Here is a 72,089-nt window from a genome sequence, read left to right as displayed (position 1 = left end):
TGTTCATGCTCAAAGCTGGTACTAAATAACAATTATTGAGGTTTAAAACTAATCCCGTAGGTAAATGTAGAGGTAGCATGCCGACGGCGATCACATCGACCTTGGAACCATTCCCGACGCGCATCGTCACCTCGTCCTTCACCAGTCTTTGTTTATTCCGCAGTTCCTATTTTGAGTTACAAATATGAGCAACTGCACCAGTATCAAATACCCAGGAGCTACTACGAGCGCTGGTTAGGTACACATCAATAATGTATATCACATATAACTTTGGCATTGGCAGCCTTCTTATCCGCTAAGTAATTGGGGCAGTTCCGCTTCCAGTGACCGTTTCCCTTGCAATAAAAGCACTCAGTCTCAGGCTTGGGTCCATTCTTTGGCTTCTTCCTGGCAGCTTGCTTACTAGGCACGGCAACTCCTTTGCCGTCCTTCTTGAAGTTCTTTTTACCCTTGCCTTTCTTGAATTTAGTGGTTTTATTCACCATCAACACTTGATGTTTCTTTTCAATTTCCACCTCCGCTGATTTCAACATTGAATATACCTCAGGAATGGTCTTTTCCATCCTTGCATATTGAAGTTCATCACAAAGCTCTTGTAGCTAGGTGGGAGCGACTTAAGGATTCTGTCAACGATCGCATCATCCGGGAGGTTAACTCCCAGCTGAGATAAGCGGTTGTGCAACCCAGACATTTTGAGTATGTGCTCGTTGACGGAACTATTCTCCTCCATCTTACAACTATAGAACTTGTCGGAGACTTCATATCTCTCGACCTGGGCATGAGCTTGAAAAACCATTTTCAGCTCTTGGAACATCTCATATGCTCCGTGTTGCTCAAAACGCTTTTGGAGCCTCGGTTCTAAGTTGTAAAGCATGCCGCACTGAACCAGGGAGTAATCATCACTACGCGTGTGCCAAGCGTTCATAACGTCTTGTTCTGCTGGGAAAACAGGTGCTTCACCTAGCTGTGCATCAAGGACATATGCTTTCCTGGCAGCTATGAGCATAATCCTTAGGTTACAGACCTAGTCCGTGTAGTTGCTGCCATCGTCTTTCAGCTTGGTTTTCTCTAGGAATGCGTTGAAGTTGAGAGCAACATTAGCGTGGGCCATTTGATCTACAAGATATATTGCAAAGATTTTTAGACTATGTTCATGATAATTAAGTTCATCTAATCAAATTATTTAATGAACTCCCACTCAGATAGACATCCCTCTAGTCATCTAAGTGATACATGATCTGAGTCAACTAGGCCGTGTCTGAAAGTGCTAGTGATCGACTAGAGGGGGGGTGAATAGGTGATTTTTATGAAAGTCTTCAAAACATGGAAGTTTCGAAGACAAATGGTAGAAATAAACCTATTACCATGCAGCGGAAGGTAGACTACGCTAGGCAAACCATAGTCAGGTATTCAATGAAGTGAAAGCATAATGACTAATAGCATCTAGGCAGTAAGGATCGGGTAGGAAGATATTGTGAAGCCAATCAGAACAAGTAGTCACTCAGTGAAGACAAAAGATAATGCAATCATACAATGACTTCACAAGAACCAACAGTAAGCAAAGGGAAGGGAAGGATGAAACCAGTGACTCGTTGAAGACAATGATTTGTTGGACCAGTTCCAGTTGCTGTGACAACTGTACGTATGGTTAGGGAGGCCGAGATTCAACTCAGAAGACCTTGTCTTCACCTTATTCCCCTTGAGCTAAGGACACCCAGTCCTCGCCCAATCACTCTGGTAAGTCTTCAAGGTAGACTTCCAAACCTTCACAGACTTCGTTCACCGGCGATCCACAATGACTCTTGGATGCTCAGAACGCGACGCCTAACCGGCTGGAGGATTCACAGTCCTCAAGTGTAATAAGTCTTCAGATCACACAGACAGGAAGACTTAAGTGATGCCTAACACTCTTTGGCTCTGGGTGTTTAGGGCTTTATCCTCGCAAGGAATTCTCTCTCAAAGGCTTCGAGGTGGGTTGCTCTCAAACGACAAAAGCCGTACTCTAACTCTGAGCAGCCAACCGTTTATGGTTGTAGGGGGTGGGCTATTTATAGCCACTAGGCAACCCGACCTGATTTGTCCGAAATGACCCTGGGTCACTAAGGAACTGACACGTGTTCCAACGGTCAGATTTCAAACACACACGACAACTTTACTTGGGCTACAAGCAAAGCTGACTTATCCAACTCTGGACAAGATTTGCTCTCATAGTCTTCACTCGAAGACATAGGATTTTGGTTAAGCATCACTTCAGTCATTCTGACTGGTTCTCTTGGACCCCACTTAACAGTACGGTGGTTCCTATGACTCAACAAAGAAGAAAAAGAACGACGAAAGAACTAAGTCTTCGCGCTCCATAGTCTTCATGCGATGTCTTCTCTTGTCATAGTCTTCAATGTGAATGTCTTCACATACCACCTTTGTCTTCAATGTCTTCTTACATTTTTAGGGGTCATCTCTGGTAGGAAAACCGAATCAATGAGGGACTTCTACCTGTGTTATCCTGCAATTCTCACAAACACATTAGTCCCTCAACTAGGTTTGTCGTCAATACTCCAAAACCAACTAGGGGTGGCACTAGATGCACTTACAATCTCCCCCTTTTTGGTGATTGATGACAAACTAGTTGAAGTTTTCAACGGGGAATATAATATGTGAAATTGTAAAGGATAGGGGATTGTCTTCATAAGTTGCAAGGGCTCCCCCTGAAGATGTGCATATAAGTAATTTGCTTTTGGAATGCAAATGCACATGGCAGGTTGTACTTGTGGAGATCCTCTTCAACTTATGATGACAATTCATCATGCATGAAAAGTATGTGAAGATAATGACATGCATAATGAAAAATGGACGTCTGCAAAATGATCTAAGTGCGGAATTTATCGTCGCACATGCGGAATTTATCATCGCATCACAGAATAGCAAATAAGTAGCAGACGACCATCGAGTTTAAGTGTTACAACTCAAAGAACCAAATGTATCAAAACGAGAGTTGTAAACACTAGGCAAAATATAAAGCAACCGCCCATATGGACCCGCTTGAAGACTATCAAACTCATATGCTTCTCCCCCTTTTGTCAGTAAGGACCAAAAAGGTTTGAAGACATAGAGCATCTACTCGTTCCCATGAGGAGTAGGTGAAGCAGCAGGGTCGTCGGTGTTGATAGGCGGTGCAGACGAACTTGGGGCAGTGTCGATGCGTGCAGAAGTAGGGGGCGGTGAAGTAGCATCGTCTTCATCATCGATCACTCTGGCATTCACAGTTGCCGCGGAGGAAGAGAACTCAGAGTCTTCAAGAGACGGAGTTCGTCGCAGCACAGTCCTTCTTGGAGGTGTGGAGTCAAACTTGAAGCGTTCAGAGAAGCCATCCTCTTGAAGATCATCCTCAGAGCACATAAGCGTCAGCCCTTTCCATGTACGCCGACAGGTTTCATGGGCAACAAAGGCATTCTTGGTGGCAAGATTGCGAATCCTGTTTACGTCCACCAAGAGGCTTTGCATTTGGCGCTTCAGCCAGTCATGATGCTTATCCTGTTTCTGATGAAGGGCAACCAGAAGCTCTCGGTCATTGAGAACACGAGATCGCTTCTTGGGCCGTTGGGCAATGGTGCTTTCAGTGGCTTCAGTGAGGGCACGATGAGGTGCACGTGTAGTACCAGCCAGAGGATAAACACGAGTGACTGCTTGAACTCCTTCAATGTTTTGAGAGAAGCTTTGATTCTCAGCATTTTGAAGACTAAGGGGCTCCTTGGCAGGCTCTGGATAGATGGCTTCAACTGACATATCGACGTCAGGCAGAAAGATCCGATGATTGCGAGCAGAGGGCTGATAGGTGACAGCTGAGTGTAGTTTGATCAGCCGCATAATCCATGGAGCGTAAAACTTCAAGCCAAAAATGTCAGATCCTGATGCAGCAAGCTGGCGAATGAAGAAATCTTGTGCATTGAAGCTTTTGCCATGAAGAATATGAAAGACCAAAGTCTTCATTGCGCCTTCTAGCTTGGCATGTGGAGAATGTCCTTTGATGGGCCAGAGAGTTCGCCTTATGATGTGATAGATAGTACGTGGCAGATACTCAAGGTCTTCAACAAAGAACTCCTTAGGATATTCAGCATCTGGAGGCAAAGGCTTCATCATGCTGAGCATCTGACTCATATTGGGCTCAGGCTTGTGGAAGATGCTTTCCATAGCAGCACTGTGAAGCTGACAACCAGGTTCATACAGATCTCCTGGAGTGGGCAGGCCAGTAAGCTCAATGATATCAAAGGCTTTGGCTTCATGATGAACATTGCCTGTCATCCACTCAAGGACCCAAGTCTTCGGATCCCTGTTGTAGCCACGGATATGAAGAGTGGCATAGAATTGGAGCAGCAGTTCTTCATTCCAGTGCTCCTTATCAGTGACGAACTGCAGCAAGCCAGACTCTCTGAAGCAATCCAGAGCTTCTTCCAAACAGGGCAGACCAGTTATGGCTTCAGTGTCAAGACGCATATGTGGGAAAATGCGACCTTGATTGTACAGAATGCATGAGTAATAACTTCGCTGCTGATAGCTCCAGAACCGATCAGAAGATATTCTTGCCTTTGAGTAGGGGTTCTTGGCGCTATTGAAGAAGGTGTTGTGTGCCTTGAAGCCATTGATATTGAACGATCCGGGTGCAGATGCAGTGCCTGGAAACCTGGGCAACCTTGGTATTGGCTTCTGAACCTGAGGCCTGTGCTCAACGTGATAGTCAAACTGAGGACCAGCAGCAGGCGGAGGAGTCAGAAAAGGCCATTTGACGTGACAAGTTGTCCATAGTTGAATGCTTGCTCGATAGTGTGTGGCCGTGGTGGCGGAACAGGAGCAGTGGCATTAACAGAGGCGTTAGGCTGCACAACAGAGGCTTCAGGAGCAGTTGCATCATTGGCTTCATTGACTTCTGGCACATTGGTTGGTGCAGGCTCCACATTTGCTTCAGCCATGACTACGTCATTGGCTTCATTTGTGTTGGTGGTGGCAGCCTCAAGATTCTCAACCTCCACTTGATGAGCTGGAGGGTCAGGCACAGACACGTTCTCCTTGAGAACAGCTTCTTCAGTAATGGGGGAGTAGGGACACGTTCTTCTTCTTGTTTGTCGTCGGCTGATGCAGCCGGAATGTCTTCAGCAGCTTTAGCCTCAGACTCGGAGACATTCATAGTAGGAGTGGCATCTGGAAACACTTGACGTGCAACAGATTGGTGGGGCACTTCTCCTTCTGGAACGCTCGAAAGAGGGACTTGAGGCCTTGATCCTTTGCGAAGCCTGCGTAGCGCTGGCGACGCCTGTGGAGATGGAGTTGGCTGGGCCTCAAAGTCATCTTCTTCTTGCACTGATGGGGTTGCTTGCGGTTGGGGAGAGCTTGGAGTGTCTTGTCTCTGTGGGTGATCAGCCCACGATGCATCCTGAGCAGTTGGCGTCAGAGGTCGACCAATGCTGATGAGTTCGCTGTGTGTAAGCACAGGCGATGATACTAGTTGGTGCTCGATCTGAGGAAGGACTTCATCATCTTCAACATTGTCATGGTGACCAATGTCTTCAGCAGCGGTGGGGTCAACTGCTGGAATGTCTTCAGCATCAGGAGCCTCTGTGGAAGCAGGCTCATGAACAATCAGTTGGCGCTCGTGGTGTTCAGATGCAGGGCGAACCATTGAGATAGGTTCAACAACTAAGGGCTCTGTGGGAGCAGCCCGATCCTTCTTGGTTTTGCGCTTCTTCTTAGAGGGAGCGACATCAGAAGCTTCAGGATTTTTCCTTTTTCTGGCTTCAGCCTCGGCAGTCCTCGTCTTCTTCAGTTCTGAAGCGGTTGACCTGACCTTTGGCTTCGAGCCAGTCATGCTGCTTGGGAAGACTATGCGAGGTTCTTCCTGCCTTGAAGGTGCAGATTGGTCAGTTGAGGGCTTCTTCTTCTTTGCAGCCATTCTTGGGTCGATGCCAGGACGACCAAGAGCCTTGCGCTTCTCAGCCTCATTGTAGGCTTGCACACACTTGTCAGCCAGGCTCTTCATGCGTTCACGAGAACCTTGAGCTTCTTCACGCTTCTTGAGAAAGGCTTCCTTGAGCTCGTGCAGCATAATCTTGAAGTTTTTCACATCTTGCACGCTGAGCTTGGCCATGTGCTTCTTGAACTGAGCTTTCTCATAGTCGATCTTTTGCTTCAGTTCAACGATGCGCTGAGCTAGAGATAGCTCAGAAGCAATGGCGCCAGTGAAGGCGACACTGAGGCCAATTGGAAGTTGCAGATCTTCAAAGCTGAGGTTGGGCGTGTCAAACCACTCATCAATGAAGTTATGGATGATTGCCACATCAAAGAGAGGCAAATCATTGAAGATCTCTGCTTCTTCCTTGCTCTTGATCAGTTGCTCAAGAGCGTCATCTGCAAGATCTTCATCGCTGGACAGATCAATGGCGTCATTGCGCAGAATAGCAGCAGCAGTCAGTGCCTGATCAGTATTCTTTCTCATCTCAGTCTTCTTGGAGATGCGTGATAGATCTTCAGACTGCACACTGTCTTCAGGAGGTGCAGTAGCCAGTGGCTTCGCATGTAAGACCTTTGGTGCAGGAGCAGGCTTTGAAGCTTTAGGCTTCTTCAGTTTCTTTGGCTTCGGCGGTGCAGGCGCTTCATCAGATTCAACGTCATCTACAGGCTCATCCACGGCTGTCCCTTGAACCATGATATGAGTGATGAGACCTTCCAGGTTGTAGAAGGGCCCAACAAGATTGGGTTCAGCTTCGCGGGTGCCATCGGCACGGGGAGGAGAAGGACCAGGGTTGAAGTCTAGTCCCAATGACTTCTTGTTTTGCTTAGCCGAATTCTTGGCAAACTGGAAGTTGCGCTTGAACAGATTGTCGTCACGACACCATAGCAATGACGATGGGTCAGCATCTGCAGGCTGTGGTCCACGGACCATGCAGGGATAGAAGCCTTGTTCAATGGCTTCATCTCTGGACCTGGGTTGAAGATTTCTGTATAGGATGTCTCCCCATGGTCGCTTGATGGCATTCTTCTCTGCATATTCCTGGGTCACAAACCTGTACTTGAACCATTTCTCAACCCAGTACCTTCGAATCCATTGGATTCATGTCTTGCTCTAATTGTAATCCTCTTCTGGGTCTGTCTTGTACAGCTCTGAGAGGTCATCAGGCAGATCTCTTGATGTTCGCCCTCGACGCTGTCGGCCACCCTTCCTTGCTGATTTCTCTGTAGCCATGAGCTTCAAACTGAATGGTTTCAACACGTTTAAAGGTTTCAAAGGCTTCCGCTTGCTGGTCAAACAGAAACTGGCTTCGGAAGAATTTATATGGTGTTGTAAGAATTCTGCAAATGAATGCAGACTATGAGAACCAAGGGATTCTCCCACGGACATGTACCTATGACAGCATTAAGGTGCAAAGGAAGGGGAAGAGGTCATATGCATTCTCAGAAGATTTTCAAGATAAATAAGTTTAGAAGACATTGACCTCATAGTGCGAAGACATTCACTCATAGATAGAGAGTTGGTTCCAGATTTGTATGAATCCACGAATAAGTACAAGTGAGGAATCTAACTACTTTGTGAAGCATAAGTGAACATACTAGGCATTTATGAGATGCGGTATGAAATAGATCCAACTTGTGCGAACAGAAACTGCTTGTGGTAGGAAGTGATGGATCTATAGAATGAAAGGGGCCGTAAGAAGGAAGTTTTATTTACCACACGAAGAACTGCTTAGACGGAGTGGGAGAGGAGGCCGAGCAGATCGATTGTCTGTGACCTAACTTGGCGACGGAGGACACCTACGGTGACGGCGGAGAAGACGATGTCCGCGGCCGGCGTGAAGACGACATCGGTGAGGTTGCAGCAACTAAGAGCTTGGTCGCCGGCATCGTCGAGGGTGAGCGGTGGCGCTAGGGTTTGTGCGAGAGTGGAAGAAAGGATAATGACTGTGGTGAGGCGTGTATTTATAGAGACAGGGACAGCACAATGTTATTACACAGGTGCCCCTGGCGATTCACATCTGAAGGACACGTGGACATCATGCAACATATCGGAGGTTGTTCCACGTTCCCACACATGCCTAGATTGTCGGGTGGTCGTTCCCACTTCTCCGGGTTTCAGGTGAAGGAATTAGCATTGAAAACGGACTTAATGTTTGTCTCTATATCTTCTGCTGACAAGGATGCAGAGAAGATATTCGATAGTTTCAATAGAATGCATATGATTTCGAGAGATAGATTTTGAGATAGAAAGCATAGAGAGGTTAGGGTCCGATCACATTCACTTAGTTCAAAAGATTCAATAAGAAGACATAGCTATAAGTGAATGCTGTAGAGGACAGAACACTAGTATATATATATATATATATATATATATATATATATATATATATATATATATAGATGAGAAGGACAGTCAAATCAACATAGTGAAGATAATCATGAAGACAAGTTGAGATTGAAGCCAAACCAAATGTGAAGACATACCAAACGTAACGCCATGAGTGAAGCACTTCAAACAGAAAAATTTGGTGGTGGCGTTACCCACCGTATAGGAAGTATTAGACTCAGACACGGCGCACAATTATCGTGGCGCTCCGAAGTCAAATTCCACATTAATGTATTCACACTTAGAGTGTAAGTCTTCATTGATTGAAGATATACTTTACTTCATGTGTTGCACATCTAAGTCATCAATATGCATAAGTGTTAGGATGTGTGCCTGATCACAGGACATTTGAGGATTCCAAGATATTTAGCTCACACCGTAACTTGCAAAACCTCTTCTCATCCAAGGGCTTGGTGAAGATATCTGCCAATTGCTCTTCAGTGTTGACGTGTATGATATCAATATCTTCCTTCACAACATGATCTCTGAGAAAGTGATGACGAATTTCAATGTGCTTTGTCTTCGAGTGCTGAACTGGGTTGTTGGCAATCTTGATGGCGCTTTTGTTGTCGCGGTAGAGTGGCACTTGCTTTAGATGAATGCCATAATGTTTGAGTGTTTGCTTCATCCATAGAAGCTGAGTGCAGCAAGATCCAGCAGCAATGTATTCAGATTCAGCAGTGGAGAGAGATACACAGTTCTGCTTCTTTGAAGACCAACATACAAGTGATCGTCCCAGAAAATGACATGTGCCTGATGTAGACTTGCGATCCACCTTGTCACCAGCATAATCAGCATCCGAGAATCCAACCAGATCAAACTCTGAGCCCTTTGGATACCATAATCCTAATGTTGGGGTGTGAGCCAAATATCGAAGAATTCGCTTCACAGCTAAGTGATGCGATTCCTTTGGTGCCGCTTGGAATCGAGCACACATGCAAACACTAAGCATAATATCTGGCCTAGATGCACATAGATAAAGTAAAGAACCAATCATGGAGCGGTATACCTTTTGATCGAACTCTTTACCATTGTCGTCGGGACCCAGATGATGTTTGGCGGGCATTGGCGTCATGAAGCCTTTGCAGTCTTGCATCCCAAATTTCTTCAGGCAATCTTTGAGGTACTTCTCTTGAGATATGAAGATGCCGTTGCGTTGCTGACGTATTTGAAGACCAAGGAAGAACTTCAGCTCACCCATCATGGACATCTGATATTGCTCTTGCATCATATATCCAAACTCGTCTGTGTATTTCTGATTGGTGCAGCCGAAGATAATGTCATCCACATATATTTGGCACACAAACAGTTCACCATCATATGTCTTCGTGAAGAGAGTGGGGTCGAGGGAACCAGGTTTGAAGCCTTTGCTCTTCAGGAAGTATTTGAGTGTGTCGTACCAAGCCCGAGGGGCTTGTTTGAGGCCATACAGCGCCTTGTTGAGCTTGTACACCATGTCAGGATGTTTTGGATCTTCAAAGCCAGGCGGTTGTGCAACATACACTTCTTCGTCAATCTTGCCATTGAGAAAAGCGCTCTTCACATCCATTTGATACAGAAGAATGTTATGATGATTTGCATAGGCCAGCAGTATGCGTATGGCTTCAAGTCTAGCCACAGGAGCAAATGTTTCATCGAAGTCAATCCCTTCAACTTGAGTGTACCCTTGAGCAACGAGACGAGCTTTGTTTCTGACAACTTGACCATGCTCATCTTGCTTGTTGCGATATATCCATTTGGTGCCTATTATATTGTGCTTGCGAGGATCAGGACGCTTAACCAGTTCCCATACATTATTCAGCTCAAACTGTTGAAGCTCTTCTTGTATAGCTTGAATCCATTCAGGTTCCATGAAGGCTTCTTCAACTTTCTTGGGTTCAGATATTGAGACAAATGTGAAGTGCCCATAGAAATTTGCTAGCTGTATTGCCCTTGAACGAGTGAGTGGACCTGGTGCATTGATGCTATCAATTATTCTCTCAATCTGTACTTCATTTGCGACACGAGGATGTACAGGATGAAGATTTTGCTCTTGCTGATCATTGTCATCGTTAGAAGGATTGTCTTCAGGCTGAGCATTGTCTTCAGTTTGATCATTGTCTTCAGGTTGATCAGGTGCGGAGATGATAAGTTCCTCTTTAGGCTGAGTTTTAGAAGGTATTATTTCTCTAGTTCCCATAAGTTTGATTGATTCACTGGATGGAACTTCATCTAGCACATTTGGCAGGTGCACTCTTTGTGAGCCGTTAGTCTCATCGAACCGCACATCTACTATTTCAACCACTTTATAATGAAAGAGGTTGAAGACTCTGTAGGAGTGCGAATCCTTTCCATATCCAAGCATAAAACCTTCATGTGCTTTTGGTGCAAATTTTGAAGTGTGATGTGGATCCTTGATCCAGCACCTGGCACAAAATACTCTGAAGTAACTGACATTTGGCTTCTTGCCAGTAAGGAGCTCATAGGATGTCTTGTTGAGAAGCTTGTGAAGATAAACACGGTTGATGATATGGCATGCAGTATCAATGGCTTCAGGCCAGAACTTTCTTGGAGTCTTGTATTCATCAAGCATCGTCCGGGCCATCTCAATAAGTGTTCTGTTCTTGCGTTCCACGGCGCCATTCTGCTGCCGTGTGTACGGAGCTGAGAATTCATGTGTAATGCCCAAAGTATCAAGATAAGTGTCTAGACCAGTGTTCTTGAATTAAGTGCCGTTATCACTTCTGATGTGCTTGATCTTGACGCCATAGTTGTTCATGGCTCGTTTGGCAAGCGTCTGAAGACATCCTGCACTTCAGTCTTGTAGAGGATTATATGCACCCAAGTATATCTTGAATAATCATCAACAATGACAAAGCCATAGAGACAAGCAGTAGTAGTAAGAGTTGAGTAATGAGTGGGACCGAAAAGATCCATGTGGAGCAGTTCGAAGGGTTGAGTCGTTGTCATGACTGTCTTCGAGGGATGCTTGGCCCTCGTCATCTTTCCTGCTTCACGGGCACCACATAAGTGATCCTTCTTGAACTTGACGCCCTCGATGCCTATTACATGCTTCTTCCTTGCAAGGGTGTGGAGGTTCCTCATGCCAGCATGCCCTAGCCTCCGATGCCAGAGCCAGCATTTAGAAGCTTTTGCTAGAAGACATATAGCAAGTTGTGGTCCTGGTGAGAAATCTACCATGTACAAATCATCTTTCCGATACCCTTCAAACACTAGAGACTTGTCAGATTCCATTAGTACAAGGCAATGATATTTTCCAAACATCACAATCATGTTTAAATCACAAAGCATTGAAACATACATTAAGTTGAAACCAAGGGATTCAACAAGCATGACTTTATCCATGTGTTGATCCTTTGAGATTGCAACTCTACCTAGACCCAATACCTTGCTTTTACCAGTGTCAGCAAATGTGATGTGACTTTTGTCAGATGGACGTAGTGTTGAGTCCATAAGAAGGCTTCGCTTGCCAGTCATGTGATTGGTACACCCACTATCAATAATCCATTCTGAAGCAGCTGGTGTCGTACCCTACAGTGCAGTTAGGGGGATAGGCTTCATGAAGAGAATTGTGAAGCAAAAACATTTGACGAAACAGTGGATTATGAAAGCTTAGATCGAGATTTGGACTGATAGGGTGAGTAGCAAGCGATTCAGGAACAAAGTACATAATAAGACCATTTGGGCATTTGATCTTGCGCCCTACAAGATGTTTAAGGTCCCCAGCAGTAGCGTCAGACGATTTTGGTTTTCGGCTGGAGACCTTTCCCCGCAAAAGAGAGTTAAGCTTTCTTAGCCACCCACATCTTCAAGGGTGGCTTCGAAGCAATGAGTCTAAGTGCAGCATCTGGGAACTTTGGCTTTGGAGCCCTAGCAAAAAGTCTTGCAGGTGGACAATAGTACTCATAATAATAAGTAGAATAGTTCTTGGTCTTATGAACATGGCGGTTTGATGAAACGCGCTCATATTCACAGGCCTGAGTACGATTTCCCTGCAAAACATTTGCGTTAGTGCGACTCAGGTGAGTCCTCTGTCTGTATGAAGCCTTTGGACCGTATGAAGCCTGTGGTCTGTGGTTTGTCTTCTTCACCTGTGGTGTCATGATGACATTCACAGGAAGATTATCCAAACACCTTTTTGGCACCCAGACCTTTTTCATAGACGGTCCATTCCTGCAGTTAGTACCAATATACCTGGCAAACACTTCACCATTCTAATTCTTAAACAGTTTATAGTTTGCATCAAAGGATTCATCAATAACAATGGGATTAGCACAAGTGAAGCCAGATAGAGTGGATGGATCCGCTGAAGGTTCCTTTGCAGCAACCCATGTGGTTTTGGGGTACTGCTCAGGTTTCCAGTAAGAGCCATCAGCATTCATTTTCCTTTCGAACCCAACACCCTCTTTCCTTGGGTTTCGGTTCAGGATCTGCCTTTTGAGGAGATCACATAGTGTCTGATGCCCTTTGAGACTTTTGTACATCCCTGTTTCAAGCAATGTCTTCAACCTAGCATTCTCATCAGCAATAGTAGTGGTATCCTCAGCAGAGGGGTTAGTTACCACATCAACAGTTGAAGATGTTGCAACAGTAGCAGCAGTAGAACACTCAGCAACAGAAGTAGCATTGTCACGCTCGATGCATTTAAGACATGGTGGTTCAAATCCTTCTTGAGCGGAACTGATCTGTTCGGCGCAAAGTGACTCGTTTTCCTTTTGAAGATCTTCATGAGCCGCTCTCAATTTCTCAAGATCTTGCTTCCTTTGAAGATAATCATAGGAAAGCTTTTCATGAGTTGTTGAGAGCGTTTCATGACGACTTTCAAGTTCCTCATATTTAACATGAAGATTTTTTATGTCTTCAATTAAGGACTGAGATCGCTTTTGTCTAACAGTTTTTGAATGTGTTCCATAGCTTTCTGTTGTTCAGTTGCAATTTTAGCAAGTGTTTTGTAGCTGGGTTTTGAACCACAATCAGAGTCATCTTCACTAGATGTTTGATAGTGAGTAGTGCGTGTGTTTACCTTGGCACCACGTGCCATGAAGCAGTAGGTAGGAGCGGAGTAGTCCTGTCATTTGCATTGGTGTCGGTGATGAAGTCATTGTCATCAATGTTGAAGATGGACTTGGCAACGTATGCTGTAGCCAGACTTGCAACGCCATAATCGGACTCCTCCTCAGACTCCACCTCCGCCTCCTCAGAAGTGGACTCCTCCTCTGAATCCATTTCCTTGCCAACAAACACACGTGCCTTGCTAGATGAGCTCTTCTTGTGTGATGAAGACTTTGAGGAAGACTTGGAAGAAGACTTTGAGTATTTCTTCTTCTTCTTGTCGTCAGAGTCATATTCCTTGCTCTTCTTCTTCTTCTTGTTCTCATTGTCCCACTGCGAACACTCAGAGATGTAGTGGCCAGGTTTCTTGCACTTGTGGCATGTTCTCTTCTTGTAGTCACGAGCAGAAGCTTCATCATTCCTTGAGCTTGATCGTGAAGACTTTCTGAAGCCTTTCTTCTTGGTGAATTTTTGGAACTTCTTCACAAGCATAGCAAGCTCCTTTCCAATGTCTTCAGGATCATCAGAACTGCTGTCAGATTCTTCTTCAGATGAGGAGACAGCTTTTGCCTTCAAGGCACGAGTTCGCCCATAGTTGGGACCGTAGATGTCTCTTTTCTCAGAAAGCTGAAACTCATGTGTGTTGAGCCTCTCAAGTATGTCAGACGGATCGAGTGTCTTGAAATCAGGAGGTTCTTGAATCATCAGGCCTAGGGTGTCAAACGAGCTGTCAAGTGATCTCAGGAGTGTCTTGACGACTTCATGCTTGGTGATCTCAGTGGCGCCGAGAGCTTGAAGCTCATTTGTGATGTCAGTGAGTCGATCAAATGTAAGCTGGACGTTCTCATTGTCATTTCTCTTGAAGCGGTTGAAGAGGTTGCGAAGGACACTGATTCTCTGATCTCTCTGGGTTGAGACGCCTTCATTGACCTTGGAGAGCCAGTCCCAGACTAGCTTAGATGTTTCCAAAGCACTCACGCGGCCATACTGTCCTTTGGTCAGATGACCACAGATGATGTTCTTGGCAGTGGAGTCCAGTTGAACGAACTTCTTGACATCAACAGCGGTGACACCTTCACCATCCTTGGGAACACCGTTCTTGACGACACACCATAGGTCGACATCAATGGCTTCAAGATGCATGCGCATCTTATTCTTCCAGTAGGGATATTCAGTTCCATCGAAGACGGGGCAAGCAGCGGAGACTTTAATTATCCCTGCAGTCGACATAGCTAAAACTCCAGGTGGTTGAACCGAATCACACAGAACAAGGGAGTACCTTGCTCTGATACCAATTGAAAGTGCTAGTGATCGACTAGAGGGGGGTGAATAGGCGATTTTTATGAAAGTCTTCAAAACATGGAAGTTTCAAAGATAAACGATAGAAATAAACCTATTACCATGCAGCGGAAGGTAGACTACGCCAGGCAAACCATAGTCAAGTATTCAATGAAGTGAAAGCATAATGACTAATAGCAGCTAGGAAGTAAGGATCAGGTAGGAAGATATTGTGAAGCCAATCAGAACAAGTAGTCACTCAGTGAAGACAAAAGATAATGCAATCATACAATGACTTCACAAGAACCAATAGTAAGCAAAGGGAAGGGAAGGATGAAACCAGTGACTCGTTGAAGACAATGATTTGTTGGACCAGTTCTAGTTGTTGTGACAACTGTACGTCTGGTTAGGGAGGCTGAGATTCAACACAGTCCTCAAGTGCAATAAGTCTCCAGATCACACAGACAGGAAGACTTAAGTGATGCCTAACACTCTTTGGCTCTGGGTGTTTAGGGCTTTATCCTCGCAAGGAATTCTCTCTCAAAGGCTTCGAGGTGGGTTGCTCTCAAACAACAAAAGTCGTACTCTAACTCTGAGCAGCCAACCGTTTATCGTTGTAGGGGGTGGGCTATTTATAGCCACTAGGCAACCCGACCTGATTTGTCTGAAATGACCCTGGGTCACTAAGGAACTGACACGTGTTCCAACGGTCAGATTTCAAACACACATGGCAACTTTACTTGGGCTACAAGCAAAGCTGACTTATCCAACTCTGGACAAGATTTGCTCTCATAGTCTTCACTCGAAGACATAGGATTTTGGTTAAGCATCACTTTAGTCATTCTGACTGGTTCTCTTGGACCCCACTTAACAATACGGTGGTTCCTATGACTCACCAAATAAGAAAAAGAACAACGAAAGAACTAAGTCTTCGCGCTCCATAGTCTTCATGCGATGTCTTCTCTTGTCATAGTCTTCAATGTGAATGTCTTCACATACCACCTTTGTCTTCAATGACTTCTTACATTTTTAGGGGTAATCTCTGGTAGGAAAACTGAATCAATGAGGGACTTCTACCTGTGTTATCATGCAATTCTCACAAACACATTAGTCCCTCAACTAGGTTTGTCGTCAATACTCCAAAACCAACTAGGGGTGGCACTAGATGCAATTACAATGTCCGATCATCATGTAAGACGGACTAGTCATCATCGGTGAACATCTTCATGTTGATCGTATCTTCTATATGACTCATGTTCGACCTTTCGGTCTTCCATGTTCCGAGGCCATGTATGTACATTCTAGGCTCGTCAAGTTAACCTAAGTGTGTTGCGTGTGTAAATCTGGCTTACACCCATTGTATGCGAATGTTAGAACCTATCACACCCGATCATCACGTGGTGCTTCGGAACAATGGACCTTAGCAACGGTGCATAGTTAGGGGTAACACCATTCTTGATATTTTAATGAGGGATCATCTTATTTATGCTACCGTTGTTCTAAGCAAATAAGATGTAAAACATGATAAACATCACATGCAATCAAATAGTGACATGATATGGCCAATATCATTTTGCTCCTTTTGATCTCCATCTTCGGGGCGCCATGATCATCATCGTCACCGGCATGACACCATGACCTCCATCATCATGATCTCCATCATCGTGTCTTCATGAAGTTGTCTCGCCAACTATTACTTCTACTGCTATGGCTAACAGTTAGTGATACAGTAAAGTAATTACATGACGTTTATGTTGACACGCAGATCATAAATAAATTAAGACAACTCCTATGGCTCCTGTCGGTTGTCATACTCATCGACATGCAAGTCGTGATTCCTATTACAAGAACATGATCAATCTCATACATCACATATATCATTCATCACATCCTTTTGGCCATATCACATCACACGGCATATGCTGCAAAAACAAATTAGACGTCCTCTAATTGTTGTTGCATGTTTTTACGTGGCTGCTATAGGTTTCTAGCAAGAACATTTCTTACCTACGCCAAAACCACAACGTGATATGCGATTTTCTATTTACCCTTCATAAGGACCCTTTTCATCGAATCCGATCCGACTAAAGTGGGAGAGACAGATACCCGCTAGCCACCTTATGCAACTAGTGCATGTCTGTCGGTGGAACCAGTCTCACGTAAGCATACGTGTAAGGTAGGTCCGGGCCGCTTCATCCCACGATGCCGCCGAATCAAGATAAGACTAGTAACGGCAAGTAAATTGACAAAATCGACGCCCACAACAACTTGTGTTCTACTCGTGCATAGAAACTACGCATAGACCTTGCTCATGATGCCACTATTGGGGATCGTTGCAGAAATTTAAATTTTTTTTACGCATCACCAAGATCAATCTATGGAGTAACTATCAACGAGAGAGAAGGGAGTGCATCTTCATACCCTTGAAGATTGCGAGTCGGAAGCGTTGCAAGAACGCGGTTGGAGGAGTCGTACACGTAGCGATTCAGATCGCGGCCGAATCCGATCTAAGCACCGAACAACGGTGCCTCCGCGTTCAACACACGTGCAGCCCGGTGACGTCTCCCGCTCCTTGATCCAGCAAGGAGGAGGGAGAGGTTGAGGAAGAAGGCTCCAACAGCAGCACGATGGCGTGGTGGTGATGGAGTGGTAGTTCTCTGGCAGGGCTTCACCAAGCTCACGCGGAGGAGGAGAGGTGTTGGGGAGGGGAGGGGTTGCGCCTTGGATGTGGTGCTGCAGCCCTCCCCTCAACCCTCTATTTATAGGGAGAAGGGGGAAGGGGACCGGCCCCTCTAGATGGGATCTAGAGGGTGGGCGGCGGCCAAGGGGGAGGGGGCTTGCCCCCCAAGCCAAGGAGGCGCCTCCTTTAGGGTTCCCCAAACCCTAGGCGCATGGGCCCTAGGGGGTTTTGGCGCCCTAGCCCACTTGGGGCTTGGTCCCTTCCACCTACAGCCCATAAGGCCCTCCGGGGCAAGTGGACCCTCCCGGTGGACCCCCGGAACCCCTCCGGTGGTCCCGGTACAATACCAGTATACCCCCGAATATTTCCGGTGACCGTATGATGATTTCCCATATATAAATCTTCACCTCCGGACTATTCCGGAACTCCTCGTGATGTCCGGGATCTCCTACGGGACTCCAAACAACATTTGGTAATCACATACAAGTCTTCCTAATGACCCTAGCGTCATCGAACCTTAAGTGTGTAGACCCTACGGGTTCGGCAACCCTGCAGACATGACCGAGACAACTCTCCGGACAATAACCAACAGCGGGATCTGGATACCCATGTTGACTCCCACATCTTCCACGATGATCTCATCGGACGAACCACGATGTCGGGGATTCAAGCAATCCTGTATACAATTCCGTTTGTCAATCGGTACATTACTTGCCTAAGATTCAATCGTCGGTATCCTAATACCCCGTCCAATCTCGTTACCGGTAAGTCACTTTACTCGTTGCGTAACACATCATCCCGTGACCAACCCTTAGTCACATTGAGCTCATTACGATGATGTCTTACCGAGTGGGCCCAGAGATACCTCTCCATCATACGGAGTGACAAATCCCAGTCTCAATTCATGCCAACCCAACAGACACTTTCAGAGATACTCGTAGTGCACCTTTATAGTCACCCAGTTATGTTTTGACGTTTGGCACACCCAAAGTATTCCTATAGTATCCAGGAGTTGCACAATCTCATGGTCTAAGGAAAAGATACTTGACATTAGAAAAGCTTTAGCAGATGAACTACATGATCTTGTGCTATGCTTAGGATTGGGTCTTGTCCATCACATCATTCTCCTAATGATGTGATCCCGTTATCAATGACATCCAATGTCCATGGTCAGGAAATCGTAACCATCTATTGATCAACGAGCTAGTCAACTAGAGGCTCACTAGGGACATGTTGTGGTCTATGTATTCACACATGTATTACGATTTCCGGATAACACAATTATAGCATGAACGATAGATAATTATCATGAACAAGGAAATATAATAATAACCATTTTATTATTGCCTCTAGGGCATATTTCCAACACAATGAAGGTTAAAGTATTTCATCCAGACTACAATGAGCATCAAGAAGTCCTAATAAATACAGTGAAGGATGGACGGGCAGCCATCACAAGGGGTTGGCCTAGAGTCGTGCGCGCATTACGCATGGAGGAGGGCACAATATGGGCATTCCGCTTCACCTTCTCCAGCAAGCAGAATGTCTTTCGCCTCTCTCTTTATAGTCTTTAGTACAACCGTGGTTCATCATTCTTTATTTGGTGCTTCTGTAGTTCTTCAGTATATGTACCTGTGCATCGAATTATGGATTCATGGTTGAACCTATATTTGTAATAAACATGGTTGGATATGAAAAAAGTGATTGCCTACTTTCAAATTCAAAACATGTGATTTTTAAATTAGGGGTTAATTAGGGATTACAGTGCACATGGTTTGCGAAAGCGAAACGGCTATGATATACGTGGAGATCAGAAATGTTTCTAGGATCCACTACGTGTGCGATCAATCTCCACTACACACACGACTATCTCTTGAAAACTGTTTGTGTTAGGCCACCTTGCGCAAACGTTTACCACATAAAAGTGTGTGTGATGGACAACCTTTGCCACATAGTTTCTTCTATGCACCGTGTGTGATGCATTCAATAACGCAAACAATAAAATTATTAATATCGTGTGCAATGGCAACGCTATCACAAACGATTTAACGGGAAAATTGTGTGTGATGTACCTGTGAACGGAAACGTTTTCCTTCGAGCGACTATGTGGGATGTACAAACGAACGGAAACGTTTAGTGGGGACTGACTATGTGGGATGTACTTGCGACCGGAAACAATTTCGCCGTATAATTGTTTTTAGCTCTACTATACGTATTTCCGTATTTGAGTGCTCGCCGGTCGCACACGACCTCATTTTACCGAGCTGGTGTGCCAGGAGGGCATATCCCCGATGGTTTCTGGGTCGTGTGGGAAGGACCCCCCTATCGCCCACACTAACTTGGCGACGGTTCCAAATGCCGTCGCAGAAAGGGGTTAAAAACCGTTTGTTTAGGACCGACGCATACCAGTGGAGGTCTTGAACTCCAATGGAGTTGTCTCTCTCACTCTCAAGAGGAGGAGTGGTACAAGGAGCAAATCTCACATACATCAAGTCATATCCTTTGCTAAGTCTACATGGAGGAGGGAGAGGGATATATATATATAGGTAGGTGGAGGAAAGGGACAAAGTGGAGGCCTAACAGGCGACTCTCCACCGTCCATCCTAATGAGCCCGTGCGCACGGGGGTCCCATGGGCATGGTACAAGCCCGTGTGCATGGGGTGCTCCAGTGCCAGCTCCCTATGTAGCCCGTGCGCATGGGGTCTTTGAGGGCCACGGGCCCAGGGTCGCCTCGGAAGTGCAGAGATGAACTTCGTTCACTCCTTCTTCTTCCTTGTGTCCTTGGGGTCCTTCTCCTTGGCGCCCGGGAAGCTCCCTAACTTCTTGGTGGCGGTCTCCCTTGAACCTAATGATGCACAACGTTTCATGGTGAGGTAGCAACCAAGTCCAATAGATATTCATGTAAATCTCGAAGAGGAGCGGGTTCACATTAAGTCCGGTCGGTCCACTTGGGGCTTGAGGTGCTATGAAGGTGTACATGGAGATGACTGTGGGATGCTCCGCATCATCCCCGCCCCCTTGGGAAAGATCCGACCTCGGATCGTAAACCATATCACCTTGTAAACCACGGTAGGTATGGATGTACTTGTTGTCGGACGGAGTGTATGTGATGGTGCAATCCAAGTACTTCAAGATGTCATTGGGATGGTATACATGCAAAATGAGAAAACACAAGGGATACTTGGATATACAATGGTTAGCGCGCAAAATGCATGCATCAAGGAAGTATGAGTCCAATCGAAAAGATTGTGTGTGGAAATACACATGATGCTTATCCAAAAGATGTAGAATGATATGTAATGCATTCATGGGAGCAAAAGCATTCATTGAGCATACAAATGTGTTGTGAATATGATCGATGCAACCGTTGTGCAAAATGATTTCATAATGGGATGGTTTATCAATAGCATGAACATGGCAATGGATGCTCAGTATGATTATGGTATCATGCAATTGATGGTTGGCAATGTGATCATTATGTATGAATATGCCATCAAGGAATATCACAACAAATTTGCTAAGAATGTGCACAAGCTCATATATCATGGATGACATGGGAATGCAAGATGCGACAAGGCAATCATAATGTGAGTCAATCCATGTACAATATGCAAATTTGTTATGGGTGGTGTTGTACCATAGCTCAATGTCATGGCACTCCTAAACTTGAAGGTCCATAGGGTCCATCTCCAATGCCGATCCTCCATCCAATAGATGTATCATGCAGACAAGAAGAGAGAGACAACAATGAAAGAATGACCGGTCCAATATGTGTATGTGAGTATTGCTCAAAGGGAAGGAGGTCACCTTTAGTAGTTTCTCAAGGATGTTGGAGTTGCGCATCTTGTATGCCTTCACATAACCAATATGTCTCGTGATGGTACCGCCTTGTGAATTCTTCAAAATGAGAGAACATGACAAACACTCGGAAAAACAAATGAGGTTAGTGCAAATGCGACACCTATCATTTGAGTGGTGAGATACCCAACAAGTGTTTTCATCATTCTTATCATAAGAAAGTACAAGGTTGTAGTTCGTGGTATGTAGGCATAAGATGCTAGAACAACCAAACGGATTAAGCTCAATCAAACATTCATGCATCACAAGTAATATGTCCAAGTCTCCAAGATCAATAAGCATAGCATGGTTGCACTCACTACAAGTGGATATGAGAGTTGCAACTAATGCAGACAAGTGACAATGATCAAGATATATCATAAGAGAGGCATGAACATATATGTCATCAACCCAAGAAAGCGAGGAAGAATGGAACATGGGTGATGCAACAAAGCAAGCAATCATAGCATTCAAGTCATGTAAGCTAGTAGTGCAAAGATGTAACGTACTAGGAGGAATCATGGCAAGCATGTCATGTGTGCAAATAGTGAGCATGAATAATGTACATGACATATCGCAAGCATGAAAGGAAGATATGAGAAAAATATCATCAATGTATTGGTGAGAGGCCATGTGTACATAGCAATGGGGCATAATGACTCTCTGAACACAACAAGCATCAATAGCATTGGGCACAAAGAAATCATGGCAATAACTACTAGGATCTCCACTAAGCATGCAAATACACATAGAAGTAGTATAATGGTGAATCATATTTAAGTGCAAGCAAGGGTCACAATTGCATGGTAAAGGCATGGAAAGAGGGATAACATGAAAAGTGAACATGATACAATGGGCATAAAGTAACAAGTGATATATAGCCCATAGCCCTGTGAGAGCCAAGTAGAAGAGATGTGCGTAGTCGTAGCGCGAAGGGAATGGTGGTAAGTATAGTCCACGGACTCCCAAATCGTCGTTGCTCTCAAGATCTCGTTTTGTCAACTCATGGGATTGTGAGGTTGACGAGTTTGCATAAGTACCTACACAAAAGAAAGGCAAAGGAAAAATTGTGTGCACGTGGTATATGTACACATCATCCATTAAGATGTGCATGAGCAAGTGTTAGTTAGCACAAAATATCCAATGCTCAAATAAATGAGATGCGTGATATAGAAACATGTCATCCATCATGATGGGTTTGTTGTTATGTATAGCATAATGGAGACTCAAATTATGTAATGCATCACGAGAAATATGTAGAGCATTGTTATTCATGGAATGCATATGGTGCACACAATTATGGGAATCATGCAAAGGATGGAATGAATCAAAATCTCCTAATATGTATGAGGAAACTATGGGGGTCTCCTCATGATCATTAGTGGAAACATCACATGGAGAATATTGACAACATGCAATACAATGAATATCCGAAGCAATGTGTTCATGGCATGGCATAGTAGATGAATTGCGCAAATCATGTAAAGGAAGCATGGCAATATCATCGCATGAAAAACAAAAGCCAATAACCAACATCTTGTCATATATGCCATAAGTGCAAATGGGATTTATTTTAATGGGGCGTGCATAGTTACTATGGTGAGTTTGTAATGATGCAATATGGGAGATCTCACTCATAGCATATGACAAGTTTAAAGGGTTCTCAAACAGGATGTGACCAAAAGAATTTTCACATGATATCCTATGGAGCATAGCATCACAACTAGGCAACTCGACATGCTCATCATCATATTCATCCTAAATCGGTAAGTCATGACATGAGGGAGTAGCACTAGCATGAAGCATCATAATAGGTGTGTCAACATCATGCAAGCAATCATTGGTAAGATAGTCCACTAGTGGGACAAGAGAAGCACTGTCACCTATGTTACCTTTGGAGCTCCACTCATGTGGTGTAGGTGAGGTGTCGTGATGGAACCATGTGGGGGTGCATCATCTTCCACCATGGCCATCGTCGTCGCCGTTGGAGGTATGGACTAGTCGAGGATAGACATGTCCTCATGTAGGGTACCTAGCACCAAAGAAGAAAACACACTCAGAGTGGAGGTTAAGTCGATAGAAATCATAGTGGCCTCACGTGCTGTCTCAACTACCTCACTCACTAAGTGTTGTGGCTCACTCACTCTCTGCAAGATGCTCTCACTCATATGGTTGGTGGAGTCACTCAAATGGCTCTCAACCTCACATAGGATGTGTGGCATAAACTCATGTGTGGGGCAAGTGGTGGTCACACTCATCCTCTCATAGGAAATGCTCTCAATGGCACATATGGTGGAGGCACTCATATCACTCATGGTGGGGTGGTTCTCCTCACATGGGAACTGGGGCACCTCGTCATATGTGGGTGTCGGAGAGATGTAGGTGCAAATGTCTCCATGCTCAATCATGTCGTAGTCATAGCCGTGGATGAAGGCCGACGATGGCACATCATCACTCTCCCCCAAGACCAAAGATAAGGTCTCATGTGTGGTCTCGTAGCTTGAATCGGAGAATGAGTCCTTTTGGGGCACCGCCTTCATGTTGTTGAAGAGTTTCATGCTCGTCGCAGTGGTCGAAGGGGATGGCCCTTGCTCGACCTTCTTGTCACTGTATTGTTGTTGGAGGCCCATATGATGTGGCACCTCGTAGCTCATCTCCATGACCGAAGGGAATTTCCCATGCTCGGCCATCTTCCTAGAGGGGCTTCCGAAGATGGAAGGGTCGCCCTCACTCGTATGTGGTCGCCTTGTTGTTGAATATGTCGATGTAGGAGAACTCGTGGGAAGTCGGCGAAGATGCCGTACGTCCAAAGGCGAAGATGCCTTCAAGTCACTTGGCGAAGATGCCAAAGTTGTTGATGAAGCCGCAAATTTGTTGTCAATGTTGTGGTTGTGTAAGGCCCGTGTGCACGAGGGTGTAGGCGGCCGTGTGCATGGGGTCCCGTGTGCACAAGGTCCAAGGCCCGTGTGCACATGGGTGGAAGAGAAGCCATCTCTCGTCCCAAAGGTCACTCTTCATGGTCTTGTCTGTGGTCTTGGCGGTCATCTCGAAGATGATGACGGTGTCGCGTGGTACTTGCATCACGTGGCCGCTCCAAATGCGATCGACTTGCTCGCCGTTGCCTTGAAGATGACGAAGGGGAAGTAGACTTGACCAAAGCCCGAATCTCCTACATCCTTGCATCTTTCTCCTCCTTTTGTGCAGAAAACTTGTGGTCAAAGTAGTCTCTTGTACGTGCTTCGGGGTTTCGTATGTCGATGGCGAGGTTGTCCATGTGCTCTCGCAATCTTGATTGTGCGCCTTGCATTTGTCGTTGTAGATCGAAGATGGACGCTTTGGTGTTGTAGTTGTTCGCACCGTCGTTGTTGTCGAAGACCGGAGATGAAATACCTTGCCTATCCATCACAAACTCGAGCAAATGTGAGTTGAAGAAAGGAAAGAACTAGACCAATGTAACTTATCCAATGTTGAAGATGGATCAAAGATCACTCATTAAGGTATCGAGGAAATATCACAATTGGTACCGGATCTTGTCAATTCTCACACCTACACAAGTAAGGCTTATGGTGGGGCTTGGTGAGGATAGTGGCAGAAAAATTTGATGCAAAAAGTAAGCAAGAGTCAATAATGTTGGAAAAGATTCACGAATTCACAAGTAAAACAAGTAGACCAATAGAACTATGTGGCACACGGAAACACACACACACGGATAGATAAATGGGGTCGTGCAACCAAGGAATGAGCACAAAATGTGGAATCCATGGAAAACACTCGTGTTGCACAACTCAAGAGAGACGCTAGTACGATTGCTCAATAGGCAGATACGACACTTGTGCACAACCCATAAGATGCAAAATGTATGAGCTTTCTATCCCAAGTATGCTATGTGTATGATGTTCCCGGTGTTCTTCTCAAGATGATCCAAGATGATCGGACATGACAATCTTATGTGCAATGTGGTATGATGCTATGGGTATTGCTTACTAGCTGTTTGCTCTCTCTTTTTTTGCTTAAAAGCTTATTCTTTTTTTTTTGATATGGCCACTATGCAAAATGCACAAACCAAGATAGCAATTTTGTATATGCGGGAACAATCTTGTGACACAAGAGATGATATGATACCAAGATGATACCAATATGATATGGTATGTATGCAATGGAAGGTGTAGATCGATGATCACTAATGTGCACAAGTAACGTTGCCGGCTCAATGGCTAGTCTCGATAGGCAAGTGACACAAAATGGGCCAAGGGTTATTAATGCAATGGCAAGAATGTACAATGATGGGATACCACGATACCAAGATGATATAGAGGTTACCGTTCTTGCTTATGGCTAGTGTGTCAAAATGGTGAAGGTGGTCGATGTCGAATCCTTGGCGAAGTTGAGCAATGGTGTTGTCGATGTCGAACCGTTCCTAGTTAGCCGAAACACGCTAGGAAACGGAAAAAAACCGCAAACTCAAAATGTCCAATGGCAAATGTCAAATGGTGGTAGCGGACATGCGGTGGTGGTTCCGAAGTTGGCAATGCGGAAGTGGTGGTGGTGGTTGATGAAGAACCAACCATCCCTAAGTAGCTGAAACACCTTAGGAGACTCAGGTCACAACTCAAACAACCACAAATGCTAAATGGAGCGGAATGGGTTAGGTTGCGGAAAGCTATGGTGGTTTTGCGAATGATATGGTGGAAGGCCTAGGCAAAGATGCCAAAATGTCAAAATTTTGATGGAGCCAAATTCTGTTGGAACCTATCTAGATGGATGGGGGATGTCAATGGCTACTCAACGAGCTAAAGAACGCGAAAATCGGACTCCATATGTGGAAGTTATAGACGAAACGGGAAGTGCACGCGGCTACCGTAGGGGGGCCGTGCGCACGGGTGTGGGAGCCCGTGGGCACGGGGTTGGCGGAAAATTCGCGATTTTGGGGCAGAAATTTGAGATTTCTTGGGCAAAATTGGAGAGATTTGGGGGATGGAAGGTGGGGAAAAGATAGGGAAAGCTAGATCCACTTGAAACCAAGCAAATCCATGGATCAAATCCAACAAAACCTTATCAAACCAACAAATCACAAAAAAATTGGGGCTATTTTTGGTGGGGATTTTCGAAATTGGGGATGAACACAATAAAATCAGGCTAGAAAACAAGGAGGTGGGCTCCAATTTCATGAGAAACCATGGCTGATGATACCAAGATGTTCATGAGCAAGGGCGGGAGCTCCAATTTCGTGATCAACGTGGCTCTCGATACCAATATGTTGTAGGGTGGAATCCTAAGATGGATCTTTCACAAATTAGAGGGGAAATCCCACAAAGATCACGAAGAACACAAGAGAGGGGAAATACTCAAATCAACTAGATCCAATCACACATATGCTATATCCAAAAACACACAAGAGGTCACAATGATCCAAGGACAACAAAGGAAAGATACAAGTTAACTAGTTCATCCCAATCCTAAGAGGAAACAGGTCTTGATGATAGTCTTCTCCAAGAGAAGGGATTGAATCCACAAGGGGATCTTCTCCAAAGGAGGTCTTGAACTCTAATGGAGTGGTCTCTCTCTCTCTCTCTAGAGGAGGAGTGGTACAAGGAGCAAAGCTCACATAGATCAAGTCATATCCTTTGTTAAGTCTAAATGGAGGAGGGAGAGGGATATATATAGGTAGGTGGAGGAAAGGGACGAAGTGGAGGCCCAACAGGCGACTGTCGACCATCCATCCTGATGAGCCCGTGTGCACGGGGTGCTCCAGCACCAGCTCCCTATGTAGCCCGTGCGCACGGGGTCTTCGAGGGCCGTGGGCACGGGGTCGCTTGGGAAGTGCAGAGTTGAACTTCGTGCACTCCTTCTTCCTTGTGGCCTTGGGGTCCTTCTCCTTGGCCTCAGGGAAGCGCCCGAGCTTCTTGGTGGTGGTCTCCCTTGAGCTTAATGACGCAGAAGATTCCATGGTGAGGTATCAACCAAGTCCAATAGATATTCATGTAAATCTCGAAGAGGAGTGGGGTCACCTTAAGTCCGGTCGGTCCACTTGGGGCTTGAGGTGCTATGAAGGTGTACATGGAGATGACTCAAAACGCCAACAACTTTTTCATACGGACTCCGAATTGGGCGATTCTTTTTTGTTGGAAAGTAGATTTCGTGCTCTTTCCAACCCAATTGGATTCACCTTCAAATTTGTCCGGAGCGTTGAGATATCGACAAAAAAATCTAACCCTGCAGCAGAATCCGAGTCAAACAACAAGTCCAAAGGTGTTGCATCACCTCCACTTAGGCCCATGAGCCTTGTACGACCTAGGGTTAGTTTTAGGCTACCTTGGGACGTCCTCCCACCTCCTTGGACACCACCCATTGCTCCTATATAAGTAGATCCATCTAGTAGCTTTTTCTTGGGATTTTTTAGTTAAAAGTTAGCCATTGCAACTTCGTGTACTACGTTTGTATCCAACGACTAGACCAAGACCGCTTTCGGATCCCCACCTTTATCAATACTTCATCTATATTCGCAATATTCAGATTGCATTATCATATTCTTGCTTTTTCTTCGATTGCTTGCAGTAATAGACCATCGTGGTCAGGCTGACCGTGCATCCGACATCGTCAGTAACCTTAGGAGATTGGTTTAGCGATTGCTAAGGCGCAACGTCGTGCATGTTTGTAGTCAGATCGTCAAAGTCGTCTCCACCAAATCGATAGTTATCATCTCATCGAAAGATAGGGACACCCTCGCCTCTATCAAGTGCTATCAGTTTTCAGGTTGCTCGGTGAGAATTTCCAGTTTTTCCTAGATTAGATTTATTTTCTTACCTATTGTCCAAGAAAAAGCAACAAAAAAGTTAGATATATTCATCCTATGTCCAAGCCACTCTGAGCCTTTGCAATTTTCTTTTCATTGCTTGCATAGTTCAATTATCGGTTGCATCGTCGTGTCGAGTTGCTGGTCTTAGTGTCTAGTTCATTTAGAGTTTCGAGTTCTGTTCACATTAGTCACGCCGCCACTATATCGTTATCCCTTCCGATGTCCACCACTCATCCATCATTTTCCACCACGTGCTACCCACAGTTCATTGTCATAATGATAGTTGAGATCGTTCATATCTTCGCTTGATCCAATCTGCATCTTATCTAGTTTGTTTTGGAAAGAGGGAGAGAGAAAAAAAAGACAGAAAAAAATGAGAACAAAAAAAAGTAACAAAAAAGTTAGAGAAAAAAGAGAAAGAAAAAAATGTGTGAGAAAAAAAAGAGAGAGAAGAAAGAAAAACAAAATCCGGATCTATCTTGATAGAGGCGAGGGTCCCGATCTTTCGATGAGTTGGTGGCTATCTGTGACGCCCCAAGACCAGAGCTTTAGATGCCTTCCAGGGTTTCCGGGTTTCCTTGTGTGTTTTGTTTGGTTCATTGCATTCATCTTTGCATCATGTGCATTGCATCATGTCATTTCTTTTTGCAACTCAACTAAATAAATTGCATGGATCTTCAGTCCATTTAAATCGAGGGAATTCACATGGTGATTCTCTTTATAACATATCCTCCCAATATTAGGGAGCTATGATAAATAATCCATTCTTATGGAATCACCTAAAACACACTTGCAAAATTTCCCCATGCCTTTGTTATCTTGCTTCTTGACCTCGAACCTTGTCCGTAAATTCTTTCGTCGTTTTCCGGAATTCCACCAAAAACCTCAACATTTTTTGACCTTCCTTTTACCAAGTCCCAGTTCAAACCCATTTGAATTAAATTCAAATGAGTTTGAATTTATATCTTTCAATCTTGCTGTTTCTAATTTTCTTGGGTCAAACTTATTTTTTGTGAGTCCAAGAAAATTAACAGCTTGTCCAAATTCTTCTTCAACCTTCTCCTCTGTCCTTTTTCCTTTCTTTTAGTTCTCTGTTTTTAAAAAAAAAATCAAAGGAGTGGGGGAGAGAGAGAGTAGCCGAGCTGGCCACTTGGGCCTCAGTCCAGGCCGGCCCGCTTCCCAGTCCCGCTCTAACCCTAGTACCGCAGCCCGATCCCCATCTCCCATCTCTCCCTCCTCTCGCTAACCTCGCGCCGCCAGGAGAGGATGCACGCGCCCGATGCCCGCATCCCGATCCCCATCTCCCTCTCGATCCCCAGGGCCACCCCCACTTCCCTCGTTTCTCTTCTCGATCTCCCTCGACCCCCTCCTATGGCACTGCCCTTGCCCCGAGCTCGCCACTGCTGCGCTATCTTTGCCAAGCTCCAGCGCCGCACCGTTGCATCCTTGCTGCACGCCGCGCCCCTGCCTCCTCGACCTTCCTGGAGCACTAGTTGACGCCGGCGCCCACCTTCCTCCGCCCCGCGGTCCTGTCCTCCAACCGCGCCAAGCCCCGCAGGTTCCGGCCCTGCCTCGAGCGCCCCCACGCCGCCAGGGCCGTGGGTCGCCGGATGCCGCCTCCTTTGCTTCGAGCTGCCTCCTGCGCCTCGATCTCCTTCAAGACTGGTCGGGTCCATCTTCCTGCACCCCTTCCCCGTCTCCGGCGCCGCGCTAGACCTCCCTCACGCCTCGCTAGCTACTGCTATGCCGCCGTGTTCCTGCTTCAAGCAGGCAGAGGGTCGATCCACCACCAGCACTCGCCTCTGCCATGGACCTCCCCAGCGAGGCCCATCTGCGTCATCCGCCCCGGCCTCCTGCACTCGTGTCGGACCACGACGCACCGCTGTCATCATGCACCTCCAATTGTCGTTTCTTTTGATGCCAAGTCCAACGACCACTGAACATGGAACAACGCCAAGTACCACGACAGACCGCCAAGTACCCCTTCAAATCCTTCAAGACCGTCAAATGAACGACTACCATCGCTCCAAGATCCGAATGGCTACGATGACATGAACATCTACGAAACATTTACGACTACACGATGAACCGCCAAGGCCGGCTACAACCCTTGTACCACTATTATCGCCAAGTACCACGACGACCGAAGCATAGTACCTCTACATTTGCCATGTACATCGACCGTCACCGAAGACTTGTGTAGCACTAACGCCAAGTTCCCTTACCATCCCCTCGGAAACATCGAATGCGTCAAGTCCTTCTCCGAGACGTGTACCACTACTTCCTCTACCGTCGCGAGAACGCCTACTTCCGCTACGAACTTGAACTGTCCCGCTTGCACGCTTCGAAGGTATAACCTCAAGACGACGTCCGTGAATGGATTCTTGCAATGTTTGAGATGCTCGTGTCTGCACCCTGTCCTTTGTCACTCATTTCCTTGTCGCCAACTCGTGGGACAACCGGAATCCGGGAGCACCCCACCATCTTTTGCACGCATCCGCACACTTCTCCTTTGCATCGGTATCTCAATCGAGTTACCGGAACCGGAACGTTGCCGTGGCACCGTTTTTGTTACCGTTGCCGTGGCACCCCTTTCCTTTCCACCACGGTGACAAATGCTTCATAATGCTCTTGTCAACTTTTAATAAAAAAATTGCATAAACTTGTTCATGTCATCCGCATCATGATAACAACATTTAAAATGTTTATATTTGTTGTTTCCATCAATTTGCTAAATGCATATGGAGATTTACCGGTTTTGTTGTTTATTATATCCGGCCCCATTTAAATTGTTTAGATGGTATAATTTGTTATGCTACACCCCTTGCCATGCTTAACAACATTTAATTTGTTTGGGTACATAAGCAGGAGTGAACTAAATAATTGATGTGGTGTTTCGTCAATATGCAACTCGTTTCATATTGAGCTCCACTTAACTTGTAGAGTTATTTGTGCACTTTTCCATGCCATGCCTCTTTAATCCGGACATGCATCATACTTGGTTGTGCATCATGCCATGTTTATGTGTTGGTTGTTTACTATGTTGTGTGCTTCTTTTAGGTGTTTGCTTCTTCAGGTTGGTTTCGGTAACGTCGCGTTTGTGAGGACCCATTCGTCTATGTCCGTTTGTCTTCTTCATGGACTCGTTCTTCTTCCTTGCGGGATCTCAGGCAAGATGATCATACCCTCGAAATCACTTCTATCTTTGCTTGCTAGATGCTCGCTCTTTTGCTATGCCTATGCTGCGATACCTACCACTCGCTTATCATGCCACCCATATTGTTGAACCAAGCCTCTAACCCACCTTTTCCTAGCAAACCGTTGTTTGGCTATGTTACCGCTTTGCTCAGCCCCTCTTATAGCGTTGTTAGTTGCAGGTGAAGATTGAAGTTTTGTTCCTTGTTGGAACATGGAGATGTTGTTCCTTGTTGGAACATGTTTACTTGTTGGGATATCACAATATCTCTTATTTAATTAATGCATCTATATACTTGGTAAAGGGTGGAAGGCTCGGCCTTATGCCTGGTGTTTAGTTCCACTCTTGCCGCCCTAGTTTCCGTCATATCTGTGTTATGTTTCCGGATTTTGCGTTCCTTACGCGGTTGGGTTATAATGGGAACCCCTTGACAGTTCGCTTTGAATAAAACTCCTCCAGCAAGGCCCAACCTTGGTTTTACCATTTGCCACCTAGCCTCTTTTTCCCTTGGGTTAGGCCAGCCCAAGGGTCATCTTTATTTTAACCCTCGCCGGGCCAGTGCTTGTCTAAGTGTTGGTCCGAAATGGGCAGCCTGCGGGGCCACCTCGGGGAAACTTGAGGGCTGATTTTACTCGTAGCTTGACCTATCCAGTGTTGCCCTCAGAACGAGATATGTGCAGCTTCCATCAGGATGTCGGCACATCGGGCGGCTTTGCTGGACTTGTTTTACCATTGTCGAGGATGTCTTGTAGAACCGGGATACCGAGTCTGATCGGAATGTCTCGGGAGGAGGTCTATTCCTTCGTTGACCATGAGAGCTTGTCATGGGCTAAGTTGGGACTCCCCTGCAGGGTTATGAACTTTCGAAAGCCGTGCCCGCGGTTATGGGCAGACGGGAATTTGTTAATGTCCAGTTGTAGAAAACCTGAAGTTGACCTTAATTAAAATACATCAACCGCGTGTGTAACCATGATGGTCTCTTCTCGGCGGAGTCCGGGAAGTGAACACGGTGTTGGAGTTATGCTTGACGTAGGTTGCTCTAGGATCACTTCTTGATCATAGATTTTCGACCGTGCTTTTGCCTTCTCTTCTCGCTCTCATTTGCGTATGTTAGCCACCATATATGCTAGTCGTTTGCTGCAGCTCCACCTCATACCTTTACCTTACCCATAAGCTTAAATAGTCTTGATCGCGAGGGTGTGAGATTGTTGAGTCCCCGTGACTCACAGATACTTCCAAAACCCGCTTGCAGGTGCCGATGAGTCCGTGCAGATGACGCAACCAAGCTCAAGGAGGAGCTCCATGAAGATCTTGTCCTTTGTGTTGTTTCGTTCTAGTTGATCAGTAGTGGAGCCCAGTCGGGACGATCGGGGATCTGTGTAGCATTTGGGGTAGTCCTCTTTTATTTTGGTTCTGTAGTCGGACTTGATTGTGTTTGGATGTTGTAATGCTTTATTCATGTAATTGTGTGAAGTGGCGATTGTAAGCCAACTATGTATCTCTTTCCCTTATTGTATTATGTGGGTTGTTTGCGAAGATTACCTCACTTGCGACATTGCTTTCAATGCGGTTATGCCTCTAAGTCGTGCTTCGACACGTGGGAGATATAGCCGCATCGAGGGCGTTATAAGTTGGTAATCAGAGCCTTCCCCGACCTTAGGAGCCCCCACTGCTTGATCAAATTAGCTGACGAGTTGAGTCTAGAGAAATGTTTTGAGTCATTTAGGAATTATATATCGGAGAGTTAGGACTTCTTTTTACTCCTCAGTCCCTTCGTCGCTCTGGTGAGGCATCCTGACGTAGAGTTTTGACTCTTCTCTTCTCAAATTTCACTAATTTTTTTAGGATCACACGTGTATCTTGGAATCGATCCGATGGTTTTGTGACGAGAACATTCTTCTTGGTGCCTCCTATCTTTAGGGGTTGTGGCAGTGTCCCGGGGAGTTGAGATCCAAGGTGTTGTCGTCACAATTTTATCGTTGCAGTTCTGGAATACCTGAGTTTAGTACGCCGACATCGAAAATCTCTTTTATGCAGTTGTTGGTGAGATAACCTCGATGCCACCCAGTACTGGGGCGGGAGTTCGGGAGTATTGCCATAACTCGTATAACGGATGCTTTTCGAAGGTTGAGGTAAACGATTTCCGAAGTTTTTCTTGGTTATGTGTTGAAGGATGGATACAGCTGGATGTAGGATTTGCTAGTTTTGGGTGAGATATTATGCTTCCCCTGTATCCCCAACACCTGATTGCATAACCGGGAAAATTTCGGGAGTTTATAAGTGGGAATTCAAGTAGCTCCTAGGATATCTTTCTGACAGATGTATGATATGAAATTGGGGTTCGACGTCTAGTGGTCCGCCTATTCACGGTTGGTTTTACAGTGGTCTCGTTGTGTCTTAGAGAGTCCTTGGCTATGCCGACTCGGGGACGCTTCGTATGTCATGTGCACTACCTTGTACATGATGGTGCTGTACGATCGAGCCCGTGTAGGCCCCACCACGAAAACTTCGGACGAAATCTCTATCATATGTTTGTTCTGGCTTATTCTGCAAGCCAACCCTTTGTTTTTGGTTTTGAGTTGTGGTATTCGAGTTGCTTCAAAGTCAAGTGTTGATTCCATACCTTTTCCAAGCGGTGTTCTCATATTTCTATGTGAATACTAATCCTTCATGATAATCGAGATTGTCATGTCAATCCTTTTCAACCGTTGTGTTTTCTCCTCAAGCGGTTCCGTTCATTTTCAACAACCGCAAGATCAAGTATCAGTTCTTCTCAACGGTGTTCGTTTCACCCATTCCAAATTGTCTTTGTTTTTTCCCACCCTCCCTCCCTTTGTTTTCTTCAAGGACTCAGATTTCTCAATCAAGTATCATTTTATTGGTGGAAGTCTCTCCATTCTTTTCTTTCAATGTTCGCATCTGGTGATTCTCATGAAGATTCTAATGGGCCTCAAGTTCATCATCCTTCATTTTTTTTCTTCTCCGGTGGAACCAATTTAAGCTTTCGGTGTTGATCATATTCTTCTCTGTATTTCAATGCTTTCTCATGCCGATGCAATTCTTAATCATTCACCTCTCGCTATTCAATTGTTCTGGAGTGCTGAAGATATCTCGAGATTCGTGTTTCCATTTTTAATCCGTTCAAGCTATTTTTAGGATGTTATCTCATTCAAGCCTTTTAATTCAACCGGTGCAATCTCTCTTTTTAAATCATTCTACGGTGTTTCTTTTGAGTGGTCCCTAACCCATAGGTCTTTTCCCAGGATCTTACCTGACTCTTCTTAATTCTGGAGCATCTCAAATTATTTTTCAAAGTTTGACGTAAGAATGAGTTATCATCAGTCAAATTTATTTCCCCAATATCGTTTTCAAATTCTTTTCATCGTTGGCTCAATCTCTTCGCTTTGATTCTTCCGGAACGTCTAAATAATTCATGGTGGTGTTTCTCGTCGGCATTTTTAGATTGGAAGACCGAAGAAGATTTTTTCTCTCTAAATCTTGCTCCTTTCTCTTAAAGATTCATGGTGCTAGCTTCATACCATCCTCTCATAATTGTTTGATTGTGAGAATTCTTTTCACCCATCCGGAGCAATTCAAGATTCTTTTCAGTTTGAATATCCGGAGTCCATCATCTCAGATTTATTCATTCTAGCTTTCAGCTCTCGTTCTCCAAACCTTACCGGTGCATCGATCAAATATCCTGTAATCAGCTCGTGCTCTCTTCGTTCTCTTGTATCAAATTCCCTCAAGTATCCTGATTCGTTCTCTAATTCTTACCGGTGATTCATCCTTTACTTCGTTCATTTTAATTCTTACGGTGGTTCAATCAAGATTCCTTTTCTCTTGGTATCTTATTGATTCATACGTTCTTTCCAAATCATACCGGTGGTTCGTTGAAGACCTTCTCAAGTTATGCTATATCTATCTTAATCCTTTTCAAAGAGAGTAAGTAGTATGCCATATCCATTGTTTGTCATCAATTTAATTGGTGAAGGATGAGCATAATATAATTCTTATTCTTGTTTCATCGAGTAAATTCAATTCCTTATTCCGGAGGCTCATCAAATTCTCGGTTTCATTTGTTTCATCTTTTCTTTTCCCGGAGTTCCAAGCTCTCTCAATTTTCTCATCATGAAGATCCATGTAATCATTGCAAGTCTTCACGTTGTGTTTTCAACTTCTCTTTCATTTCAATTGATCATTTCTTTTGTTACCGGAGTTTCCTCTTGGAGGCTATACATGATGGTTCATCAAGGATTTATTTCCTTCTCGAAGCGTTCATCAAGATTCTTTTCTAAGGAGCTTAAGTTTCTTCATCTTGCAATCCGGAGTGCAATTTTTTATTCCATATCATTGAAGGTGGTATTACGTCATTCTTGATAACTTGAGTTCATGTTCCATGATTCACATGTTGTTAAGAATGAGATACTTTAAATCCATCAATCTTGTCATTGGAGTTATCTTGGGTTATATTTCACCTAAAGCCTTCCTTAAGGATTGTCACACTATCGTTCTGGAGGAAGCTGACTTTGAAGATACGACTACGAACATGCGAGGATGTCGCGCCTTAGCAATAGCTAAACCAACTCTGAGGGGTTATTGACCACGCCGGAGCACGATCAACAAGACCACGAAGGTCTGTTTCCTGCAGGCAAACGAAGAACAAGCAAGAAACTGAGATTACAATCTGGATATTGCGAATATAAGAGGAAAGCTTTATTGATCAAGGTGGGGTTCTGTGACGTCTTGGTCTAGTCGTTTGACACAAACGAAGTACGTGAAGTTGTAGCTATGGAGAACTTTTAACCTAAACAAAACCCAAAGTCTAAACGACGCCCTAAGGGCTGTATATATGGAGGAAGAGGGGCGAATTTCGTGGCCCTTGGAGGAAGGGTCTGAAACCAACCCTAACCCTTGCTTCGCCACACATACGGACTCTAAAAACAGCCTATACTTAAGTATTTCGAAAATACATGGGCCTGGCCCAATAATACGGTGACGCAGCACCTTGAGTAGCCTCTGGACGAAATTTATGAAGTGGCATCTTGTATATTTCATCCAAGGCTTCATGCACTCCTTATGGTGGCTTCAAAGTCCTGAAATCATCACTTGTAACTCCGTTCTTGATCCCCTTGCGCATGCCATCATCTCCATGCTTGAACTTGCTCCAAGGTTCATCTTTCTTGTCCAAACTAGGCCCTTCATTTGTAAGCAAAACAAATGTATCCAATTTAGGCAGCATCATATTCTCATGATCATTAGAATCGTTACCAAGAAACGAAATTACCTGATAATTCAATTGGCGTGCGCGAGCTCTAGTAATTGGTCAAGTATGTATAGCAGCAGGGGTTGTGGGTGTAACAATGGTATTGATGTCCTCATCATTCAAAATTTATGAAGTGGCATCTTGTATATTTCGTCCAAGGCTTCATGCACTCCTTATGGTGGCTTCAAAGTCCTGAAATCATCACTTGTAACTCTATTCTTGATCCCCTTGCGCATGCCATCATCTCCATGCTTGAACTTGCTCCAATGTTCATCTTTCTTGTCCAAGCTAGGCCCTTCATTTGTAAGCAAAACTAATGTATCCAATTTAGGCAGCATCATATTCTCATGAACATTAGAATCGTTACGAAGAAACGAAAGTACCTGATAATTCAATTGGCGCGCGCGAGCTCTAGTAATTGGTCTAGTATGTATAGCAGCAGGGGTTGTGGATGTAACAATGGTATTGATGTCCTCATCATCCTTCCCTTCTTGAAAGGAAGTCGTCCTCGACGAAAGCTCATCTTCCTCACCCAAATAAGGCTTCAAATCTGCAATGTTAAAAGTGGCACTAACCCCAATATCTGCAGGTAGCTCAAGTTTATATGCATTATCATTTATTTTCTCTAACACCTTAAAAGGACCATCAGCACGTGGCATTAGCTTTGATTTGCGCAAATTAGGAAATCTATCCTTACGCAAATGTAACCAAACAAGATCTCCAGGTGCAAACACAACATGTTTTCTACCCTTATCTCCAACAAGTTTATACTTAGCATTCATACGCTCAATGTTTTCCTTAGTTAACTCATGCATTTTTAAAATCAATTCACCACGTTCTTTAGCATCAAAATTAACCTTCTCCGAAGATGGAAGAGGCAACAAATCAATAGGTGCACAAGGTAGGAAACCACCGATAATTCCAAAAGGGCACATCTTAGTAGTAGAATGCAATGAACGATTATAAGCAAATTCAATATGAGGCAAGCATTCTTCCCACATTTTCTTATTATTCTTCAAAACAACCGTAAGAATAGTAGCCAATGTTCTATTGACTACTTCAGTTTGTCCATCAGTTTGGGGGTGACAAGTAGTACTAAAAAGCAGTTTAGTCCCCAACTTAGCCCATAAACATCTCCAAAAGTTTCTAAGAAATTTAGTATCACGATCTGAAACAATATTATTTGGCACACCATGCAAGTGAATAATTTCACGAAAGAACAAATCAGCAACATTAACAGCATCATCACTTTTATGACATGGTATAAAGTGTGCCATTTTCGAGAACCTATCCACAACAACAAATATGCTATCCCTCCCCTTCTTTGTTCGAGGTAAACCTAAAACAAAGTCCATAGATATATCCTCCCAAGGAACACTAGATACAGGCAAAGGCATATATAAACCATGAGGATGGAGTCATTACTTAGATTTTGACATGTAGTGCAGCGAGCAACAAAACTCTCAACATCCCATCTCATCTTTGGCCAAAAGAAATGTGTAGCAAGTATATCCTCTGTCTTCTTGGCGCCAAAGTGTCCCATAGTCCTCCTCCATGCGCCTCCTGCAACAACAAAAGACGAACGGAGCTAGCTAGAATGCATATCTTGTTAGCACGAAACACAAATCCATCGTTAAGAACAAACTTGTTCCAAGTTCTCCCTTCCTTACAATTCTGCAATACATCGTTAAATTTAACATCATGCACATATTGATCTTTGATGGTCTCCAGACCAAGTACTTTAAAGTCAAGTTGTGAAAACATAGTATAACGATGAGACAATGCATCAGCAATAACATTTTCTTTACCCTTCTTGTGTTTAATGACATAAGGGAAAGTCTCAATGAATTCAACCCATTTAGCATGTCTACGGTTCAGTTTTGCTTGACTTTTAATGTGTTTCAAAGATTCATGATTAAAATGTATAACAAATTCCTTGGGCCATAAATAATGTTGCCATGTTTCTAATGTCCGAACAAGAGCATATAATTCTTTATCATAAGTAGAATAGTTCAGACTAGGCCCACTCAATTTTTCAGAAAAGTATGCAATAGGTTTGCCATCTTGTAATAACACACCTCCTAATCCAATTCCACTAGCATCACATTCAAGCTCATAAGTCTTATTAAAATCAGGAAGTTGGAGTAAGGGAGCATGTGTCAACTTATCTTTCAATACCGTGAAGGCTTCTTCCTGTGCAGTACCCAAAACAAAAGGCACATCCTTCTTTGTAAGCTCGTTGAGAGGTGCAACAATGGTGCTAAAATCTCTCACAAAACGCCTATAGAATCTAGCGAGGCCAAGGAAACTCCTCACGTGTGTGACCGTTTTGGGCTGCGGCCAACTCTCAATAGCTTCAATCTTGGCTTTATCAACTTCAATTCACTATGGAGTAAGAACATAGCCAAGAAAAGATACTCGATTGGTGCAAAAGGTGCACTTTCCAAGGTTACCAAACAAACGTGCATCACGTAGAGCAATAAAAACAGCATGTAAATGTTCCAAATGTTCCTCCAAAGATTTGCTATAAATCAATATGTCATCAAAGTAAGCTACCACAAATCGTCCAATGAAAGCATGTAAAACTTCGTTCATTAATCTCATGAAAGTACTAGGTGCATTAGTTAACCCAAAAGGCATGACTAACCACTCATATAATCCAAACTAAGTTTTAAATGTTGTTTTCCATTCATCTCCCAATTTCATACGAATTTGATGGTATCCACTACGTAAATCAACTTTGGAGAATATTGTAAAGCCACTCAATTCATCAAGCATATCATCTAGCCTAGGAATAGGATGACGATAATGAATTGTAATATTATTAATGCCTCTACAATCAACGCACATACACGACGTACCATCCTTTTTCGGCACTAAAATGGTAGGAACAACACAAGGACTAATGGATTCGTGTATAACCTTTGTCGAGCAGTTCTTGTACTTGACGCATAATCTCCTTCGTTTCCTCTGGATTGGTACGGTATGGTGCACGGTTGTGTAATGATGCACCGGGAATTAAGTCAATTTGATGCTCAATCCCTCGAATAGGTGGTAATCCCGGTGGCATGTCTTGTGGAAAGACGTCAGCGAACTCCTGCAAAATGTTAGTGACAACAGGAGGCAAAGATGAAGGCACATCCTCGAATGAAAATAATGCCTCTTTCCACACAAAAGCATAGCAAACAGATTTGCTAAAATCTAGATCATCAATATCAGATTTGGTGGCAAGTAAACATGAACTTTTCAATTTAATTTCAGAAGCAATACTAGATGGTTAATTATTAGGCTTCATTCGTTGCTCAAATTCTTTTGTCACAATCTGATTTTCACTCTTATTTTTCTCCTGTTTTGCTTTATTAGCTCTATTAATATCATCTATCAAGTGGTATCAGATTTTCAGGTTGCTCGGTGAGATTTTATAGTTTTTCGTAGTTTAGATCGAGTCTGTTCTTCATACCTATAGTCCATGAAAAAAGAAAAAAATAGGGTTAGTTCATCATATCCGAACCAATCTGAGCCTTTGCATAGTCTTCCCGGTGCATCAAATTAGAGCAACCATGTATCTCGTAGTTGAATTCGGATTGGAATCTGTTTTGTGCACTGTTCAGTAAAACAGGCATAACTTCCTCATATGAAGTCCGTTTTGGCACCACGAGTGCTCAAATGAAAGCTAGCGATGAGCCGCATCTAAATAGTTGTAGAAGCTAGTTCAATATTTGGCACCTCAAAATCGGCTTCTAAATTGGTCATTTTGCCCTCCAAAGTTCACGAATACAGCTTATTCCAGTTTTTCAAGCCAGTTTTGGAATTTTTTGACTCCTCATATCAACTCATAATTGAGTGATTTCTTTTGTGTTTGAAAGCTTGAGTCAATACCATTCTTGATAAAAATTATCAAAAAAATTGGCACAAATTTTTCCATAGGAAAGTTGGAGAGAAAGTTGTTGATATATCCTGCTTGGCTGTTGTTTCACATCATTATCTTTACGGCTATTGTGATCTTCACTTATATTTTGCTATCCAGAGCTACTTCATGTCCTTTATTGATGCTAGTTATGCTACGATGTGACCTCATTAGTGTTCTAGGCTCGCGTCTCTAGTCCGGTCTAGCCTAGGACCAGCACAATACCGTCGTTGAGCATTTATTCAATATTGCATCTCTGAATTGATTATTACTAATCTTTTGCTACCATATATAGCCAACCCAGCTCCACATATTTCTACACCGTGTATAAGTACATTCCCCTGGCAATCGCTTTACACAATCTTCAGAGTTATTTGACACCGCTGGTTGCGTGTCGCCACCTGCCGCATGGTAAGAACTTGTAAGATATTGATATTTGCTTTACTGTGAGCACTTTACAACCACATCCTAGTAGTTCATAGGAACATTATTCTCAAATTTTGTTTCTTGTTTCTACTAATCATGACAGGTTCCGGAGATAGAAGTTCTTGGACAACGGACACATCTTCACCATCACGAGAGTTGGGACAACACACACAAGCACATGGACAGGTTATCTTTAATCCTACTATTTATCTAGCTTGGGAGCTTGAAGTAGAACAAGTTTTTAGTCACCATGACTTTTCTGAACTTGAGCGAGTGCGAGCAGCCATTAGAGCATTTACTGGTTTTGCTTTTGTTTGGTGGAGTGTCCATTGTAAGAAAAACATTGATAACCAACCCACAACATGGAAATATTTGAAATATGTAATGAGACAACAATTTTTCCCTCCTTACTATCGTTGTGAATTGCTTCACAAATTTAAACAATTTAAACAAGGCAACAACACTGTTCATGCTTACTACCAAGAGTTCAAATCTTATATGCATCATTGTGACATAGAAGAATCTGAGGATGATACAATGAATAGATTTTTTTGGTGGTTTGAACCACGATATTCAGGCAAGATTTCAGTATATTCCTCGTTGCATTACTGGTATGTATGTTCGTGCTTGTACCTTTGAGAGACAGATACATGAGGATGCATTGGGTGACTACAACAACTACTATTCCAGTTCATGCTCACCACCACCGGTTGGTTCCTCCACCGTTGCACCTACTAGAGCAGCCCCACCTCAGATAGTGAGTGTGACATCATCTCAAGTGTATGGTACATTTTCATTGTCCATACCTACATCAGCTACGTCTTTGCGACAAGGTAACAGTAAAAGTATTGATGATATCACTTCACATAAGAATGATCCATGCCTAGTTAACTTGAATGCATAATGTGTTGAGTTACCTGTTGATTTAAGCACACCACCTATTTTAGAGAATCTTGTTACTGTCATGAATGCGTCATGTGATCAAACAACTGAAATACCAACAATTTTGAGTGCACCCATTGAATTAACTGTTGATGCAAAAGAACCAATGTTTAATCATTTTGATATGACCTCTAATCTTGGTGATGGTTCTGTGTCCAATGACTTATTGCATGTTTGCTTATTTAAGGATGTTGTAGCATGTAAATTGGATGCAACTAAGGTTTATTCACCAATGTTGGGATGGTTTAATGATGACCATTGTCAATCTTTTGAAATGAATAAGAGCTTCACTTATATGTGCGAACTGAGTTGCAATATTTTCATGCCTTCTAATTCTTGTGATAATTTTTTTGCTTTATATTTTTTGAACTATGAAATTTACTCATGTATACATGTGTCATATGTGCAAAAATCAAGGGAAGTAAAAATGGATGGCATATATATATATACAACATGTACACCTTGTCTCTTTTGTTAGCCACATTTCAGATTAAGAAATGCCGAGGATGGCTTTGTTTTCAAGAAGGGGAGGATGATGAGGACATAACTACCTTGGATACGACCAAAAAATTTGCATACATGCATATTTGTCAGGTGATTTCTAGTGCAAACTATTCAATAATCTATTTATGTTATCCAGAACAAAAATACTTCATACACTTTTGTGTTTTGTCTAATTGCAGGTGTATGGGACATTTGTACAATCCCCATATGAAGATAAGGGAAAAGGAGAAGTTTAGTTCTGTTCAAAAAGTTCTCTCACGTCACTTTTGGGCCAAGAGAAGATAGAGTCCAAGTCTCTCATGTTCTAGATTCAGATTCGGACAGCACAGACATATATGACTCAAAATGCCAACAACTTTTTCATACGGACTCCGAATTGGGTGATTCTTTTTTTGTTGGAAAGTAGATTTCGTGCTCTTTCCAACCAATTGGATTCACCTTCAAATTTGTCCGGAGCGTTGAGATATCGACGAAACAATCTGACGCTGCAGCAGAATTCGAGTAACAACAAGTCCAAAGGTGTTGCATCACCTCCACTTGGGCCCATGAGCCTTGTATGACCTAGGGTTAGTTTTAGGCTGCCTTGGGACGTCCTCCCACCTCCTTGGCCACCACCCCTTGCTCCTATATAGGTAGATCCATCTAGTAGCTTTTTCATTGGGATTTATTTAGTTAAAAGTTATCCATTGCAACTTCGTGTACTTTGTTTGTGTCGAACAACCAGACCAAGACCACTTTCGGATCTCCACCTTTATCAATACTTCATCTATATTCGCAATATTCAGATTGCATTATCGTATTCTTGATTGTTCTTCTGTTGCTTGCAGGAATAGACCTTTGTGGTCAGGCTGACCATGCTTCCGGCATCATCAGTAACCTCAGGAGATTGGTTTAGCGATTGATAAGGCGCAACGTCGTGCATGTTTGTAGTCGGATCATTAAAGTCGTCTCCACCAAATCGATAGTTATCATCTCATCAAAAGATCAGGACACCCTCGCCTCTATCAGAAGGTGTACATGGAGATGACTGTGGGATGCTCCACATCATTCTTCTTGAAGGTTCTTTCCTTGAGGCCTCTCAGGACCTCCGCGTTGGCGTGCTCGGTCTGGCTATTGCTCCTGGGGTGTGCCAATGAGGAGTTGCATATCTGCATTCCAAGGTTAGCACAATATGTTTTGAAAAGGTTGTTAGTGATCTGCGAGCCATTGTTGGTGATGATGCGATTAGGGACCCCGAACCGGCTCACGAGGCCCTTGATGAACTTGACTGCCGAGCTGGCTGGGATAGTGCAGACGGCCTCCACCTCTACCCACTTGGTGAACTTGTCAATGGCAACGTAGAGGTAGCGGTAGCCCCCGGGCGCTCGAGGGAACAGACCCAAGATGTCCAGCCCCCAGACCACGAACGACCATGAGAGCGGGATGGTCTAGAGACCCTGAGCGGGCTGGTGGATCTGCTTGGCATGGAACTGGCAGGCTTCACAGGATCTCACCAGCTCGGTGGCATCCTTGAGCTTCATGGGGCAGTAGAATCCACTGCCGAATGCCTTGCCCACGAGGGTGCGCGACGAAGAGTGATGCCCGCAGTCCCTGCTCCCTGGAGATGCACCACAGAGAGACATCGTTTGGCCGCTTTCGGTAGAGCTCACCGTTCTGGATGCAGTAGGTAGTGGCCTGGCGATCCACATGCTTCGCGTCTTCCTCCTTCTCCAGATGGGTCCCCTGGAGCAGGTATACCTTGAACTGCTCGGTCCAGCACTGCTACCTCTTGAGCACTGCGTTGGTTTTCCCTGAAGAGGAAGGGATGATGCAGCAAAGTAGCATAAGTATTTCCCTCAGTTTTGAGAACCAAGGTATCAATCCAGTAGGAGGCTACACGCAAGTCCCTCGCACCTGCACAAAACAAATAAATCCTCGCAACCAACGCGATAAGGGGTTGTCAATCCCTACACGGCCACTTACGAGAGTGAGATCTGATAGATATGATAAGATAATATTTTTGGTATTTTTGTGATAAAGATGCAAAGTAAAGTAAAAGCAAAGTAAAAAGCAAAGGAAATAACTAAGTAGTAAGAGATTAATATGATGAAGATAGACCTGTGGGCCATAGGTTTCACTAGTGGCTTCTCTCAAGAGCATAAGTATTCCGCGGTGGGTGAACAAATTACTGTTGAGCAATTGACAGAATTGAGCATAGTTATGAGAATATCTAGGCATGATCATGTATATAGGCATCACGTCTGAGACAAGTAGACCGACTCCTGCCTGCATCTACTACTATTACTCCACTCATCGACCGCTATCCAACATGCATCTAGAGTATTAAGTTAAAAACAGAGTAACGCCTTAAGCAAGATGACATGATGCAGAGGGATAAACTCATGCAATATGATGAAAACCCCATCTTGTTATCCTTGATGGCAACAATACAATACATGCCTTGCTGCCCCTACTGTCACTGGGAAAGGACACCGCAAGATTGAACCCAAAGCTAAGCACTTCTCCCATTGCAAGAAAGATCAATCTAGTACGCCAAACCAAACTGATAATTTGAAGAGACTTGCAAAGATAACCAATCATACATCAAAGAATTCAGTGAAGATTCAAATATTGTTCATAGATAGACTTGATCATAAAACCACAATTCACCGGTCTCAAGAAACACACCGCAAAAAGAAGATTACATCGAATAGTTCTCCACAAGAGAGGGGGAGAACATTGTATTGAGATCCAAAAAGAGAGAAGACGCCATCTAGCTAATAACTATGGACCCGTAGGTCTGAGGTGAACTACTCACACTTCATCGGAGGGGCTATGCTGTTGATGTAGAAGTCCTCCGTGATCGATGCCCCCTCCGGCGGAGCTCCGGAACAGGCCCCAAGATGGGATCTTATGGATACAGAAAGTTATGGCGGTGGAATTAGGGTTTTTTCTCCGTATTTGATCGTTTGGGGGTACGTAGGTATATATAGGAGGAAGGAGTACGTCGGTGGAGCAATAGGGGGCCCACGAGGGTGGAGGGCGCGCCTGGGGAGGGTAGGCGCGCTCCCCTACCTCGTGGCCTCCTCTTTTGTGTCTTGACGTAGGGTCCAAGTCTCCTGGGTCTTGTTTGTTGAGAAAATCACGTTCCCGAAGGTTTCATTCTGTTTGGACTCCGTTTGATATTCCTTTTCTTTCAAACCCTAAAACCGGCAAAAAAACAGCAATTCTGGGCTGGGCCTCCGGTTAATAGGTCAGTCCCAAAAATAATATAAAAGTGGATAATAAAGCCCAATAATGTCCAAAATAGTAGATAATATAGCATGGAGCAATCAAAAATTATAGATACGTTGGAGACGTATCAAGCATCCCCAAGCCTAATTCCTGCTCGTCCTCGAGTAGGTAAATGATAAAAACAGAATTTTTGATGAGGAGTGCTACTTGGCATAATTTTAATGTAATTCTTCTTAATTGTGGTATGAATATTCAGATCCAAAAGATTCAAGACAAAAGTTCATATTGACATAAAAATAATAATACTTCAAGCATACTAACAAAGCAATTATGTCTTCTCAAAATAACATGGCCAAAGAAAGTTATCCCTACAAAATCATATAGTGTGGCTATGCTCTATCTTCACCACACAAAGTATTTAAATCATGCACAACTCCGATGACAAGCCAAGCAATTGTTTCATACTTTTGACATTCTCAAAACTTTTTCAATCTTCACGCAATACATGAGCTTGAGCCATGGATATAGCACTATAGGTGGAATAGAATGGTGGTTGTGGAGAAGACAAAAAGGGAGAAGATAGTCTCACATCAACTAGGCGTATCAACGGGCTATGGAGATACCCATCAATAGATATCAATGTGAGTGAGTAGGGATTGGCATGCAACGGATGCACTAGAGCTATAAGTATATGAAAGCTCAAAAAGAAACTAAGTGGGTGTGCATCCAACTTGCTTTCTCATGAAGACCTAGGGCATTTTGAGGAAGCCCATCATTGGAATATACAAGCCAAGTTCTATAATGAAAAATTCCCACTAGTATATGAAAGTGCCGGATTTCGGGTTCCAGCAGACCCTTGAGGTTCGAACACTGGGGTGTGCGCGGAGATTTCGCCTCCTACCTACCTGCACCCCCGCCTTGCTAGGATCTGAACTAAGGAAAGAACAACACAAGAGACACAGGGTTTATACTCGTTCGGGCCACCGTTGTGGTGTAATACCCTACTCCAGTGTGTGATATGGTGGATTGCCTCTTGGGGTGATGATGATGAACAATACAAGGAAGAACAGCCTCACGAGGGTCTGTTCTTGACTGGGGTGATGAACTGCTGGGAGGAGCTCAGTCACCCTTCTCTCTCTCTCTCCTCTTTCTCCGTCCTCTCTCTCTCTCTTTTCCCTGCCTGCCCCCTTTGCGCTGTGGGTGGCTGGTCCTATTTATAGAGGCCCTGGTCCTCTTCCCAAATATCGAGCGGGAAGGGAGCCAACATTGGCAGGCTAATTTGAAGGGGGACAGCTAGTATCAACTATCCTGACAAAAGTAGTCTTCGCCTGCGCAAAGCTCTGGTGATGACGCCGTCTTGGGCTCCACGGTGACCTCCGTCTCGTAGTCCTCCTGGTCTTGGTCTCGTTGCACCGAAATGGCAACCTTTGCCTGATGCCTCGGTACTCCGCGGCTGCGCTTGCCCCCTTTGCACCAAAGAGGAAGGGAGGACACTGCGCGGGCTGGCACCCGCCTGGCGCCCCCGGTCGTCATGGCTTGCGTCACGGGCACCTCGTGAGGTACCCCGCCTTGATCTCTCCGCCTCCTCGTGAGCCAGCCTGACGAGGCCGCGCCTGAGGAATCTCCGTGTCGTCCGCCCCGCGAGGCTTGGCCCCTCGCGAGGGTCTTGGGTTTGTGTTGGTGAAGATGGGCTGCGCTGGGCCCCCCTTTGAGCCACGCCGCAGGCTGCAGGCAGGCAAGTCTGGGGACCCCCGTTCCCAGAACGCCGACAGTAGCCCCCGGGCCCAAGGCGCGCCCGGACTTGGCCGTGCAGGGAGGCGGAAGGGCAAGAGCGAAGCGCCGCGGGCCCTAACAGCCTGCGGCCTTGGGCGCCACGTGGCGGTTGGTTGGTCATGGGCGTCTCCACTTCCCCATGGCGCCTGGGCAATTGCATGGATTGGACAAGTCCCTGCATACAAAGTGGGTCATGATTACCTGTAATCGTGGAGGTCGGCGGTTGGCCTTCGCCGGCCATAAGTACGGGACAGCGCGCGCCCTTCCAGTCCATCCCTCCTTGCTTCTCCTTCTTCCCGATCCTTGCTCCGTCTTGCTGCGATGGCTCCGATCCGCCGGTTCTCGACGGCAGAGAAGGGAAAAGCTCCCCGAGAGGGACCAGACCCACTCCCGCCGAAGAAACGGCTCGTCCCCCGTGGCCCGGACGAAGGGGCCCTTCAGGTGGCGTCGAGGCCTTGGGGCGAGCGGGTGCCGCCGGGGTTCCCGCTGCCATTGTACGCCCACGTCGAGGGCCCCGAAGGAGCTGATGCTGACCGCCATGGGCGGCGCCGCCGTCGGCGCCGACGGGTCACGAAGGTGTGGGTCGTCCCCCCTGGGGTCCACACCGAGGGCTCCTCCCGAGAGTTCGTGCTCCACGTCGCCATTCCTCTTCAGTCTTGGATCCGCCTTCCTCCCTTCTTCGCCTCCATCATCCCGCAGGGGGAGCCCCTGGAGCTCTGGCTGCAGCACGCCGGCTGCAGCACCCTCGCGACCGAGGCAGAGGTCGCGGTCGTTGCCCCGGGCGAGGTCTTCATGACTCGGGGCTGGAGAGAGATCGCCCGGGTTTGCAGGGTAAGGGGCGTCTTCGCGGTCCACTTGGATTACGACGGTGCTTCGGTGATGCTCTTCAAGGTCTTCGATGCGAGCGGGCGCCGGCTGGAGTGCTGCCCCGGGGAAGGTGGCCAGGACCCTGCCGCGACGAGGACTGGGCCCGCCAACCGCTCCCTTGGCGGCTCCTCAGGCGGTGGAGGCGTCGGAGGCTCCAGCGACTCCGGCGAGCTCTTCGCGACTCCGGAGACGAGCGACGACAGCTACGAGCCCCCGAGCCGGCGCCGCTCCTGGAGCAGGGCGGGCTCGTCAGGCCGCCGCCGACTCTGATCTGGATGGGCTTGGCGTCGGTGCTTGGCGGCCCACTGTTGATGATGGCGTCTTTTGTAGGGTCGTGCGTAGTTTGTGTCCCTTTAGGATCTGTTCCCTGCGAGGAATCAAAAACGCGCCCCGTGGGGGCTTGTAAGGTGCCTGTGATCCTGTTTTGTTAATATAACCCTTGTCGTAGAATTGCGCGAGTTGCTCATTCCGTCTTAGCTCAGTCCTCCCTTTCGAACCTCACGAGGGCTTGGTGCTCTGCGCCGACAGGTCCCAGTCCCAAGGCGGCTTCAGCCGTCGCTGGTATGCCAGGTCGCGATGCCGTGGTCAAGGCCAGGAGGTGAGCGACCCGGAGTCCGGTAAGAGCCCCTGAGTCGCGATGCTCAGGAGGTCCCCTTTGGCGCCCAAGCAGCCGTCGTTTGGTGAGAAAGGAGAGCGGCGTCGCTAACACGGGATAGCATTAGGTGCGGGGATGGTGCCACGGCAGCTGGCGCTTCCGGGTGATGACTTATCTCGAGGATCAGGGGCCGCTCTCTGGTGTGTCGCCGGGTCCGTGCATCGGCAGGCGCGAGGTTGCTCGGCGAGGTCCTCGTGTGTCTCTCCCCTCTCGCCTTTGCTCCCCTTTCTGCTCTACGTCCTCGGGTCCCGGCCCTCGAGCGAGTCTCAGCCGTCGCTGGTATGCCAGGTCGCGATGCCGTGGTCAAGGCCAGAGGGTGAGGGCTGGAGAGCCAGTAGGAGCCCTGAGTCGTGATGCTCAGGCACCCAACCCTTTAACGTGCAAGTGGTTCGCGCGGACGAGAGCGAAAGAGACACCACAAGGGCCTCGCCTGACGCAGCTCCTTCAGGAGGTCCTGCAGGTCCATCATAGAAAAAACAAGGGGTTGCCATGACAATTGACAGTCAGCCGTTGGTTGCTTCCGATGGGTAGTGAGGCACTGAAGGCTTGACGAGGTGACGCTATGCGGGGCTGCCGCGGCCAGAGCTCAGCCATCCAGGTTTGTCGGCGTTGCAGTGACGGACCCATGCGCAAGCGTCGTGCCGTTTGGGAGCAGCTCCGTTAGTTGGCGTCAGTTGAGTAGGCAACTAGGTAAAACACATTAGCTGCGAAGGAGTGGATTCGTTTAAATAGATGTTGGGAATGCGGACATCACTGGGTCAGGCCCGAGTGGCTTGGGGATCATGCAGCCCGAGGGGCGCCCCCAACAAGGTAAGCTAACAACATGGAATAAAAAGGGATATACGCCGCAGGGATGGACCCACGCGGCCTGGGAATAATGCAACCCTGGGGGGTGCTCCCGGCTGGAAATAGAACTCGAAAAGATGTCACCTGATGATGTTGAGGACGAAGGAGTGTTGGTGTAGCAAACTCGCCGGGCTGCGGAAGCTGATCCTCACGAGCCCCCAGGCCCAGGGGCCTCGGGAGGCTCCGGATGCGCTGGCGGCTCTTCACGGGCCATCTCCATCCCTACCAGGTATGCGGAACGCCGTGCCTCTCGTGCCTCCGTGATGCCCCTCATGAGGCGCTGGTACGTGCCAGCCGCGTTCGACAAGCCGTAAGGCATGCAAACATAGCTGTGGGGTGGGCCTCCGCAGCGCCCCACTCGCGAGGGCCAGCGGCACTCCAGAGAGGCGACTCGGTTGAGCCCTGGTATGTCGATGCAGACGCGCAGCCCACCATCCTCGCCTGGATGGGGAGCCACTGCTGGTAGGCGGCGGCCGCCTTTCAGGACTCTTGACTCCTGTAGCTCCTGAATGGCCTTGCTGACGAACTCCTGAGGGTCTGGATCTCCTTGCCTTGCTCCTTCTTGAGGGAAACGTGCTTCGAAACACGCCTCCATGTGGTGCCCAAGCGCCTCCCTCGTGACCCTGGCTAGGTCGGTGGCCCTCCAGGGGAGAGCCCCCGAGCCCTGCCTGAGGAGGGCGCCGGGTGCGCTTCCCTATGCGATGGAAGGAGGTTCCCCCTGGGCAGGCGCGGGCCCAGAGGGGCCTGCCTCCTGAGTGGTCGGGCCGGACGATGTCTTCTTCTTCTTAGGGGCGGTCTCGAGAGGCCTCCTGCTTCCACGATCCGGGTCTTCCAATGACGCGGCCTGAAAGGCTCGTTCTAGGGAACACACCGCGTCCTTCTCTTCACAGGGCACCGTGATGACTCTGCCGCTTCCTGGCATCTTGAGGACGTTGTAGCCGTGGTGAGTTACGGCCATGAACTTGGCCAGCGCTGGGTACCCAAGGATGGCGTTGTACGGCAGGCGAATGTGAGCGACGTCGAAGTCGATGAGCTCGGTGCGGTAGTTGTCGCGTGCCTCGAAGGTGACAGGGAGGCGGACCTGCCCAATCGGGACCGTGGAGCCGTCGGTGATACTGGAGAAAGGCTTGGTTGGCTGAAGCTGGCTGTAGGGCACTTGGAGGTTGTTAAATGTTTCCACGGACAGGACGTTGAGCCCTGCCCCGCCACCGATGAGGGTCTTGGTGACCACCACATTGCTGATGATTGGGGAACAAAGCATCGGGAGGACTCCGGTTGTAGCCGCACAATTGAGATGATCTGCTGAGCTGAACGTGATGGCGCACGCCGACCACCTGAGAGGGCGCGTGGCTTCGAGCCTGGGGAGGACTGCGTTCACTTCGCGGGCGAACTGCTTGAAGATGCGCTGAGAGGCTGGGGCTTGTGCCCCGCCCAGGATGCAGGCGATCGCGCGCGGCTCCTGGAAGCCCCCAGCCCCCTCGTCCTGGTGGCGGTCCTTCATTTCTCCTTGGCTGCGGCGGCAGCGGTGGGAGGCCTGCGTTGCCTTGCGGGCGATCCTCGCGAGGCTGATCCCTCCAGTCTCCTCGCGAGGCTGATCCCTCCAGCCTCCCTCGCGAGGCGGGTCTTGCCAGCGATCCTCGCGAGGTTGATCGCGCCACCCTTGGCGCGGGCCACGGTCTTCCCAGCGTCCTGCGTTCCTTCCTCCTCCTCGGCCGTAGCCCCGGTCACTGCGGTCAGGGCGACGGCCGATCCTTCCTTCTCGCACGGCTCGGAGCTCTTGACATTCGTTGGTGTTGTGGGTGTGGAGGTCGTGGTACACACAGTACCGGCTGCCCTTGGAAGGTTCGGGCTGATCTCTGCCCCGCTTGGTGTCTGGTTCTGCCGCGAGCACGGCAGCCCCCTTGCGCTTCACATCCTTGGCCTTGGGCTTCTTCTCTTCTGGGTCTGCGGCAGGCAGCTCGAGGAGGGAGAGACGCCCTTCCTCGGCCCTGGCGCACTTGGTTGCCAGGTTGAACAGTTCCAAGGAAGTGCACAGGTCTTCATGCATCGCCAGCTCCTCCTTCATCTTGACGTCGCGCACGCCGTCGGAGAAGGCCGAGATGATGGCCTCCTCAGTCACCTTGGGAATCTTGAGGCGCGCGTTGTTGAAGCGCTGGATGTACTTCTGCAGGGTCTCCCCGGGCTGTTGCTTGATGCGGCGCATGTCGCTCACGGCGGGTGGCCGGTCGTGAGTGCCTTGGAAGTTGGCGATGAAGCGGGTGCGCATCTCGTCCCAGGAGGAGATTGTGCCTGGAGCCAGGTTTAGGAGCCAGGTGCGGGCCCCGTCCTTGAGTTCCATGGGGAACCAGTTCGCCATGACCTTCTCGTCTCCGTTGGCAGCTTCGATGCCCAGCTCGTAGAGCTGGAGGAACTCCGCAGGGTCAGCCGTGCCGTCGTAGCGAGGAGGCAAGTCTGGCTTGAACTTGCCGGGCCACGCGACGTTGCATAGCTCGGCGGTGAAGGCGCGACAGCCTACTGTGGCCACGTGAGGCCTTGGATGATGGGGAACTTGGTCTTGCATGTCCTCACGCGCTGCAGCTAGGAGCAGCGCGGGGTCTTGACGTGCGGGAGCAGGAGCATGGTCGCGACGTGCTGGAGCAGGGAGCGCCCGGGTAGCTTCCTGTGGGCGAGGGACTTCTGGACAGCTCTGCTCTTGCTGCGCTGGCGCCTGATCGAGCGGGTTCCGCCCAGAGGCCATGCGCGTTGGAGCCATGGCGCCTTCCCGAGGAGGAGGCGGCTGGGGCGCCGCCGGGGCTTCACTGCCCGCGCGGGGCGGGGTGCGGTGCAGCGGAACGGACGTCGCAGGAGAGCCCCCTGCGGCGCGGACGAGCTCGGCGACGCGGTCGAGCCATTCTTCGTAGACGTCGTCGACGGGACGATAGCGCAGGAGCTCGTTCGCCGCGAGGAGTGCAGCCCGAGCCTCCATGGGTGCGCAGAGCGCGCGGGACGAAGAACCAGCTGGGGTGAGCGAGGGAGTTGCGGTGCAGCCGTCTTGCCGCACGGACGGATGCTGGGACGATGCTTGCTGCTCATCCCCCGCCGGGCCGGTGGCGGCGTTGATGGCAGGTGACGCGGAACGGCGAGGATGCCCGCCGCCAAGGGCCGTCTGGGCAACACGGGCAGCGAGCGCAGCCCAGCGCTCGGCGCGGGCCCGACGAGCGTCAGACATGGGCGTGATGGTCGGAGGAGAATGGGGTGGTGGAAGACGAATCCCGGCGCACCCCTACCTGGCGCGCCAAATGTCGGATTTCGGGTTCCGGCAGACCCTTGAGGTTTGAACACTGGGGTGCGCGCGGAGATTTCGCCTCCTACCTACCTGCACTCCTCCGCCTTACTAGGATCTAAACTAAGGAAAGAACAACACAAGAGACACACTATTTATACTGGTTCGGGCCACCATTGTGGTGTAATACCCTACTCCAGTGTGTGGTGTGGTGGATTGCCTCTTGGGATGATGATGATGAACGATACAAGGAAGAACAGCCTCATGAGGGTCTGTTCTTAGCTGGGGCGATGAACTGCTGGGAGGAGCTCAGTCACTCCTCTCTCTCTCTCTCTACCTGATCTTCTCTATCTTTCCAACTCTCTGGCCAGCTCTTTTCCCCCAGCCTCCGGCCTCTTTTAGCTCTGTGGGTGGCTGGTCCTATTTATAGAGGCCCTGCTCCTCTTCCCAAATATCGAGCGGGAAGGGAGCCAACAATGGTGGGCTAATTTGAAGGGGGACATCTAGTATCAACTATCCTGACAAAAGTAGTCTTCGCCTGCGAAAAGCTCTGGTGATGACGCCATCTTGGGCTCCACGGTGACCTCCATCTCGTAGTCCTTCTGGTCTTGGTCTCGTTGCACCGAAATGGCAACCTTTGCCTGATGCCTCGGTACTCCGCGGCTGTGCTTGCCCCCTTTGCACCAAAGAGGAAGGGAGGACGCTGCGCGGGCTGGCACCCGCCTGGCGCCCCCGGTCATCATGGCTTGCGTCACGGGCACCTCGTGAGATACCCCGCCTTGATCTCTCCTCCTCCTTGTGAGCCAACCTGACGAGGCTGCACCTAAGGAAGCTCCGCGTCGTCCGCCCCGCGAGGCTTGGCCCCTCGCGAGGGTCTTGGGTTTGTGTTCGTGAAGATGGGCCACGCTGGGCCCCCCTTTGAGCCACGCTGCAGGCCGCAGGTGGGCAAGTCTGGGGACCCCCGTTCCCAGAACGCCGACAGAAAGTGACAAAATGAGAGACTCTCTACTATGAATATTATGGCGCTACTTTGAAGCACAAGTGTGGTAAAAGGATAGTAGCATTGCCCCTTCTCTCTTTTTCTCTCCCTTTTTTTATTTGGGCCTTTTCTGTTTTTTATGGCCTCTTTTCTTTCTCTTTTTTTTCGTCCGGAGTCTCATCCTGACTTGTGGGGGAATCATAGTCTCCATCATCCTTTCCTCACTGGGACAATGCTCTAATAATGATGATCATCACACTTTTATTTTCTTAGAACTCAACAATTACAACTTGATACTTAGAACAAAATATGACTCTATATGAATGCCTCCAGCGGTGTACCCGGATATGCAATGACTCATGAGTGACATGTATGAAAGAATTATGAATGGTGCCTTTGCCACAAATACTATGTCAACTACATGATGATGCTAAGCAATATGACAATGATGGAGTGTGTCATAATAAACGGAATGGTGGAAAGTTGCATGGCAATATATCTCAGAATGGCTATGGAAATGCCATAATAGGTAGGTATGGTGGCTGTTTTGAGGAAGGTATATGGTGGGTGTATGATACCGGCGAAAGGTGCGCGGTATTAGAGAGGCTAGCAATGGTGGAAGGCTGAGAGTGCGTATGATCCATGGACTCAACATTAGTCATAAAGAACTCATATACTTATTGCAAAAATCTACAAGTCATCAAAGCAAAGTATTACGCGCATACTCCTAGGGGGATAGATTGGTAGGAAAAGGCCATCGCTCGTCCCCGACCGCCACTCATAAGGAAGACAATCAATAAATAAATCATGCTCCGACTTCATCACATAACGGTTCACCATACGTGCATGCTACGGGAATCACAAACTTTAACACAAGTACTTCTCAAATTCGCAACTACTCAATTAGCACAACTTTAATATCACCATCTTCATATCTCAAAACAATTATCAAGCATCAAACTTCTCAGAATATTCAACACACTCATAAGAAAGTTTTATTATTAATATTGTATACCAAGCATATTAGGATTTTAAGAAAATTACCATGCTATTTAAGACTCTCAAAATAATCTAAGTGAAGCATGATAGATCAATAGTTTCTATAAAACAAATCTACCACCGTGCTCTAAAAGATATAAGTGAAGTACTAGAGCAAAACTATATAACTCAAAAGATATTAGCGAAGCCCATAGAGTATTCTAACAAATTCCAAATCATGTATGGCTCTCTCAAAAGGTGTGTACATAAAGGATGATTGTGGTAAACTAACAAATAAATACTCAAATCATACAAGACGCTCCAAGCAAAACACATATCATGTGGCGAATAAAAATATAGCTCCAAGTAAAGTTACCGATAGAAGTAGACGAAAGAGGGGATGCCTTCCGGGGCATCCCCAAGCTTTGGCTTTTAGGTGTCCTTAGATTATCTTGGGGGTGCCATGGGAATACCCAAGCTTAGTCTCTTGCCACTCCTTGTTCAATAATCCATCAAATCTTTACCCAAAACCTGAAAACTTCACAACACAAAACTCAAAGTAGAAAATCTCGTGAGCTCCGTTAGCGAAAGAAAACAAAAGAACACTTAAAGGTACTGTAATGAACTCATTATTTATTTATAATGGTGTTAAAACTACTTTATTCCAACTTCTCTATGGTTCATAAACTATTTTACTAGCCATAGATTCATCAAAATAAGCAAACAACACACGGAAAACAGAATCTGTCAAAAACAGAACAGCCTGTAGTAATATGTAGCTAGCGCAATATCTGTAACCCAAAAAATTATAAAATAAATTTATGGACGTGAGTAATTTATCTATTAATCATTTGCAAAAATAATTAACTAAATAGCACTTTCCAACTAAAAATGGCAGCAGTTCTCGTGAGCGCTATAGTTTCTGTTTTTACAGGAAGTGTAACAAGACTTTCCCCAAGACTTCCCAACGGTTCTACTTGGCACAAACACTAATTAAACACAAAACAACAACCAAAACAGAGGATAGATAAATTATTTATTACTAAACATGAGCAAAAATCAAGGAATAAAAATAAAATTGGGTTGCCTCCCAACAAGCGCTATCGTTTAACGCCCCTAGCTAGGCATAACAAGCAAGGATAGATCTAAGTATTGCCATCTTTGGTAGGCAATCCATAAGTGGCTCTCATAATAGATTCCTAAGGTAATTTAATTTTATTTCTAGGAAAGTGTTCCATGCCTTTCCTTAATGGAAATTGGAATCTAATATTTCCTTCCTTCATATCAATAATTGCACCACTCGTTCTAAGGAAAGGTCTACCAAGAATAATAGGACATGAAGGATTGCAATCTATGTCAAGAACAATAAAATCTACGGGCACATAATTCTTATTTGCAACAATAAGAACATCATTAATTCTTCCCATAGGTTTCTTAATAGTGGAATCCACAAGGTGCAAGTTTAGAGAGCAATCAGCAAAATCACGGAAACCTAACAAATCACACAAAGTCTTTGGAATCGTAGAAAAACTAGCACCCAAATCACATAAAGCATAGCGTTCATGATATTTAATTTTAATTTTAATAGTTGGTACCCACTCATCATAAGGTTTTCCAGGGATAGAAACTTCCAATTCAGGTTTTTCTTCATAAGATTGCATCAAGGCATCAACGATATGTTTAGTAAACGCGTTATTTTGACTATAAGCATGAGGAGAATTTAGCACGGATTGCAACAAGGAAATACAATCAATCAAAGAGCAATTTTCATAGTTAAATTCCTTGAAATCCATAATAGTGGGTTTAGCAACATCTAGGGTTTTAATTTCTTCGATCCCACTTTTATCAATTTTAGCATCAGGATCAAAAAATTCCGAATTCTTGGAACGCCTTCTAGGTAAAGGTGGATCATATTCAGTCCCATCATTATCAAGATTCATATTGCAAAACAAAGATTTAATAGGGGACACATCAATAACTTTTAGATCTTCATCTTTTTTTCATAGCAACTAGAAGACCACACTCTTATAAAGGCATCTTTCTTCTTTTTCATATCACACAAATCAACGAAGCTATTTAGATGGGTAGCTGCATCTTCACTAGGAAGGCCGGAAAACAGATATTTCATGACAAGATTCAGCAAAGCAGTATTAATTTCACAAGATTCAGCATCGGTAAGAGGAGCAATCGGAGTGCTAATAAAATCATTGTTGTTGGTATTGGTGAAGTCACACAATTTAGTGTTACCTTGAGTCATTGTGACAAGCAAGCAAACTAACACACAAGCAAACAAAAAGCAAGCGGGAAAAAAAGGCAAATAGAGAAGGAGAGGGAGGATAGAGAGAGAGGGCGAATAAAACGACAAGGGTGAAGTGGGGGAGAGGAAAATGAGAGGCAAATGGCAAATAAGGTAATGCGGGAGATAAGGGTATGTGATGGGTACTTGGTATATTGAATTTTGCGTAGACCTCCCCGGCAATGGCACCAGAAATCCTTCTTGCTACCTCTTGAGCACTGCGTTGGTTTTCCCTGAAGAGGAAGGGATGATGCAGCAAAGTAGCATAAGTATTTCCCTCAGTTTTGAGAACCAAGGTATCAATCTAGTAGGAGGCTACGCGCGAGTCCCTCGCACCTGCACAAAACAAATAAATCCTCGCAACCAATGCGATAAGGGGTTGTCAATCCCTACACGGCCACTTACGAGAGTGAGATCTGATAGATATGATAAGATAATATTTTTGGTATTTTTGTGATAAAGATGCAAAGTAAAGTAAAAGCAAAGTAAAAGGCAAAGGAAATAACTAAGTAGTAAGAGATTAATATGATGAAGATAGACCCGGGGGCCATAGGTTTCACTAGTGGCTTCTCTAGAGAGCATAAGTATTCTACGGTGGGTGAACAAATTACTATTGACCAATTGACTTAATTGAGCATAGTTATGAGAGTATCTAGGCATGATCATGTATATAGGCATCACGTCCGAGACAAGTAGACCAACTCCTGCCTGCATCTACTACTATTACTCCACTCATCGATCGCTATCCAGCATGCATCTAGAGGTATTAAGTTAAAAATAGAATAACGCCTTAAGAAAGATGACATGATGTAGAGGGATAGACTCATGCAATATGAAGAAAACCCCATCTTGTTATCCTTGATGGCAACAATACAATACGTGCCTTGCTGCCCCTACTGTCACTGGGAAAGGACACCGCAAGATTGAACCCAAAGCTAAGCACTTCTCCCATTGCAAGAAAGGTCAATCTAGTAGGCCACACCAAACTGATAATTCGAAGAGACTTGCAAAGATAACCAATCATACATAAAAGAATTCAGAGAAGATTCAAATATTGTTCATAGATAGACTTGATCATAAACTCACAATTCATCGGTCTCAACAAACACACCGCAAAAAGAAGATTACATCGAATAGATCTCCACAAGAGAGGGGGAGAACATTGTATTGAGATCCAAAAAGAGAGAAGAAGCCATCAAGCTACTAACTATGGACCCGTATGTCTGAGGTAAACTACTCACACTTCATCGGAGGGGCTATGGTGTTGATGTAGAAGCCCTCCGTGATCGATGCCCCCTCCGACGGAGCTCCGGAACAGGACCCAAGATGGGATCTCGTGGATACAGAAAGTTACGACAGTAGAATTAGGGTTTTTGCTCCATATCTGATCGTTTGGGGGTACGTAGGTATATATAGGAGGAAGGAGTACGTCGGTGGAGCAATAGGGGGCCCACGAGGGTGGAGGGTGTGCCTGGGGAGGGTAGGCACGCCCCCATACCTCGTGGCCTCCTCTTTTGTGTCTTGATGTAGGGTCCAAGTCTCCTGGGTCTTGTTCGTTGAGAAAACCACATTCCCAAAGGTTTCATTCCATTTGGACTCCGTTCGATATTCCTTTTCTTCGAAACCCTAAAACCGGCAAAAAACGGCAATTCTGAGCTGGGCCTCTGGTTAATAGGTTAGTCCCAAAAATAATATAAAAGTGGGTAATAAAGCCCAATAATGTCCAAAACAGTAGATAATATAGCATGGAGAAATATATATATATATATATATATATATATATATATATATATATATATATATATATAGACACGCTAAACTAAGCCTGAGCGCAAAATCACTTATCCTGCGCTCCGGCCGGCGCGCTCTCCCCACACAACCGGAAACTCAACTAAAAAGAGCAACTCCCTGTGCGCCACCTAGGTTGCCTCCTAATCAAGGGTAAAAGATGGATAGGACATAGTAATGCACTACAAAGTTTTACTAGCAACGTTTGACCATCAAATCCAACGTAAAAGGACACTTGTGGATAGTAAAAGCGCACTAGTTGATGGTAATGATCGTTTTTTTGTAAAAGCACATGGCTTGTCGCAGTGGACTTGGTTTTTTTGCGATCGGTGTGGCTAGATTTCTATGTACATAAAACTTGTCCATTTGACTTTTTAACCTAGATCGAAGAATTTTAACTTTTTCGTTGCCCACAAAATGCTAGATTATGCTTGGGAAAAACATAAACATGCACTAATGCATTACTATATATCAACCTGGATCGAAGCATTTTGACTTTTTTGTTGTACACAAATGCTAGATTATGCTTGGGAACAACAGAGCACATGCAGTAATGCATTACTACATATCAATCTGGATCGAAGTATTTTAACTTTTTTTGTTCGTAATTTTCTTTTTTGCGTTACCATCCACTCCATTTTTTTACTACTGCCAATTTGTGAGCATGTAGTAATACATTATTACATGTTTCGGCCAGGTTTTACAACATATCTCACTGCCCAGTAATAGAACTAGGTCCATTACCATGTCCGCTATACCCTATTACTTTCAATGATTAGTGACCAAAAAGCAGGACGAGGCGGACCAGCACATGGTAACTGAATTAAATGTGTTACTTTTCCTACCACTCAGCGTTACCCTCAACATTTCTGCGGTGGAGGGTGGCCTTCTCAGCGCCACCCGCTGGCCTAATTAGGTCCGGCCGGAGCGTAGTTTAAGCAGAATGCGCGCTCGCTCACAATAGCGCAGCCGTATATATATATATATATATATATACGTTGGAGACGTATCAAGCACCCCTCCTGAGGCTCAAGCACGAGGAGCAGATGGGCTCCCGAGGTTGGGCCGCAAGTGGGGGTGCCCGAGAGGGGTGCTGGGGGGGAGCTCCTCCTGAGGCGATGCTAAAACCACGGTGGGTGGGGTTGCCGACGGCTTGAAGAGCCACTCTTCAAAGACGCCAGGCTCGTGAGGCTAGCGGTGAGACACCCTCTTGGCGATGTCGTCTGCCTCCTTGTTCATGCCATGCCGCACGTGCTACAACTTCAGGCCCAAGAACTGTTTCTCAATTTTGTGTACCTCCTCAAGTATGTCTCCATGTGCTCGTCCATCGGCTTGTATGCTTTATTGGAGAAGTTAACAAAGAGCTGGGAGTCGCCCTTGATGGTGAGGCGCTTTACTCCCAAAGCCGCCGCAGCCTTGAGACCGGCGATCAGGCCTTCGTATTCTACGATGTTGTTGGATAACTTCTCGCCCGGCTAGAAGCAGAGCTACATGGTGTAGTAGAGCTTGTCCTGTGTGGGCGAGATGAGCACGACTGCATCCTCCGCGCCCTGATGCGCGAACGCGTCGTCGAAGTACATGACCCAACCGTCCGGTGCCTCGTCTCCAGTCGAGAGGGGACGGTCCTTGCCCACTTCTGGGCTAGTAACGTCGCTCCATTCCGCCATGAAATCGGTGAGTGCCGCACCCTTGATGACTCTGGTGGTGCCGAACTCCAACTGGAATGCCTGTAGTTTGATGTTCCACTCGTCGACTCTCCCCGCGGCATTGGGGCTCCGGAGCACTCTCTCCAGTGGGTAAGTCGAGACAACTTTGATGGGGTGGCCTTGGAAGTAGTGGCGCACCTTCCGGGAGGCGACGAGGAGCGCAAGAAAGAGCTTCTGCAGCATTGGGTATGATACGTCTCCAACGTATCTATAATTTTTGATTGTTCCATGCTATTATATTATCTATTTTGGATGTTTATGGGCTTTATGATGCACTTTTATATTATTTTTGGTACTAACCTATTAACCCAGAGCCTAGTGCCAGTTTCTGTTTTTTTCCTTGTTTCAGTGTTTCACAGAAAAGGAATATCAAACGGAGTCCAAACGGAATGAAACCTTCGGGAGCGTGATTTTTGGAACGAACTTGGGCGCACCCCACACTCGCGGGCCCCTCGTGGCTCCCCTGACCGACTTCTTTCGCCTATATATGTCCATATACCCTAAAACATCAGAGAGCAGAATAGATCGGGAGTTCCGCCGCCAGAAGCCTACATAGCCACCGAAAACCAATCTAGACCCATTCCGGCACCCTCCCGGAGGGGGGAATCCCTTTCTGGTGGCCATCTTCACCATCCCGGTGCTCTCCATGACGAGGAGGGAGTAGTTCTCCCTCGGGGCTGAGGGTATGTACCAGTAGCTATGTGTTTGATCTCTCTCTCTCTCTCTCGTGTTCTTGAGGTGATACAATATTGATGTATCGCGAGCTTTGCTATTATAGTTGGATGTTATGATGTTTCTCCCCCTCTACTCTCTTGTGATGAATTGAGTTTTCCCTTTGAAGTTGTCTTATCGAATTGAGTCTTTAAGGATTTGAGAACACTTGATGTATGTCTTGCACGTGCTCCACTTGATGTATGTTTTGGTGATCAACTTGTGAGTTTCGTGACCACGTGAACTTATGCATAGGGGTTGGCACACGTTTTTGTCTTGACTCTCCGGTACAAACTTTGGGGCACTCTTTGAAGTTCTTTGTGTTGGTTGAATAGATGAATCTGAGATTGTGTGATGCATATCATATAATCATACCAATGGATACTTGAGGTGACATTGGAGTATCTAGGTGACATTAGGGTTTTGGTTTGTGTCTTAAGGTATTATTCTAGTACGAACTCTATGATAGATTGAACGGAAAGAATAGCTTCATGTTATTTTACTACAGACTCTTGAATAGATCGATCAGAAAGGAGAACTTTGAGGTGGTTTCGTACCCTACCATAATCTCTTCGTTTGTTCTCCGCTATTAGTGACTTTGGAGTGAATCTTTGTTGAATCTCGAGGGATAGTTATATGATCCAATTATGTTATTATTGTTGAGAGAACTTGCACTAGTGAAAGTATGAACCCTAGGCCTTGTTTCAACGCATTTCAATACCGTTTGTGCTCACTTTTATCATTAGTTACCTTGTTGTTTTCATATTTTCAGATTACAAAAACCTATATCTACCATCCAAATTGCACTTGTATCACCATCTCTTCGCCGAACTAGTGCACCTATACAATTTACCATTGTATTGGGTGTGTTGGGGACACAAGAGAATCTTTGTTATTTGGTTGCAGGGTTGCTTGAGAGAGACCATCTTCATCCTACGCCTCCCACGGATTGATAAACCTTAGATCATCCACTTGAGGGAAATTTGCTACTGTCCTACAAACCTATGCACTTGGAGGCCCAACAATGTCTACAAGAAGAAGGTTGTGTATTAGACATCAAGCTCTTTTCTGGCGCCGTTGCCATGGAGGTTAGCGCTTGAAGGTATATCTTTAGATCTTGCAATCAAATCTTTTTGTTTCTTGTTTTATCACTAGTTTAGTCTATAAAAGAAAACTACAAAAAAATGGAATTGAGGATACTTCATATGCTTCATCTTTTTAATGTCTTTCATGAAAATAAGGATTCCAATAATTGTGCCAAAGTGTTAGAAGAAGAATGCATTAGAATGTTTGGCAATAAATTTTTGGATGATGAGCATGATTGCAATTTTGTTAGTATGAATTATTTGAATATCCATGATGCTAATGATATGCAAATCTACAAGCTTGGGGATGCTATGTTTGATGAAGATGATATGTTTTGTCCCCCAAGTTTTGATGAGCAAATTTATTATGATGTTAACATGCCTCCTATTTATGATGATTATTGCGATGACACTTATGCTATAAAGAGTAGTGGTGATTATATTTATAGAACTTGTCATGATTATTATTACCCTTTTCCTGAAAACTACTCTTTTAACGTGGAAACAATTTATAGTATTCGAGTCTCTTATGATACTCTCACTATTCTGAATGAGAAGAATTTTGCCTATGTGAAGAGTAGTAAATTTTATATACTTGTAGATCATGAAAAGAATGCTTTATGTGATGGTTATATTGTTGAATTCATTCATGATGCTACTGAAAATTATTATGAGGGAGGAATATATGCTTGTAGGAATTGCAATAATATCAAGTTTCCTCTCTGTGTGCTTAAAGTTTTAAAGTTATGCTTGTTTTACCTTCCTATGCAAGTTGATTCTTGTTCCCACAAGTTGTTTGCTCACAAAATCCCTATGCATAGGAAGTGGGTTAGGCTTAAATGTGATACTTATATTCTTCATGATGCTCTCTTTATGTTTCAATTCTTATCTTTTAGGTGAGCATCATTGAAATCATCATGCCCAGCTAGGGGCGTTAAACGATAGCGCTTGTTGGGAGGCAACCCAATTTTATTCTTGTTCTTTGCTTTTTGCTCCTGTTTAGTAATAAATAATTAGTGTTTGTTCTTTGATTTTTGCTCCTTTTTTCTCCTGTTGGGAGTTAAATTATGTGGTTTTATGCTTTTAATTAGTGTTTGTGCCAAGTAGAACCTTTGGAAAGACTTGGGGAAAGTCTTTGCGATCTTGCTGTAAAAACAGAAACTTTAGCGCTCACGAGATTAGCTGCCATTTTTTTACTGGAGAGTACTATTTAGTTAATTCTTTTTGAAGATGATTAATAGATAAATTCCTCACGTCAAGATATTTATTTTAAAATTTTTGGGGTTCCAGAGGTATACGTTTGATCCAGATTACTACAGACTGTTCTGTTTTTGACAGATTCTATTCTCTATGCGTTGTTTGCTTATTTTGATGAATCTATAAGTAATATCGGAGGGTATGAACCATAGAGAAGTTGGAATACATTATATATTACACCAATATGAATTTAGAATGAGTTAACAACAGTACTTAAGTGGTGATTTATTTTCTTATACAAACGGATCTTACGAGTTTTCTGTTAAGTTTTGTGTTGTGAAGTTTTCAAGTTTTCGGTGAAGATTCGATGGACTATGGAATAAGGAGTGGAAAGAGCCTAAGCTTGGAGATGACCATGGCACCCCAAGGTAATATTCAAGGACAATCAAGAGCCTAAGCTTGGGGATTCCCCGGAAGGCATCCCCTCTTTCATCTTCGTCTATCGGTAACTTTACTTGGAGCTATATTTTTATTCACCACATGATATGTGTTTTGCTTGGAGCGTCATTTTATTTTCTTTTGATTTGCTTGATGTTTGAATAAAATACCAAGATCTGAAATTCTTAAATGTTAGAGAGTCTTCACATAGTTGCATAATTATTCGACTACTCATTGATCTTCACTTATATCTTTTGGAGTAGTTTGTCATTTGCTCTAGTGCTTCACTTATATCTTTTTAGAGCACAGCGGTGGTTTTATTTTGAAGAAATTGTTGAACTCTCGTGCTTCACTTATATTATTTTGAGAGTCCTTTAGAACAACATGGAATTATAAAAACTTTCATATAAGTGCATTGAATACTAAGAGAAGTTTGATAATTGATGATTGTTTTGAGATATGAAGATGGTGATATTAGAGTCATGCTAGTTGAGTATTTGTGAATTTGAGAAATACTTTTGTTAAAGTTTGTGATTCCCGTAGCATGCACATATGGTGAACCGTTATGTGACGAAGTCGGAGCATGATTTATTTATTGATTGTCTTCCTTATGAGTGGCGGTCGGGGACGAGCGATGGTCTTTTCCTACCAATCTATCCACCTAGGAGCATGCGCGTAGTACTTTGTTTCAATAACTAATAGATTTTTGCAATAAGTGTGTGAGTTCTTTATGACTAATTTTGAGTCCATGGATTATACGCGCTCTCACCCTTTCACCATTTCTAGCCTCTCTAGTACCGCACAACTTTCACCGGTACCATAAACCCACCATATACCTTCCTCAAAACAGCCACCATACCTACCTATTATGGCATTTCCATAGCCATTCAGAGATATATTGCCATGCAACTTTCCACCGTTCCATTATTATGACACGCTTCATCATTTTTATATTGCTTTGCATCATCATGTAGTTGACATTGTATTTGTGGCAAAGCCACCGTTCATAATTCTTCCATACATGTCACTCATGAGTCATTGCACATCCCGGTACACCGCCAGAGGCATTCATATAGAGTCATATCTTGTTCTAAGTATTGAGTTGTAATTCTTGAGTTGTAAGTAAATTAAAGTGTGATGATCATTATTATTAGAGCATTGTCCCAGTGAGGAAAGGATGATGGAGACTAGGATTCCCCCACAAGTTGGGATGAGACTCTGGACAAAAAAAAGAAAGAAAAAAGGCCAAAAAAAGAAAGAAGGCCCAAAAAAGATAGAAAAAGAGAGAAGGGGCAATGTTACTATCCTTTTTCCACACTTGTGCTTCAAAGTAGCACCATGATCTTCATGATAGATAGTCTCCTATGTTATCGCTTTCATACACTAGTGGGAATTTTACATTATAGAACTTGGCTTGTATATTCCAATGATGGGCTTCCTCAAAATTGCCCTAGGTCTTCATGAGCAAGCAAGTTGGATGCACACCCACTTAGTTATTTTGTTGAGCTTTCATACACTTATAGCTCTAGTGCATCCGTTGCATGGCAATCCCTACTTACTCACATTGATATCTGTTGATGGTCATCTCCATAGCCCGTTGGTACGCCTAGTTGATGTGAGACTATCTTCTCTTTTTTGTGTTCTCCAAAACCACTACTAGGGAAAACCTTATACACAAAAATTTAGAAGTAGCGTGTGTCAAAAATGGGCGCTAGTGCTAAATAGCAGTAGCGCGCGTTCGTAAACCCCGCTACATATACAATAGTAGCAGTAGCGCGTGCGCATGAAAATGCGCTACCACTAATATTCCCTTTGCTAAACCGAGAGGTTACGCATAGCAATAGCGGTCTTGAGGGAAGCGAGCTACCGCTAGAACATAAGTAGCAGCGTGTTTCGCACGGAGAGCGCTACTGCTAATGGAAATAAAGTAAAATGAAAAACAAATGGAAAAGTAAATGAAAAAGAAAGAAATAGAAAAAGGAGAAAGGAAAACATAAAATGTAGAGCAAAATAAATGAGAAAGCGAAAAAAAGGAGAAAGGCGTAGCAGTAGAGTTTGTTCGTAAGAGGCGCTATAGCTAACGTAGCTGTAGTGCGTTTCCTAGACCCCCGCTATAGAAACAGAAAAGGAAATAAGAAAGATGAAGGAAATTACATAGATATAGCAGTAGTGCGTTTTGTGAAAATCGCTATAGCTAACTTAGCTATAACGTGTTTCGCGAAAAGCGCTACCGCTAAGTTTGACTTAATCAAAAAACCATTTCCCCCCAGCCACCACTTCTCCCCCAAATCCCTCGACCCACCCCGCCGCCGTCTGCCCGATTCGCCATTGCCCCACTTCGTCGCCGTCTCCTGCCGACGTCGACGCCCCCAGAGCCACCAGAGCCGCGCGCCGTCGACGCCACCGGAGCCGCCCCAACGCCATCGGAGCCGCGCGGCCTCATCAACGCCACCGGAGCCGCAGTCGACGCCGTAGGATCCTCCCTCGCCACAACTGCCTCCCTCGCCGTCACCCGAGATGCCACTGCCCCCCTTTCCACCACTGCCTTCCGCGCCACCACTGGAGCCATTCTCTGTAAGCCCCCACCTCTCTCTCTCTAAATTAGTTAGGTTAATTTAGTTAGAAAAAGAATTTAGTTAGGTTAATTAGTGTGCAATTTTCGAGAATCTATCGACATGGTATAAAGTGTGCCATTTTCGAGAATCTATCGATGACAACAAATATGCTATCCCTCCCCTTGTTTGTTGAAGGTAAACCTAAAATAAAGACCATAGATATATCCTCCCAGGGAACACTAGGTACCGGCAAAGGCATATATAAACCATGAGGATTGAGTCGTGACTTAGCTATTTGACATATAGTGAAGCGAGCTACAAAACGCTCAACATTCCGTCTCATCTTTGGCCAAAAGAAATGTCTAGCAAGTAAACCTCCGTCTTCTTCACGCCAAAGTGTCTGATTAATCTTCCTCCATGCGCCTCCTGCAACAACAAAAGACGAACAGAGCTAGCTGGAATGCATAGCTTGTCAGCACGAAAGACAAATCCATCGTTAACAACGAACTTGTTCCATGTTATCCCTTCTTTACAATTCTGCAATACATCTTTAGATTCAGCATCATGCACATATTGATCTTTGATGGTCTCCAAACCAAATATTTTAAAGGCAAGTTGTGAAAGCATAGTATAACGACGAGACAATGCATCAACAATAACATTTTCTTTATCCTTCTTGTGTTTAATGAAATAAGGGAAAGTCTCAATGAATTCAACCCATTTAGCATGTCTACAGTTCAATTTTTCTTGACTTTTATTGTGTTTCAAAGATTCATGATCAGAATGTATAACAAATTCTTTGGGCCATAAATAATGTTGCCATGCTTCTATGGTCCGAACAAGAGCATATTATTCTTTATCATAAGTAGAATAGTTCAGACTAGGCCCACTCAATTTTTCAGAAAAGTATGCAACAGGTTTGCCATCTTGTAATAACACACCTCCTAATCCAATTCCACTAGCATCACATTCAAGCTCAAAAGTCTTACTAAAATCAGGAAGTTGGAGTGAAGGAGCATGTGTCAACTTATCTTTCAACACCATGAAGGCTTCTTCCTGTGCAGTACCCCAAACAAAAGGCACATCCTTCTTTGTAAGCTCATTTTGATGGGCAGCAATGGTGCTAAAATCTCTCACAAAACGCCTGTAGAAACTAGCGAGTCCAAGAAAACTCCTCACTTGTGTGACCGTTTTGGGCTGTGGCCAACTATCAATAGCTTCAATCTTGGCTTTATCAACTTCAATTCCCTGTGGAGTAACAACATAGCCAAGAAAACATACTCGGTCGGTGCAAAAGGAGCACTTCCCAAGGTTACCACACAAACGTGCATCACGTAGAGCAATAAAAACAACACATAAATGTTCCAAATGTTCTTATAAAGATTTGTTATAAACGGGTATATCATCAAAATAGACTACCACAAATCGTCAATGAAAGCACGTAAAACTTCGTTCATTAATCTCATGAAATTACTAGGTGCATTAGTTAATCCAAAAGGCATGACTAACCACTCATATAAATCAAACTTAGTTTTAAATGTTGTTTTCCATTCATCTCCCAATTTCATACGAATTTGATAGTATCCAATACGCAAATCAACTTTGGAGAATATTGTAGAGCCCTCAATTCATCAAGCATATCATCTAGCCTAGGAATAGGATGACGATTACGAATAATAATATTATTAGTGCCTCTACAATCAACACACATACGCGACGTACAATCCTTTTTTGGCACTAGTATAATAGGAACAACAGTAGTATAATAGGAGGGCTGTTTCATGATGTGGAGGTGGTTGTTGTTGTTGCAATGGTGCAGGAGAGGCCGCTGATGGTTGTGGTAGACGCGCGAGTACTTCATCAAACTTGGCATCCAACTTGGTGTCAATTGTCTTATCAATGTCAACAAGCCTCTCTAGTGCCTTTCCAAAGATGGCCATCATGTCTTCCACCTGTTGACCTAACATTTGCTGAAATTTGTCATGAAGCTCTTTCTTCGTCATGTTCTCCCAATCAATCTCATCGGCTTGTGATCCTGCCATGGTTAGCAGCAATAGAAACACATAAGAATATGATCCTATAGACTACTAGAAATTGGCAGTGGTGGGTTGTCAAGCGAATCTCAAATTCTTACCAGTTCTTACCCAGCAGCAGGTGGTGATCGGCACCAGTTGTAGTCAAATAGACAACGTAGATGTATGTGGACCTGGGAAGGCTTATAATATGGTAGGAAAAAGGGTCGGCAATAATCAATTCAGAGATGCAAAGTTGAATAAACGCTCAACAATGGTACTGTGCTGGTCCTAGGCTACACCGTGCTAGAGACGCGAGCCTAGAACACTAACAAAATCACGGCGCGACACGTAATCAAGGGAGGAGCATACTCTAAAAAATTCACTTTTTTGCACTTTTTCCCTCTTTTTTCCCCGCAACATTTTTTTTGAAGAAGTCTACAAATGGTCTAAAAACTGCCTAGCCAGAATTTTCCAGACTTAGTTTTTTTTAGTTTGGAACTATTTTTCTACTGCGGGTAGCATGGAAGTTGGGGAGTCCGACTTGGTCACAACTCGTAGTATCGCGTGATCTAGAACTCAAAAATAAAGGAACAAATACTGGACTCGGACTGGTGGCGGATATGAATTTGGTGGAACTCGGACTCGTGATGATGGTATATGATGGGCAGTGGAGCACGACCTGGTGGTGAATCTGTGGTGGAGGTGGACTCGGATTGGCGTGATGGTGACCTAATGGATGTATATGACTCGGATTGGCAGCGGATATTTGGTCATGGTAGATGGCGGTGGCGATGACGATGGTGTGGTGGCGACGCGAAAACCTGTGACCAGAACTCTAAACTCTAAGGTAACTAGGTGCTAAGACTAGCAACTCTACACGACGATGCAACCACACATTCAAAAAAGTAAGACACTAAAAATATTATGCAAATGCTCAGATTGGTTCGGATATGACGAACTAACCTAATTTTTTTGGCTTTTTCGTGGACTATAGGTATGAAGAACAGACTCGATATAAACTACGAAAAACTAGAAACTCTCACCGAGCAACCTGGAAATATGATACCACTTGATAGAGGCGAAGGTGTCCCGATGTTTTGATGAGATAGCTATCATTTGCTATGGGAGTCGACTTTGACAATCCGACTACGAACGTGCGAAGACGTCGCACCTTAGCAATCGCTAAATCAACTTCCGAGGGGTTATTGACCTAGCCGGAGCACAATCAACCTGACCACGAGGGTCTATTTCCTATGAGCAAACGAAGAACAAGCAAGAAACTGAGATTGCAATCTGGATATTGCGAATATAAGAGGAAAACTTTATTAATGAAGGTGGGGTTCTGTGACGTCTTGGTCTGGTCGTTGGACACAAACGAAGTACATGAAGTTGCAGCTATGGCGAACTTTTAATCTAAACAAAACCCAAAGTCTAAAGGACGCCCTAAGGCTGTATATATGGAGGCAGAGGTGGAATTTCATGACCCTCGGAAGAGGGGTCTGAAACCAGCCCTAACTCTTGTTTCCCCAAGATACGGACACTAAAAACGTCCTATACTTAGGTATTTCGAAATTACATGGGCCTGGCCCAAAAATAAGGTGACGCAACACCTATAATAGCCTCTGGACGAATTTATGAACTGGCATCTTGTATATTTTGTCCAAGGCTTCATGCACTCATTATGGTGGCTTCAAAGTCCTGAAATCATCACTTGTAACTCCGTTCTTGTTCCCATTGCGCATGCCATCATCTCCATGCTTGATCTTGCTCCAATGTTCATCCCTCTTGTCCCAGCTAGGCCCTTCATTTGTAAGCAAGAAAAATGTATCCAAGTTAGTTAGCATAATATTCTCATGAACAATAGAATCATTACCAAGAAACAAAACTACCTAATAATTTAATTGGCGTGTGCGAGCTCTAGTAATTGGTCCAGTATGTATAGCAGCAGGGTCAGTCAGTTTAACAATGGTATTGATGTCCTCATCAGCGCCTGCGCTTGCCTCTTTAGCACCAAAGAGGAAACTGGTGCACTGTGCCCGCTGGCGCCCGCCCGGCCTTGGTTGTCATGACTCACGTTACCCGAACCTCATGAGGTGAGGCTTGCATAGAAATCTCCTCTCCTCCGGAGCCATCCTAAGGAGGATGCTCCTCGTGGATGTCTTGGTGTCGTCTGCCTCGTGAGGCCTGGCCCCTCATGAGGGACTTGAGTTGTTGATACTAAAGGTGGGCCGTACCAGGCCGTCGATGAAGCCACACCGTGGGCCGCAGGCAAGCAAGTCTGGGTACCCCCGTTCCCAAAATGTTGACAACACTTAAAGAGCAACTATGCCTGGGTGGTTTTGGTAATTCCTAACAACATATAACTCATTAAGCTAATGCTACTTAAAGATAAACATTTTAGGAAAGCTCAATGTTTGGCATGGCATGGATGAGAAAAGTGGATCCCTCAAAATTATAAGGACAAAGAATTGGCTCAAGCTCAAAGCTCAGGACTCTATATCTTTTCATTTTAAGTGATCCAAGATCACTTTTGAGTCCATAGGAAAAGCCAATACTATTAAGAGGGGTTGAGGTGGGCTTTCTTGCTCAGTGTGCTTAGTGATATGCTCCAAAAGCCCTCAACTACTTTCTCACATCCACATATGTCCCAAACCAAAATTCAAACTCGGCCCCACCGAAACCTTTTATCCGGCGCCACCGAGTTCAGTTGACATAGCCACTGCCAGAAACCCTAGTCTTTTTGGTCTTACCAATAGGGATCTCGGTCTCACCGAGATGGGATTGTAATCTCTCTGTTTCGGTCAAACTGAGATGAGTGATCGGTCCCATCGAGATTGCAATGCAAACTTTCTGTTTCCCTTTCGTAACGTTTTGGTCCAACCGAGATGAGCGAATCAGTCCCACTGAGTTTGCCTGACCAACTCTCTGTTAGTCCATTACCAAAATCGTTCTCATCAAGTTTGCAAAGTCGGGCTCACCGAGATTACGTTATGCCCTAACCCTAACAAAGTTGGTCCCATCGAGTTGACATGTCGGTCCCACCGAGAATCCTAACGTTCACATTTTGAACTAGATCGGTCTGACCGAGTTTCATGATTCGGTCCCACCGAGTTTGGTGATTTGTGTGTAACGGCTAGATTTTGTGTGGAGGCTATTTATACCCCTCCAGCCACTCTTCATTTATGAAGAGAGCCATCAGAACATGCCTACACTTCCAACATACATTTTCTGAGAGAGAACCACCTACACTTGTGTTGAGATCAAGATATTCCACTCCAACCACATATATCTTGATCTCTAGCCTTCCCAAGTTGCTTTCCACTCAAATCATCTTTCCACCAAATCCAAATCTTGTGAGAGAGAGTTGAGTGTTGGGGAGACTATCATTTGAAGAACAAGAGCAAGGAGTTCATCATCAACACACCATCTATTACCTCTTGGAGAGTGGTGTCTC

The sequence above is a fragment of the Triticum aestivum genome, chromosome 6A (genome assembly GCF_018294505.1).
Source record: "Triticum aestivum cultivar Chinese Spring chromosome 6A, IWGSC CS RefSeq v2.1, whole genome shotgun sequence".
NCBI lineage: Eukaryota > Viridiplantae > Streptophyta > Magnoliopsida > Poales > Poaceae > Triticum > Triticum aestivum.
The sequence above is the reverse complement of the archived record's forward strand: the minus strand, read 5'-3'. Positions refer to the sequence as shown.